This window comes from Nicotiana tomentosiformis, chromosome 1 (assembly GCF_000390325.3).
Source record: "Nicotiana tomentosiformis chromosome 1, ASM39032v3, whole genome shotgun sequence".
Taxonomy (NCBI): domain Eukaryota; kingdom Viridiplantae; phylum Streptophyta; class Magnoliopsida; order Solanales; family Solanaceae; genus Nicotiana; species Nicotiana tomentosiformis.
This window is the reverse complement of record NC_090812.1, coordinates 48,035,917-48,108,005: the sequence shown is the minus strand read 5'-3', so window position 1 is coordinate 48,108,005 and position 72,089 is coordinate 48,035,917. Positions and strand designations below refer to the sequence as shown.

Here is a 72,089-nt window from a genome sequence, read left to right as displayed (position 1 = left end):
ACTAGCAAATTACATACCTTATTAGTTAGAAATCTCTTTCTTGCTTCTTTCTAGGAGGAAATCATAACACATAACACATTCCGTATATCGGTAGAAAATATCCGGTTCAAACCATGGTAGAACCCATCCTGAACACTTTGAAATCCATTCGCATATAACCAAGCTATCTGAACTGAATTCCTCTAACTCCACAAAGCCACACAGGTTGTCGAATTCGAGAGCATTGCCACGAAATACCTGTAGATACTAGCCACGTCATAAGTACACAAATAACCGATCATACCCATTACTGTGCTAACCCAACCTACTACCAAGCTGTCCTATTTCTCCAAGTTCTTTCTATATTGCCTTCAAATTTCTACTTTTTCCTTGTTAGAACACTACTATCCTTAACTAAAACTTACCCCACGAACTCTAGCATAGAATCACGCCGCCCTAAGGCTTATAAGCCGCCGAATACCCTTTTTGATGTATTCCAAAGGTTCCATAACCAAACATGCTTACTCCGAAGAGACTTTATAGGAACCTAAAACCGTTTCCTGCACCTTCTTGATACTGAATCACAATGATATGAGATGCAACGAGGCCGTTCAATGCAACTCCCAATTTTTCTAGCCATATTTATAAATCTTGAATCCATTGTAACCATTCTCGAATTAACCGACCAAACGGACCGAAACGACATGTGCCCCATTAGCACATCAACACCCAAGGGAATAAAGAGTAACCCTCACTCCTACACAACCGAGCAAATTCCCGCTCCATGTACACTACATTCTCTGAGAATAAACACTCAATTATTTTTATGGTCCTCCCATAACCATAGTGTGTAATACAACTTGTGTCCAGAAATTCCTTTACCCGAGTCATCCTCGACCTCGACCTCTGCAAGTCATAACTGATTCACCGGTATACCCCAAACCGAAACTAATACGACCCATAACCATGCAATCAACTCGTCGATAGCAGACTCCCCCACTTAGCCTTAAGCTGCAATTATATAAAATTAGAACCCGTAAGGATTTCTCCTACTCAGTTACCAAGGTCTCGCACTGTTAACCTGCCAGACTTCTCGAAGTCTTTTATAAAGCCTTTCATGATCATTCTGAATCTCCAGCCAAAATTACACACGCGACCTCCTACCGGGTAGCTAGTAATATTCCTCACAAAAGCTTCATCAACATCACGCCACCGCTAGCTGCACACAGGAGATAACCCACATGTGAAATTCCTGAGTTCATGCTCACCCACCATTTATATAAGTCAGCACTTCCCCTATTGACATCAACTGTACGTCAATAATACCTTCCGAACTCAAGTCATATTGCACCTGACACAATAATCAGATCTTCACGCCTCTATTCATTTCAAACACACTTTGTACAATAACCATCACTCCAAATAGAGTATGCAGGCTGGTTCACATAGTAACACGATTCCAAACCATTCTACACTTTCTCAAGGCACACGACTACCCTACTAGTGAATTCATATAATCTGCCACTCTTACTTCGGTTAAATCATCTCATTTAAGAAACTTCTCAACCTCTACTTCTTCTACTTGACCTGCGAAACACTTCCCGTCATGTCTTCCCTCATACTTTGCTACCCAACTGCTGCATCAAATCGAAATGTATTTCTGTCGCACCTGAACCAATAAAATGTTACCGACTCTTAGTCTCTTCAAAGATTATCTTTCCCGAGCCATCAACATCAAAATACCCATTCGCAACCACCATTACTATATAACCACTTACTCTTCTTGAGTTCAACTCATTGACAGACATGCGAATTTAATTTGCCCCAAAATTTAACAACATGGAAGATCCTTCAAAACATTCACACTCGAGATGGTACGTCGCATCAAAACGAAAATCCAAGCACCTAATGGCCTTCCTTTACATTCAAAGAAAACACTTCTCGTCACATTCGCATAGTCTTAACATTTCCAGCAGTTACGTCATACTCACCACAAAACCATTCCACTGCTCATCGAGCCACAATTCCACTCGTATGGATATTATCGGACATTTGAGTCCAAATATATAGGTTACAACTGAAGCTACCGAGCCAAAACTACGGTTTAAACCTGGCCTCAAATCCTCCAGACTAGCCCATCACCAAAACACATAATACACATCTCGAACCTCGTTCATAGAATCACAAACCGGCGAGGCACAACCGATACCGAGCGCTCATGTGCGCATACGAGATGCGTGGAAGGAATTCAAAGAGTTATGTCTCAAGCTGAATCATTTTCGCACGATAGAATACAAGAAAGTGAAATTTTCCTAAGGGTTCTGCAGCCTCTCGAAGATAAGTACAGACGTCTCCGTACAGATCCGCAAGACTCTACTAAACCCACTCGTGACTCGTGAGACCTATGTAACCTAGGCTCTGATACCAATCTGTCACGACCCAAAACTAACCCCTGTCGTGATGGCGCCTATCATGGAACTAGGCAAGCCAAATCATTTCCAAAACAAACTGATATTTTCAATTTAAAGATAATTTCAAGATTATTTAATATACACCTTCATTTAAAGAGTTCAAATCAAAGAAAAATAGAAGTGCGGAAAAGAAAAGCCCGACATCGGGGTGTCACTAGACATGAGCATCTTCTACAATCTGTCTAACAATATCAAGGCTAACTCAGCCTGGAAAATAGCTAAATACAACTAGAGGAAGATAAGAGGGAGAAGAGCAGGGGCTGCGATCGCCAAACAGCTACCTTGCTATCTCCAAGAAATTTTGCAACCAGAACATTCAATAACCGCTATCGTGTCCAGCTACACATGGATCTGCACACAAGGTGCAGGGAGTAACGTGAGTACGGCAACTCAGTAAGTAACCACAATAAATAAATACTGAGCAGTAGTGATGAGCAATAAGGCATATAACATTCATATCAAGAAATCTCAGTAAAATACCACATGCTTTTTTAAAAAATCAGGATTTGGATCAAATTATCTAGTTTAAACCCAGTTCCAGTAAAAATCATTTAAAGACATTTTTCCAACAGTTTTTCAAACAAAGGCTCAATGCAAAGGTCAGCAAAAATGATGAAATCATAAACAGCCCCTCGGGCAAAACATCACTCATATACAGCCCCTTCGGGCAAACCTCACAGTCACTAGTGCCACTCGGGCATACCTCACAATCACTCTTGCCACTCGGGCATACCTCACAATCGCTCTTGCCACTCGGGCATACCTCATAATCACTTTTTCCTCCCAGTCACTCAGCACTCGGCACTCAGCACTCGGCACTTGGCACTCGCACTCAATAGGTACATGTGCTCACTGGGGGTATACAGACTCCGAAGGGGCTCCTTCAGCCCAAGGGCTATAATCTGCACGGACAACTCACGTGCGATAATAATAAAGTATGCTGCAGGTGGACAACCCCGATCCACACTCATCCTCACCAATCAGGCCCTCGGCCTCACTCAGTCACAAGTATGCTGCAGGCGGACAGCCCCGATCCACACTTATCCTCACAAATCAAGCCACACGGGCATTTCAGTAAAACAGGGCATTCGGCCCAAAATATTTATATGCATCAAAATAGAGTCATAAAACTGAGTTATGCAGTAAACAAGTATAAACATGACTGAGTATAGATTTTCAATCGAAAACAGGGAGAGGATGATACGAAACAGCCCCTAAGGGTCCAAACAGCATTGGCGCAAGGCCCAAACATGGCATTTAGCCCAATTTACAGAAAATCTTTCTAAATCATATAAGTATCAATGGTTTCAACAAAGTATGCAACTTTATAGTTGCTACGGGATGGACCAAGTCACAAATCCCCAACAGTGCACGCCCAAACGCCCGTCACCTAGCATGTGCATCACTAAAAATAGTAGAACGATACAAAAATCCGGGGTTACATACCCTTAGGACTAGATTTACAATCGTTACTTACCTCAAACCGGTCAAATCTCTATCCCGCAATGATCTTGCCTCTGGACTCGGCCTCCAAATGCTTCGAATCTATTCAAAATCAGTACAATACCATCAATACGCGCTAATGGAATGAATTCCACAAGAAAAACTACAAAATTAGACCAAAACCCGAAATTGGCTCAAAAACATCGCATATGGGGCCCACGTCTCGGAACCCGACAAAGGTTACAAAATCCGAAAGCCCATTCAACCACGAGTCTACCCATACCAATTTTACCAAAATCCGACCTCAACTCGACCCTCAAATCTACAAATCTTATTTCCAAATTTTCCAAGTTCCAATCTCTGATTTACACCTCAAAATCATGTAATCTAGTCGGATTATTCGATGATATTTCAATATTATGGAGTAGAAATGATCACAAGGGACTTACCTCAAGTTTTCCTTGAAAAATATATCAAAATCGCCTCTCCCCAAGCTCCAATTTGTCAAAAATGATAAATGGGATGAAGTCCCCGTTTTTATAATTCTGCCCAGACATCCTCGGTCCTGCCTCAATCTTGGCCTTCGATCAAGATCCTCGATCTTGGTCCTCGGTCCTGGCCCTCGATCCTGGTTCTCAATCCTGGCCCTCGATTATGCCTTCGATCGTGGCCCTCGACTCTGAGCTCGATTTGGGCTTCGGTCGTGTCCCTCGACCCTGAGCTCGATCTGGGCTTAGGTCGTGTCCCTCGACCCTGAGCTCGATCTGGGCAGAAGCAATTTCCAACAGAAGAAAATTGCAGCAGCTCTTCTAGTTCAATTTTTTTAATCCGTTAACCATCCAAAACTCACCCGAGGTCCTCGGGACCTTAACTAAATATACCAACAAGTCCTAAAATATCATACGAACTTAGCCGAATCCTCAAATCACCTCAAACAACGATAAAACCATAAATTACACCCCAATTCAAGCCTAATGAACTTTAAAATTTCTAATTTCTACAAACAATTCTAGAACCTATCAAATCACGTCCGATTGACCTCAAATTTTGCACACAAGTTCCAAATGACATAACAGAGGTATTCCAATTTTCAAAATCGTATTCCGACCCCGATATCAAAAAGTCAACCCCCGGTCAAACTTCTCAAAAATAAAACTTTCGGCATTTCAAGCCTAATTCCTCTACGGACTTCCAAATAATATTTCGGATACGCTTCTAAGCCCAAAATCACCATACGGAGCTATTGGAATCATCAAAATTCAAATCCGAGGTTGCTTACATATAGGTCCATATCCAGTCCACTTTTCTAACTCAATTTTTTAATTATGAGACTAAGTGTCTCATTGCACTCCGAGTTCCTTCCGGACTCGAACCCACTAACCCGATATAATATAATATAGCTGAATAACACAAAAAAGAAGTAGAAATGGGGAAAATGGAGTTATAACTCTTGAAACGACCGGTCGGGTCGTTATAATTATCTTCCCCTCTCCTTCTCTATTTCCCTCACATAAATCCCATTCCCCACCCCGCGTCGCCACCGCCCAGCCCTCGTCGTCGCCGCGCCGTCGCTATCGCTGCTGCCACTGCCACAGCCTCCCCTCTCCTTCTCCATCTCCTAAAAATTCTAGGTTTGAATTACAACCCATTTATTTATTATTTCTAGGTTTTGTTAATTAGTTATGAATTAGTTTCAATTGATTAGTGTTTCAATTATTTGAACATTGCATTTTATTGAGGATTAGGGTTTAGGTCTTGTTTTAATTAGTTTTGTTAATTAGTTTCATTAACTAATTAGTTTTGTTAATTAGTCAATTAGTTATGAATTAGTTTTAATAGATGAGTGTTTCAATTTTGAGTTTGTATTGTCTTGAATAGTTTAGTTAGAATTGAATTATTAACTTTGTATTATTTTGAATAGTTTTGTTAGAATCTAGGGTTTACGATTTGTTCTTGTGAATCGAACTATTAGGGTATGGGTTGAATTTCTTTAGTTTAGTTAGTTTATATTTAAACTCGTAGGATATGAATTGAACTTTTAAGATATGAATTGGACCTTTTGGATGTGAATTAAACTTTTAGGATATAAATTGGTGTAATTAGGAAAAAATAATTATCTTGAATTAACTAAAAAAGATATAATTAATTTATAATTGTAGAATAAATTAATTTGTTCTTGTGAATCGAACTTTTAGGTTATGGGTTGAATTTCTTTAGTTTAGTTAGTTTATGTTTAAACTCGTAGGATATGAATTGAAATTTTAGTTTTTAGGATTTGTTCTTGTGAATTGAACTTTTAGGATATGAATTGAACTTTTAAGATATGAATTGGACCTTCTGGATATGAATTAAACTTTTAAGATATAAATTGGTGTAATTAGGAAAAAATAATTATCTTGAATTAACTAAAAAATATATAATTAATTTATAATTATAGAATAAATTAATTTATTCTTGTGAATCAAACTTTTAGGGTATGGGTTGAATTTCTTTAGTTTAGTTAGTTTATGTTTAAACTCGTATGATATGAATTGAAATTTTAGTTTTTAGGATTTGTTCTTGTGAATTGAACTTTTAGGATATGAATTGAACTTTTAAGACATGAATTGGACCTTTTGGATATGAATTAAACTTTTAGGATATAAATTGGTGTAATTAGGAAAAAATTATTATCTTGAATTAACTAAAAAAGATATAATTAATTTATAATTGTAGAATAAATTAATTTGTTCTTGTTTTATTTGTATAGATGGAACATCGTACTTGGATGTACAATAGGAATTATTCTACGGCGGAGATTGCGGGAGGATTTTGTAGAAGGGGTTGATGACTTTATTAGACATGCAATGTCACTTCCACCATACCAAAGTGAAGGAGTAATTAGGTGCTCTTATGTCAGGTGCGATTGTATGAAGTATAAAACACCGGAGGAAGTTAAGCTTCATCTTTATAGGAAGGGGTTTATAGAGAATTACTTTGTGTGGACTAATCATGGAGAGATCGATGGTAGCCGTGGGATATTTCATAACATGGTTATTGGTGAAAGTAGTAGGTCAGTGGAGAATACAAATCTTGATTCAAGAATTCAGGATATGGTTGCGGATGCTTTTGGGATGCACTTCGGGGCTGAGCCCAATGAAAATGTTAAACAAACTCCTAATGATGACGCAAAACATTTTTATGAATAGTTAGAGGAAGCTAGTCGTCCACTATGTGAAGGAAGTCCGCACTCTAAGCTGTCTGTTGCAGTTAGATTACTAAGTATCAAATCTGATTGGAATATTTCTCAAGCAGCCATGGACTCTTTCATTGACCTTATGAGTGAACTAGTTGACCCTAATATCAACTTACCTGGTGATTTCTATAAGGCAAAGAGATTGGTTTCTAAGTTAGGACTTTCGTCAATGAGAATTGATTGTTGTGAAGATGGTTGCATGTTATATTATAAAGATGATGCAACTTTAGACAGTTGTAAATTTTGCAAAAAGCCCTGTTTCAAGAGGCTTTCCAGCAGGAATATGGTTGTTGTCAAGGCGATGCATTATTTACCTCTTATACCTAGGTTAAAGAGGTTATATGCGTCGATGAGTTCTGCTTCTCATATGAGATGACACTTTGAAAATAGAAGACCACCTGGTGTTATGTGTCATCCTTCAGATGGAAAAGCTTGGAAGCACTTTGATAGGACATATCCAGATTTTGCTAGTGAACCAAGGAACATTCGGTTAGGTTTGTGTGCGGATGGCTTCACGCCTTTTTCTATATCTGCGACACCATATTCATGTTGGCCTGTCTTTTTTACACCTTATAATCTACCACCTGAGTTGTGTATGACTAGTCCATATATATTCCTAAATTGTATTATCCCTGGTCCCCGTAATCCGAAAAGTTTGATTGATATATATTTGCAACCCTTGATTGATGAGCTAAAACAATTGTGGTATGATGGTATTGAAATATATGACATATCAACCAAGCAGAATTTCAATTTGCGTGCTAATTTAATGTGGACTATTAACGATTTTCCTGCGTATGGAATGTTGTCTGGTTGGATAACTGCTGGGAAGCTAGCTTATCCTTACTGTATGGAAAATAGTAAAGTGTTCACTTTGAAACATGGCCGAAAGAAATCATGGTTTGATTGTCACCTTCAATTCTTGCCTGATGATCATGAGTTTAGAAGGATGAAAAATGCATTCAAAAAGAATAAAGTGGAATATGATTCTCCACCTCTGATACTTTCAGGTGAGAAAATTTGGGAGAGGGTCTAGAACTTCAGTAAACTTACTGAGGCTCCACCTTATAGAATCCCCGGATATGGTGTTAATCATAATTGGATGAAACAGAGTATATTTTGGGAGTTGCCTTATTGGAAGGATAATCTTCTCCGACACAACCTTGATGTCATGCATATTGAGAAGAATTATTTTGACAATTTGTTCAACATAGTGATAGATGTTAAAGGTAAAATAAAAGATAACCCAAAGGCTAGAAAGGACTTACAAGAATATTGCAGGCGGCCTGAATTATACTTGCAGACAGCAAACAATGGTAAGGTGTTCAAGCCCAAAGCAAGGTACACATTCACTTTGGAGGAAAGACGACAAATTTGTGATTGGGTTACAAAATTGAAGATGCCTGAGGGTTATACGTCGAATCTTGGAAAAAAAGTAGATATGGAGGTAGGGAAGTTGAGCCATTTGAAAAGTCATGATTGCCATGTTTTCACGGAGACCTTAGTGCCTATTGCATTTTGTGGTTTGCCAGAAAGAATCTGGAAACCCATCACAGAGATTAGTTTGTTCTTCAAAGACTTGTGTTCTACCACATTAAGGGAAGAAAACCTACTTTGGATGGACCAGAATATCCGTGTAATTTCTAGTAAGATGGAAACAATATTCCCATGTGGTTTCTTTGATGTGATGGAATACCTTTCAATACACCTTGTACACGAGGCACGACTTGGAGGACATGTTCAATGCAGATGGACGTATCCCTTTGAGAGGTAATATTATAAGTTTGATGTAATATTCTATTTTATTTGAATGTTCTTGGCTAACATGAAATTATGTAGGACAATTAGCAAATGCAAACAATTTGTTAAGCAGAGGAATAGGATTGAAGGATCTATATGCGAAGCCTATCTTGCAAAGAAAACTACACATTTTTGTTCTTATTATTTTGAGAGTAGCGTGCCATGTTCCAGGAATAGTCCCAATAGGCACACGGTCGAATGTATGAATGATCCATTATATCCACCAATGTCCATATTCAATCAACCAGGCCGATGTTCTAAGGATGTTAGAAAGAGAAGTTTGAGTGATATGGAGTACAAGTCAGCTACACTTCATGCATTGCTAAATTGTCCCGAAGTTGTACCATTCTCAAGTAAGTATTGTTTTATTAGTTATCAAAATGTAAAATTTACTGTGACTACATATTGATGCAACTACTAAAAATATTTGATATATCACAGTCACTTCGTGGGTCAATTTGGCCATGATGTTGTATATACGAGATTTGATACGTGGTTCAAACAGTTTGTGTGTGTGTGTATATGTATATATATATATATATATATATATACACACCAGTTGTCACGGGGCCATTTTGGGCCAATTTTTCGCGCCCAACTTGACACCGCGCGGCAGCAACCTGACACTCAAGTTACTCAGCCTTTTCCAACACTTAGCCAACTTTTCATCAAGTTTGGCTTCCCACAAAATTCGGCAGCAACATAAAGAGAACACCAACATTTACGGGAAAAACCCAACCTTTGTATTAATAACAAAATATACAAAGGACCTCTCTTTGCCATGAACACAAACCGTTCACAGCCCACTTTGTCCGGCCAAGATCACAAATAGATCTTGTCACACTAAGATAAGTGGGCTATGGACGACTTGTGTTCATAGCAAAGAAACGGAAACAGGTTAGGAAGGTGATTCTTTCTAAGTGTTTCAAAACGGGGGCTAGGGCTTGGCATGGGCAGGTCTTAGTAGTTATGGGAACCAAGAGGGAAACGTGAGGGTTTCTAAGTGTTTCCGAAAGTGGGCTAAGGCTGGAGCGTTGGCAGGTCTTAGTGTGACAAGATCTATTTGTGATCTTGGCCGGACGAAGTGGGCTGTGAACGGTTTGTGTTCATGGAAAAGAGAGGTCCTTTGTATATTTTGTTATTAATACAAAGGTTGGGTTTTTCCCGTAAATGTTGGTGTTCTCTTTATGTTGCTGCCGAATTTTGTGGGAAGCCAAACTTGATGAAAGGTTGGCTAAGTGTTGGAAAAGGCTGAGTAACTTGAGTGTCAGGTTGCTGCCGCGCGGTGTCAAGTTGGGCGCGAAACATTGGCCCAAAATGGCCCCGTGACAACTGGTATATATATACACGTAGTGAATGTATAAAAATTGATTCATAAGTTGTGCTAACTTATGAATTTTTTTAAAACTATGTAGGTAAATAATCCAAATAATGGTGTAAATTAATTTTTGAAAGATATATATTGGGGACCTGGGCTTCAGGTCACAACAATGTCTAAGTACGTAGTGAATGGTTATAAGTTTCATACAGAGGATTTCTCTAAAAATAAAAATAGCAACAACAGCGGGGTGTGGGTTCAAGGTGGTGATGGCAACCAAGTTGGAGATATTGATTATTATGGTGTGGTCAAAGAAATATTACAACTAGAATATACAGGTTGGCCATATAAGAAATTGATACTCTTTAGATACAAGTGGTTTGACCTAAATCCAACAAGAAGTACAAGAGTACACAACCAATACAACATAATTGAGGTTAATCATATGAGGGAGTATGATCGCTATGATCCTTTCATAATTGCACATAACGTTAGGCAAGTGTATTATGCTACTTATCCATTGCGGCGGAATAAGTCCGTTTGGTGGGTTGTAATAAAAACTAAGCCTATAGGTAGGGTGGAAGTCGAGAATGTGTTAGATGAATGATATCTCCAATGTTCACCAAATAGTGGACGATCAGTTAGAAAATAATTTGGAACATCCTGAACCCATATTGGAAGAAATTGATATAAATGAAGTAACAATTATAGAAAATGAGGACGAAGAATCAACTGATGAAGCTCAAACAAGTGAGGACGAAGAATTCTCGGACGAGGAACAATACATCGATGAGGATTAAAAAGTTGGTTTTTTAAAGCACTCTCATTTTATAGCTAGTTTCTTATATATTTCAATATAAATGTGTATTATATTATGCAGATGGCAGGCAAGGGTCAAGGTAACAATGACCCTACTAGTTCTCGGGGTCGAGAAAAGGGTAGGAAGGGAAAGAGGAGGGTAGAAAATAATAGTCCCGCTTGTCCACCCTTTTCAGAGATGCCTATGTCTTATCCTCCACCACACGGCTATACTGAGCTACCACAGCATCACGAGCCGTACACCTTCATTCAGACACCAGGTCTTCCATCACAGGGCCATAGGACTATACGTCCGACATACAGTCCAGCTGCCGCACAGCTATCTGCATCGTAACCATCTACATCACATCCACATGGATCACATCCATCCATGTCCAGCCACTCGGGTCACAGCCATCGATATCACATCCACTTGGGTCGCAACCAGCTATGTCGCAGTCACAGGGATCGCAACCATCTTCATCATCGACTCCATCTATTGCAGGCCTTCGTCTGCGAGGTAGTAGCTCTGACCCACCCACACCGTCTTCACATGCCTCTGATACACATGCTTCGGATGGTGATGACGAGGTAGTGCATTATGATCGATATGGCAGGATCATCATAGTCCCTGAAGGTGATAGGTAAGTGTTATTCATTATTTTTGCGTCTATTGATTTGTAACATTTTTACTAAGATATTAATGTGTTTTTATTGTTAAATAGTAGGTTCAGGCCGGGTAATAAGACTACGAAGATAATCACCAATGCCATCAGAAAGCTTGATGATGGCCCTTATGAGACTTGGACTGATTGCCCATTCTCAGTGAAGGAGCAAATTTTCAATAAATTTAAGGTATAAATGTTCTTTTAAACAGTTTAATAATTTATATTATTGGTATTTCCATCTAATATTTAACTTTTGAAATACATAGCAGGTGTGTAAGGGAAGACCGCTATAGCGCGGAAGTGGCTGCAAATTTTCATCATAAAGCTCGCAAGAGATTGGCGGATGCTTTCTCGGATACTAGAAAGAAGAACAAGAGGCCTGGCTGGTTACTTGAGAATTTGTGGAATGATTTGCAAAGGCAATGGCTTACCGCAGAGTTCTTAGAAAGGAGCGAAAAAGGAAAGAAAGCTCGCGCATCCGAGAAGGGAGGCTCCTTGCACACTGGAGGTGCGATCAGCCTAGGGACAATAAAAAGAAGATTGGTACGTAATTGCTTAAATTATTTTACTTTTCTAAGTATATCTATTCTGTTTATTAACTAAATTAATTTATTTTCGGGAAAAGAAGTATCGGCGTCTAATGAGTCATGATGAGCTATTCAAGGAGATGCATATTGTGAAGAAGAAGAAAGAGGGGGATCAAGATAGGTGGGTCGAGGACCGGGACTCGACTACATATGTAAGATTTCAATTTTCTTTAAGTATTATAATTTACTTTTATAAAAAATTTGAAATACTGATTTAATTTAAAATAATATAGGGTCTCTACCAATGTAACGTGGAGGAATTCATCCGTAGTCATCCAGCTGGTGAATCGGGTGAGCTAACCCAATCTTCGGACGAGGATGCTTAAAGAATATGGTTGGAGTCTGTTGGCGGTCCAAAATGGGGGAAGGTATACGGGCTTCCTACTAAAAACTTCCATCGCTATAAGTGTGGAATGCGAGGAATAAGGACTTCTTCGCAAGGCGAGCAACTTAATAGGGAGAGCCTCTACGCTATGCGGGAGACAGTGACAAAGCTCACATCCGAGCTAGAAGCGGCCAAGGAAAGAGAAAGGCTTTGAGATGCTCAATTCCCTGGCATGCAAGCTCAGATCAGAACTCTCCTATCTAGTGGAGCTTTTCTGTTGCCCCGATCTCGTGAGTCATCTCTATAGGGTCGACCTCCATGTGATCGTTCCTCCCGTCCTGCTCGCGATCGTTCCTCCCGTCCTCCCCGTGATCGCTCTTCCCGTCCTCCACAAGACTGTTCTCTATACCGTCTTGTAAATGAAAGTTCATCAGACGGTGATGATGAAATTGTAGAAAATATCCCCTGACTTTTATATACTTTGAACTAGACAAATAGAACCAGTTTTGAACTAGTTGTAATTAGTTTTAACTTGGTTTTGGATTTTTACGTTCAATTGAACTTTAATTTGTTAGTTTTAAAGTATTTATTGAATGTTTTGGTTGTTGTTGTGTTGTTGTGTTGTTATTGTTGTTGTTGTTGTTGTTATGTTCTTGTTGTTATTGTTATTAGGTGTATTGGTATGCTGGCAGGTGGTGTAGCTGCCAAAACAGGCATTTTATGCCAAAATAAAACCCAAAACCGACCAAAGTTGGTCGATTTTTAATAAAATAAAAATATTATTCCAAAATACCGACCAAAGTTGGTCGGTTAATAAACATTGAATTCCCAGAATTCAACATTACCGACCAACTTTGGTCAGTATTTTTCCTGCACTGTTGAGGTTACCGACCATAGTTAGTCGGTAATGTTTAATTTTAATTATTTTAAAAATATATATATATATATTCAATTACCGACCAAAGTTGGTCGGTTTTTTAAATTTTAATAATTAATAAAAAAATATAATTTAGTTAAACCGATCAACTTTGGTCGGTAAAATTAAATTAATAAAATATGTTTCCGACCAAAGTTGGTCGGTAAGTTGGTCGGTAATTTCCGACCAACTTTGGTCGGTAAGCTATTCTGACCATCAAAATACCGTCCATACCCTAATGGTCGCGTTTTGGTCGGTAATTAGCCATAACGTCGGTTTTTAACAAATTTCTAGTAGTGAAAATATCATGAAGGGGAAGTTGGATATAGAGAATCATGTTGGGAAAAATGTGTAATACCTCACGTTAAAAATAAGGGTAGTTAAGTAATTTATAATCACAAGTGGGCTAGCCCATTAGAGACGTAAAAGAGCTTCAGTAGATGCTTTAACTAGAAAGGGTGTTTGAGATTGAGAATTTAAAAGAATTGGAAGAAGTCTCGTACGGAAAAAAGGGAAAATAAGCTAAAGAAGAGATTTGATGGAAATCTTTTAATCAACAAGTCATAACAACCAGAAAATTATTGGTGTATTTTTGTGATAAACTTCAGGTATTATATGTATTCTTTCTCCTTTAGAAGCGAAAGTAGCTTTATATACATAATTCCACGCATGCATGAGTAAATATGAGTCTCGTACGGGAAAAGGAAAATCGTTTAATCAGCCAAAGAAGTCTCGTACGGGAAAAGGAAAATCTTTTAATCAACCAAAGAAGTCTCGTACGGGAAAAGGAAAAATAAGCCAAAGAAGAAAAGGGAAATCTTTTAATCAGCCGAAGAAGTCTCGTACGGAAAAAGGAAAAATAAACCAAAGAAGAGATTTGGTGGAAATCTTTTAATCAACAAGTCATAACAACCAGAATATTGCTGGTGTATTTTTATGATAAACTCCAGGTATTACATGTATTCTTTTTCCTTTAGAAACAAAAGTAGTTTTATATACATAATTTCACGCATGACTGAGTAAATATGAGGTTAGATTAGATTACAAGTTTAAACGAAAAGATTAAGAGATGGAAAGAAATCCATAAGACTTTCCATGAATTACAAGAATATTAAATGAATGGGACAAAATTTATAGATTATGGATTAGTTGAATTTCTCATAGAATGGGTAAATATAATTCGGCGAATTAATGGTCAAATATGAAACTTTAAGTGTTGTGTATTCTAAATTAGTTATGGATTAGCCTAAATAAGGAAGTTAACACTAGATTACTATGATGTGATTATAGATTGATTGAAGTAAGTCCTACGGATTGCTTGAGGTGACTCGTTTGGTATTTCGGCACGAGTACTGTGAGTAGTAACCTTACCGTAATTTATATTTCCATAACTTGCATGGTTTATACATGATTTCGGAAATAATATGTGTTACCGAATGTTTGAAATTGCACGTGGGACAAGTCCTTTACTTGATATGGTGCTGAACAGTTTATTTAAGATGTTTATAGTTATTTAAAATGTTCTCAATGTTACTAGATATGTTTTACTGTTACTTGAGATATGATTACCGTTACTGAAATTGGATTACATGATTGGATAAGAATTGAAATGTCATGTACTATTTTGAAAATGCTTCCATGTGAATATTTACTATTTACAAAGAAAAGTATAAATTGAAGGAGACTTTGAAGGATCCCGTAGCTAACGACGGGTTCGTTAGGCCTAGTGCACCTTGTATTTACAGATTACCGATTACAGTTATAGCCCTAGCTAGAGGGAAGGTAGAACTAACACAGCTATAGTTTTTCCCTCGAGTCGGGACCTACAGTTATATTTGACTCCTTTCACGAAGGGGTCCACACATTGATACATATTACATGATCCTTTCTTGGAAACCTCCCAAACATAAAGACTTGCTATGACACAGTGTTTACCGAGTTTATTATGGATTTGTTAAATTGATTTCTGTTATAGGAAATACATGAATAGACTGACTATGCTTACCGTTTTGAAAGGAATTTTATTTTTATGATAGTTTCGTATTATTATTATTATTATTATTATTATTATTATTATTATTATTATTATTATTATTATTATTATACAGGCATGTTTGCTTACTTGTCCCCAATTAAAAATGGTTGTGGTTAAGTATTATTACTCACTGAGCTAGCGACTTACTCCCCGCTAATTTTTTTACAGAGACAGTAGTTGACGCAAGTGAGGATTTCGTTAATTAGAGTATATGAGTTCATAGTTCCTGGTGAGCCCCCGCACTTTATTCGCGTAGGTGAAGAGTTTATCTATTGTTATCATCTGTTCTTTTGAACTCTTAAAGTCGCTCCATAGTCATTTCTATTAGTGTCATGAGTATTCATTCGTTATATTGGATTAGTTACTAGTATTTCACTTTCTTTCCGTATTTTTTTGATGGGTTTAGTATTATTATGTTGGTAAGGTTGGTAATATTGGTGAAACTCATTTTTGTAAGTTGATGAGGATTATGATTTATTTAGTTAAATATTGGTTGGTTGTTATTTGTTTACAAGACATGAAAGTTTTTGGATATCCTAAAATAAAGAAACTCTGTCCGATTTTCTGTAAAATACTGATGAGGCTTACTTGGGGGCACTTGCTCCCATACCCCGGTTATGATCCTAAATTGGGTCGTGACAAAGTTGGTATCAGAGCCTAGGTTATTCTTTGTGATAAATGGAGCACACGTCGGTAGTAGAATCTTAATTATGGTTATGTAGCCAACCATTCACATCATTGTGATTCTGCGAGGGCGTGATATGATGTGTCTAGCCTTTCTTTCTTGTTCCTCCATATATATGTGACGACTAGGGTCAAATAGATGAGTCTAACACTGTTTATCTTCTTACCAAATGGCTCGAGCTTGATTATCTGATATCAGTAAATGTTAAAGGTTCGAGGACATGGAATGCTGCCTTTAATAGTCGCCTCTCCTAGCTAAAGGGAAGAGACAAAGCAACAGATAGAGCCAAGGAAGATTTGTGCCACCACAATAGAGTGTCATACCGCTACAAGACGTATAATAGAATCCACTCCTGAAGTAAGTACTTGTCCACTACCATAACTAGGAGATTGTTATCATTAAGGTAATTACCTTTATGCAGTAGAAAAATTATGAGTGTGGCAGATGATAGATAGAAATGAGAAGAATGAGCAACATAATAAGGCTCTAGAGGCCTCATGAGGATTATTGAGAACATATGAGTATCATTAATAGAGCTCCAAAGAAAAAATCAAATTCCTAAGGTTACCATTTTGTTAGTTTGGAGGACTCATATGCTCTTCATGAAATACTTACGGCATTATGAACTCTAGGATATTTCAGCTGCAGGTCTGTGAAGTTAGAACCTTAGCAACCGGAGAACATGGCCATTAAATACATGGCATGATACCATACTATTAAGAATACTGATAGGTGAACGTAACTAACTTGGGAACGGTTTTAATAAACTGTTTATGAGTCACTTCCTTCTTGACAGTTGAAAGTGTGAATCTGCAAGGTAGTTTAAGAATTAATTTAGATAATGAATCAATCAATATACGACACACGTTTTATCACGGGCTAGATATGCTCCATATTTGATGTCTGATGTAATACCTCGAGTTTTAGATTTTGTCGAATGATTGATTCCTCCAAACAAGGCAATAACCTCACATACAAAAACTTTGACTTGGATTAAGGAGGTCGATCTTACTATAAAGATTAAGTAAGAGACATAATAGGTGTACAAACATGGAATCAATAAGGACGGAGTAGACATTTAACTAAAAATCAAAGACTTAGAAATGAAGGACATCTTAAGATATTGATCGATCCTTTTTCGGGTTGCTACATCTACAGAAAAATCTCTGTTAGTTGAACATGTGTATAAAAGTTTGTTGGATTTGAGTTTAGAGAAGGAATACCCTAGCTAACCAAATTGTACTTGATATGGTTGGCTTTGACGTGCCGATGGGTATAGATTAGCTATCTTATTGCCATACTACCTCTGATTGCCATGTAAAGGAAGATTGATTGATATACCTAGTGAGACCAGTTTCGTACAAAAAAAAATGATCAGTTACTAGTAAAGGACAATGTTATATCAATTATCAAGATTGAATAATAATTGAAGAAAGGTGGTAGGAGTCTCATAACTATGGTCAATGGACATATGAGATAAGACACATAGTTTGAAATAAATGAACATAGGAGATGAGACACATAGTTTGGAAGAGGTACCAGTAGTATGAGAATTCTCTATATTTCATAAGAATTACCAAGACACATCCAATAAGATAAATAGACTTCAATATTAATTTGACACCCGGAACACAAACCATATCATATGACACCGATGGAGTTGAGAGATCTAAATGAACAATTGCAAAACCTATTGGATAAAGGTCTTATCATACCGAGTATTTTACCATGGAGCGCACCAATATTGTAGAAAAGAAAAATAGGTCCCTAAGAATGTATATCGACTACATACAATTGAATAAGGTAACGATACACAATAAATACCCATTGTCTCATATAGATAAATTGTTTGATCCGTTAAAAAGAGCCGCCCACTTTTAAAAGATTAATCTTTAGTCTGGTTATCATCAGCTTAGAATAAGAAAGGAATATAATTTGATGTTAGCCTCTAGAACTCAGTACATGCATTATAAGTTGCTTGTGATGCCTTTTGCACTGGTCAATGCTTCGGCAACATTCATAGATATAATAAATATAGTGTTCGAGTTGTTTCTAAAAAAGGGTATCATAATCTTTATTGTGATATTTTGGTATATTCTCGTCACCAGGAAGAACACGAGGATTACTTGAAAAATATGTTGCAGACGCTGCCGAAAAATTAGCTTTTTGCCAAGCCCTTGAAGCATGATTTCTGACTAGAATGGTTGCATTCCTCGGGCATATTGTAAGTAAGGATGTAATTATGGTAAATTCTAAGAAGATAGAAATAGTTCAAAAATGGTAAAGATCAACTATTCCTACAAAGATCTGCAGTTACTTGGCTTGATAGGCTTCTACATTAATTTTTTATAGGATTTCTCCAAAATAGTAGTGCCACTAACCTAATTAATACAACAACAACAACAAAATAAAGTTCTAGTGAATAGAGGAATCATGAATGTGAGCAGAGCTTTCAAAAATTCAAAATGTGTTTGACAACCACACTAATATTAGCCTTACCATCAGGTCCTAGAGGACTCATAATATTATTTGATTCTTCAAGGGTGGATTAGGATGTATTCTCACTTCTTACGCACATGGTTGTGTTGTAGCTTATGCTTCGAGATAGTTCAAAAAACACTAGCTAAATTATCATACTCATGATTTGGAGTTGGTTGCATTAGTTTTGGCTTTGATGGTTTTGAGGCATTACTTATACTGCGAAACATGCGAGATTTATATAGACTACAAGAGTGAGAGGTACATCTTCCAGCAAAGATATCTAAACCTTCAGCAACATAGGTGGATAAAACTATTTAAGGTCTATGATTGCACTACTCTATATCACATTGGAAAGTCTATTGTTGTGGCTAATGCAATTAAGAAAAAAAATTATGGGATAGTTTGGCACATATAACTCATGTAAAGAGGCTTCTACTTAAGAGTATGCACGGATTAAGTAGTACAGGTATTAGAAAAATCAGAGTCGTTGTTGGCTTGAGTCAAGTAAATTTTTCATTGGTAAAATGCATAAAGGCCACTCAATATAAAGATGAACGATTATACAAATATCGAGATAAGGTCTTAGCTAGTAAAAGCAAAGATATGACTATTGATAGAATTTGTATGATTTGATTAAGTAATTAGTTATGTGTACCAGATGTAGATGTATTAAGACAATTTATTCTTGAGGAGCTCACAACTGTAGATATATTGTAAAACTGTTGTCTAGTAAAGTGTACCATGACAACAAAAAAATTATATTTATGGGAAAAGAAAGAAGAAAGATTTCCTTAACCTTGTTTCTAACTGTTTGACTTGTTAACATGTCAACATTTGCGACTCGCAGGTCCACTTCAACAACTCGATATTTTGAGGTGGAAATGGAATAGAACCAAAGTGAATTTATGACAAAACTATCTCAAATATTATAGGTTATGATTATATGTAGGAAATTGCAAATTGGATTCCATGGTAGGTATGCTTTTGCTAGTCAAAACTTCTCATATTGAGGATAAATACGCTCAAATATACATGAATGGGAAATTGTTAAACTCTATGGGGTCTATTGTCCACCATTTCCGATATAAGATCATAATTTACTATACGGTTTTGAAAATCTTTTCAAGAAGCATTGGGTACACAAGTAGATCTTAGTAACGCATTTCATCAACAGACAGGCGGGCAGTCGAGTACTATACATATCTTGAAAGATATGTTGAGAGCTTGCATTTTGAGTTTAGAAGTGGTTTGTATGTTTATATATATTTAGTTGAATTTGCCTGCAACAATAGCCTCAATCCAGTATTCAGGTGGTACCGCATGGAGGTTTGTATAGTTTATGAAATAGTTTTCCTATCAGATGGTTTGAAATCGATAAGGCTAACTTATTAGAACCCGACTTTGTATAAGAAACTACTGACAAGGTCCAGCAATTAGATTGCTCACAGCTCAAAAGAGACAAAAGCCTTATGCGTATAAGAGGAGAAGGAACTTAGTTTTTACAATTGGAGATAGAATGTATGTTGAGTTGTCCCACATCGGAGGGATTTGAGTTCCTTGGTCTCCTTATATGGTCTTAAGAAATTCTCACCTCATAAGCTAGCTTTTGGGGTTGAGTTAGACCCAAGGTCTATTTATCATGGTATCAGAGCCAGTGTAAGGCCCCGTGAAATTCTTCCTAAAAAATGGGATTCTGTAATGCCTCCCGTGGGAGGGGGGAGGGGAGGGTTGAAGGAAAATATTTGACAGAAGTAGGCATTTCTGCAGCCGCAGAATGATCGCAGAGTGAGTCAGTTTTCTCGGTCATTTTAATGTCATTTACGCGGCCCATTATGCGACCGAATAACTATTTCGTAGGCCGCACTCTTGTCGCACAATCAGCCTTGGAGTTTTGCGGAGGGAGGTTCTGTGGCGCATTATGCGACCGCAGAACAGGTCTACGGGCCGCATAGTGACCGCAGACCCAGTGAGTTTCTTTCTAGTTTTGGCACCCAATTTGTGCGGCCGATATGCGGACCGCATATCCATTCTGCGGTCGCATATGCGACCGCATATCCTGTTTCGGGGCTTCATTTTTGGGTTTTTATAACCCGACCCTACTTCGATATATCTACGCAAATGACCATATTTTGAGCAAAATCTTATACTTTTAAAGTGAGAAAGAGTGCCTTGTATGGGGGAGCAGCCTTCAACCTATTATCCATTAGTTCTTGCTCAATCATTGAGGATTAACAAAGAAAGTCTTCATCCTTAAGGTAAGAATCTATGCCCTAACTCTTAATTTTAAAAATCTACTAAAAGGGGAGTAATTTGCAAGTCAATTATTGGGTGTGGGGGTTGTTATCTTGCATGCATGTGTTATCAAAGAATGTGGGAAGGTTGTGAGCTAAAAATAGTAGAGAATGGATTGGGGAAATGATGGAATCTTTCACAAAAGGGCCTTAAAACCCTTAATGCACACCTAGTGCTTGTTAATATGCTTAAATGAGCTAGAATCATGACCATTTTCCTAATTTTGGTCCAACTTATTATATTTCTAAAATAGATCAAAGTGCTAAGAATTTCGGAATATTTTAGAGTTTAAACGAAGCTCAATTGAGGTATGTTGGCTAAACCTCCTTCTTCTTAGAATCGAATCCCACTGTGTTCATGTAATTGGAGTAAGTCCTTGATCATTATTGAATTGGCTATTCCTAACGTGGTTGTGTTGAAGGATGTATGTTCAATACTTATTCTAAATGCTTCATCATATCATATTGTCATTTGAGGATGTGTTCAAAATGTGAAATATGTGTTAGAAATATTAAGACTTCATGTCAAGATCGAAATAAAGATTGTTATGCCAAATTGTATGAAAAGCCTCTATGTTCCTGAGATTTCCCAAATTGCTCATATGTAAATTTAATGTCTTGAATGGGAAGCGCTATTGTTGTTGATAATGATAATGATATTTGAATATGGAAAAGGGAACTGGAACTATGAAATACGACCAAGTGCCAAGAATAACTTTGTAATCGTGATAACTAGTGCAAATGATTCGAAAGAATATAAAAGAAGTATGATGTGAGATGATTGACCGAAAAAGGTAACGTCTTGGGTGAGACGGCCTAGCCGATCGGGCCGTGATCGGATGCCATGCCGCACACATGGTGGCGACCGTGCTAAAAATGATAATTAAAATTGTGGTTATGGTTGATGTCTCAAGTGAGACGACCTAGCCGATCGGGTTGTATTCGGACTCCGTGTAAGAATACGGTGGTATTGTGAATTGTGGGATATCGGCACTAAAAATCACCCAACCTAATAATGTGGAAATCGACTTGAAAACTTATGTGATCCTTAACTTGATGTTTTAGTATTATTTGAAGCTCTTATTGAATTCTTGGCTGCTCCCCCTTGTATCATTATTCATTCTATTGAGATGGTGTTTAGTGTTACATACTAGTACTATTCGACAGTACTAACGTCCCTTTTACCGGGGGCGCTGCATCTTTAAATGGATGCAGGTGGTTCCATAGCAGACAGTGTTGATCACAGATAGTGCTGCATCCTCTTTCCAACAGACTTGGTGAGCCCCACTTCATCCCGGGGTCATGTATTGTATCTTTTTTTATATTATTATTACGTTTTGAGGTATAGCCGGGGCCTTATTGGCGGCACTATCATAACTCTCTTTTGTATCTCTTAGAGGCTTCGCAGACACTATGTGAGTTGTACATGGGTGCTAGAAAAGTCAAACAGATTATGTTGTGTTTTGATCTCTTGTTTTACTCGAATCATAAGAATATGTGTATTTTTGAACTTTAAAATGATGTAACCAATGAGACGATTTAGTATTGTATATATGATCTTCCGACTGTATAACTAATGAAATCATATTTTCTCTTGATCATGGGTGAGTTGGGTAGAAAGTATCTAACAGGCTTTCTCGACCGGGTTCACTCAGTTGAGCGACGGTCGCGCTTTTCGAGGTTAGGATGCGATAGCCAGGCACATCTCAATTATTGTAATCGATGTTGGACCCTCATTTATGTTGTCCACGCTCCAGTTTGCATATGTGGGCGTGAGGGAGGTGTTGAGTTGTCCCACATCGGAGGAATTTGAGGTCTTTGGTCTCCTTATATGGTATTGGATAATTCTCACCTCATAAGCTAGCTTTTGGGGTTGAGTAAGGCCCAAGATCCATTTATCAGTATCCCTGTGAGTCTTCCCGATGAAAGGCGTAACATGATTGAGAAAAAAAAAAGGTAAATTGAGCACAGAGTGCATAGGGCCGTATGAGATACCTGATCAAGTAGGAGCTATGGCATATCGTTTGACATTTCTTCCTGAGCTGTCTTTTAATCTAGTGTTTCATGTCTCAATGCTAAGAAAATGTATTCAGACTTCTATCAGGTACTTGAAGCACCGACTACAACGCTTGATGAGAAGTTGTCTTACGAGGAGGAGTCGGTGGATATTGTTGATAGACAAGTGAGGAAGTTACGGTAAAAAAAAAAAAATATATGTTCGTAAAAGTCTTATGGAGAAATCATACAGTTGAAGAAGCTATATGAGAAGTGGAAGATGTTATGCGAGTCAAATGTCCTCACTTATTTCAGTCTACAAGTACGTACTTGAGTTAAATTCGGGGACCGAATGTCATACGGGGGGGAGAATGTAATACCACACATTAAAAATAAGGGTAGTTAAGTAATTTACTAAAAAAAGGAACAAACTAATAAAATAACAACAAAAAAAGAAGAGAAAACACAAGTGGGCTTAGCCCATCAAAGACGTAAAAGAGTTTCGAGAGAAGCTTTAGCTAGAAAGGGTTTTTGAGATTGAGAATTTAAAAGAATTGGAAGAAGTCTCGTACGGGAAAAGGGAAAATAAGACAAAGCAGAGATTTGGTGGAAATCTTTTAATCAACAAGGCATAAAAACCTGAAAATTGCTGGTGTATTTTTGTGATATACTCCAGGTATTACATGTATTCTTTCTCCTTTAGAAACGGAAGTAGGTTTATATACATAATTCCACGCATGACGGAGTAAATATGAGGTTAGATTAGATTCCGAGTTTAAACGAGAAGGTTAAGAGATTGAGGGAAATCCATAAGACTTTCCATAAATTACAAGTATATTTTATGAATGGAATAAAATTTATAGATTATGGATTAGTTGAATTTCTCATAGAATGGGTAAATATATTTTGGCGAATTAATGGTCAAATATGGAATTTTGAGAGTTGCGTATTCTAAATTAGTTATGGATTAGCTTAAACAAGGAAGTTAACACTAGATTAATATGATCGATGTGATTATAGATTGATTGAAGGAAGTCCTACGGATTGCTTGAGGTGACCCGTTTGGTATTTCGGTACTACTGTGAGTAGTAACCTTACCGCAATTTATATTTTCATAACTTGCATGGTTTATACATGATTTCGGAAATAATATGTGTTATCGAATGTTTGAAATTACACGTGAGACAAGTCCTTTACTTGATATGGTACTGAACAGTTTACTTGAGATGTTTACAGTTATTTAAAATGTTCTCATTGTTACTAGACATGTTTTACTGTTACTTGAGATATGATTACCATTACCGAAATTGAATTACATGATTAGATAAGAATTGAAATGGCATGTACTATTTTGAAAAAGCTTCCATGTGAATATTTATTGTTTACAAAGAAAAGTATAAATGGAAAGAGACTTTGAAAGATCCCGTAGCTAACGGCGGGTTCGGTAGACCTGGTGCACCTTGTATTTACAGATTACTGATTACAGTTATAGCCCTCACTAGTGGGAAGGTAAAACTAGCATACAGTTACAGTTTTTCCCTCGAATAGGGACCTACAGTTATATTTGACTCCTTTCATGAAGTGGTCCACGCAGTGATACAGATTACATGATCCTTTCTTGCTATGACGCACTGTTTGTCGAGTTTATTACCGATTTGTTAAATTGATTTATGTTACAGGGAATACATAAATAGACTGATTATATTTACCGTTTTGAAAGGGCATTTTATTTTTATGATAGTTTCTGATTATTATTATTATTATTATTATTATTATTATTATTATTATTATTATTATTATTATTATTATTATTATTATTATTATTATTATTATTATTATTATTATTATTATTATTATTATTATTATTATTATTATTATTATTATTATTATTATTATTATTATTATTATTATTATTATTATTATTATTATTATTATTATTATTATTATTATTATTATTATTATTATTATTATTATTATTATTATTATTATTATTATTATTATTATTATTATTATTATTATTATTATTATTATTATTATTATTATTATTATTATTATTATTATTATTATTATTATTATTATTATTATTATTATTATTATTATTATTATTATTATTATTATTATTATTATTATTATTATTATTATTATTATTATTATTATTATTATTATTATTATTATTATTATTATTATTATTATTATTATTATTATTATTATTATTATTATTATTATTATTATTATTATTATTATTATTATTATTATACAAGCATATTTTCTGACTTGTCCCCAATTAAAAACGGTTGTGGTTAAGTGTTATTACTCACTGAGCTAGCGACTCACTCCCTGCTATTTGTTTTACAGAGACAGCAGTTGACGCGAGTGAGGATTTCGTTAATTACAGTATACGAGTTGATAGTTCCTGGTGAGCCTCGCACTTGTTCGCATGGGCGAAGAGTTTATCTATTGTTATCGTCTGTTCTTTTGAACCCTTAGAGTCGCTCCATAGTTATTTTTATTAGTATCATGAGTATTCATTCGTTATATTGGATTAGTTACTAGTATTGCACTTTCTTTCCGTATTTTTTTTATGGGTTTAGTATTATTATGCTGGTAAGGTTGGTAATGTTGGTGAAAACTCATTTTTTGTTAGTTGATGAAGATTGTGACTGATTTAGGTGAATATTGGTTGGATGTTATTTGTTTATGAGACAGGAACGTTTTTGGATAGTCTTAAAATAAGGGAAACTTTGTCCGATTTTCTGTAAAATACCGATGAAACTTACTTAGAGGCACTTGCTCCCGGGCGCCGGTTATGGTCCATAATTGGATGGTGGCAAAATGCATCAATGGTTAGAGGAACTAAATATCCATTTTCATTCGAATAGTGTAGTTTTCGTGAATAATATTGATGTCTATAGAGTAATTCCTAGCTTAGTACTTTATATACATTCCCTTTTTAAATTAATATTTTATTGTTGAATTTACAAGTAATGTATAGGTAAATCCATTATTTTATATTGAAAATCGAGAATCATACATCCAAGTTTTTCGCTTCCAAACAGATGCATCCACGTGCTTTAAATGGAGAAATCTGCATAAGCAAAATTGTGCTCTTTTAATGAATTAACTTGAGAAAATGCCAATCCATGAAACACATGTTATTCTGTAGCTAGACAATGAATTATCCCTTCACTTTTTGTTAACATAGCTACTATATACCTCCGTCCAAAATGTTACGTGATTCATGTATTCTATTGTTAATAACGAAATCACATAAATTTCTGAATAAAAGCACAATTGCCTTTTTCTTTTCTTTTCTGCATTTATTTATACTTGATTATGCATGTGATCTCCAGCTTTATAGAAACATAAAATTTGTAACATTCTCCCTGATTCACTTTTCTCTCACCTTTAGTAGGTGAAACCTTACGTTCTTTCCTTATAGAGGTTAAAAGTAATAAAAATTAAAAGCATTCATCTATTTCGGTGTAACAACACTTATTTCCTATAAATAGTAAAATTATATGGCTATGATTTTTACTTTACTAGTAATTTTAACAATCGTATCAAATCAAATCACAAAAAAAAAAAGCCAAAGGAAGAAAAATCTATGTTTAAGACGTGTTAGTATCAACCCATGAGTCAATATTTTGATATTAAAGTCTTACTTTTACCCCCCAAAAAGAAGTACATACATATACTCATTACTATTGAAGTCAAAGAAAAGATATGGTGGCTGTTGACAAAGATTAGAAAGAGCCAAGAATTTCAATTGGACCCCACTTGTCAGGTTGTCTTCCAATAAATCCAATTTTTTGTCTAAATTTTCTATTTTTCTTTGCCCTAACCATACCTTGAAGCAAAGAGTATGACAAGCATCCTAATAATTTGATTCCAATAAAATTACTAACAGTTAATCATGTTCCGGAAATATTCTCTTAGTAAAGATTGAAACGGCGAAGGGCGGTTACTTGTTAAATCTGATTTTAATGTTTCTGATATTCAAAGATAAGTTTTGTGGCAAAGACAAAGACTTTTTGATTGGTTTTAAAATAGTGACAACTGACATCCATACATTTATATGTTTCATGAGTAATATTTTCTTAATATTTCATTCCAACAAAATCACCTTTTTTTTTTGGAAACCAATATTATAGTTTCTGGAAATGAAATTATCCAGACAAATTAGGAGATATTTTCATATAACACGAAACATCGACATTTTTTTCCCTAAATCATATTAAATCTTTTAAATGCTTTCTTAAATTCTCAGCTATGATCAGAATATTTTTAAAAATTGATTGATTTTATATGTGTGTATATATATATATATATATATATATATATATATATATATATATATATATATATATATATATAGTTTCTGAAAACGTGCGTTTCACGTGTATCCCTTGTCAATCAATACAAACTTTTTAAAATAATTTTATTATATTGAAGTATACATGAGTGTGATGAGTAACACGAAATTTTAATGCGACATTATTTGTCATCTTCTAAACCTGTTGTTGAGGCCGGTAAGTACAGTGTAACAATGTGTAATGAAATTAATTTTGATGTTATTATGTCCAAACATGTGATACAATCGTATCTCAACCCTAATACTTTATTTTGAAATGATGATCTTAATATATGTATCATTCTCACGTTTTTAATTGGTATGTCATGACCATAACTCTTGAAGTTTATTTAATATTCAATTCACAGTTTACGTAACACGTATTATCATGTGAGAACTATTAGAAAGCTTACGCATATGATCAAGACAACAAATTGTTCTTTCAAGAATCATTGGCATTTACCTCAACGTCATTAAAAAGCTAACTATTAAGGTTAGTTCTTAGAATTCTTGCGATCTTAATTTTTCAACTAAAACGACCAAAGCATGACAACCATAATTTAAGAGTTCTAGCTCTTAGTTCTTAAGTCACCCACTAGTACTACTTTTTACGGTTGTCAAATGATTGTTATTGACTAATCCACCTATATTTATATAATATAGAAAGATAAAATTAAATACAAATTAAAATTAGTCAAATATTAAACACATTAAGCATTTGCACAGGTTATCATTATCAAATCATTACACTAATTTATATTTTCCTTTAACATATATAAAAACGTATAATCTCCCACATAGATTCGAATACTATCTTCACATAAATTTATAAATAATTATATACTAATACTTTTGTTGTTTTAGAATATCTAAAGATGATTTAATAAATACGAAGCAGAAGTAGCCACGTCAAATAATTTCAATTTAAGAAAGAATCTTCAAGCTAGAAATAAAAACCACTAGAGAGATAAAAATAAATGTATACACACATAGAAAAAGAGGTAGTAGTGTAGTACTTTTTCCAACAATTAATCAGACCTAAAAAGCAACAAATATACACCCTTTCAATTTTTGTGTGCCGGATCTATACTGTCGAGAAAACATAGTTGTTAACACATCATTTTGGAGCAGACTTATGCGTTGCAAGAATTGCGAAACTTAAACTTATGGCAGAAATAATTGCTTACTTAGACGGTTAAGAGAGTTGATACATGGGCAATATTACTAAAATCCATGACATGGATGCATAATTAAGCATTACATTGAAGATCAAAAGATGAATAATGAAGAAGAAGAAGAATGGATATCAAAACTTCCCGAAGAGAACGTCAATGGTTCAATAGTTTGACAATCTGTAAATTTTAAAAAATGTACTCGTGGAAGTTGAAAAGAACTTCCAAACATTGAATAGGTATAGGTAGGGGTGTACAAACCAAACCGGAAAACCGCACCAAACCGAAAAGTCAAACCAAACCGATTAAAAAAAACGACTAGGTTTGGTTTGATTTGGTTTGGTATTGAGTAAAATAACCCGAACCAAATCGACATATAAATATATAATTTTTTATATATAATTTAATACTTTATATAGAATTTTATTTAAAAGATGTCTAGAAATATTTGAGATCCTCTCATGGGATATAATATTTAATAGAACTATAAAGTGTATTCATTTTTATTTACTTTAAATAATAGATTGTATCACTTTGTTATTATGTGTTATTGAAATGTGTCAATCATCTCTTTGTTCATTCATATTCATATGTCAAGATTTATTATATGTTTTGAAGTGGTATTTCGATAATCTAAAATTACATAGAACATATCATTATTTAGGTATTATATTAATTTTTATGTTTAATTATTAAATTTGGTTAACCCTGAAAGGGTAGATCAATCAAAAATTATTGGTAGATGACTAAGAAAATAAACTATTATGTGTTACTAAAACAAACTCTCCCATAAGATCACTTTAATAGATCATATATTTGTTTTTGTTTTTTTAAATTTTAGTAAACATATATTCAATTATCAAAATTTTATGTATAACTTTAATAATGCAAAATTAAAATAATATTCATGTAACAAAAAAATTCGAAAACCCCGAAAAATCCAAAAAAATCGAACCAATCCAAACCAATATAATTGGTTTGGTTTGGTTTCGATAAAATTCGAACAAACCCGATCTATGTACACTCCTAGGTATAGGAAGATGAAAATCAATTCTAAGGCAATGAATAGGCAGCGAAGTGGTTGTTGTAAGGAAATTATTCCACCATTTTCTATACCCATTTACCTGATTTATTGTTGTATAACTTAATTTATCATTTATTGAAAGGTAGGTTTTTGGTACAAAAATATTAAAGAAATTGTGTTTAAATGAGGGGTAAAATAGCCATTCAACTTTTTATGAACATTTTAGTAAATTAACTTCACCTAAAAATCTTCACACTTATAATATAATATGATAATATATATATATATATATAACAAATCTAATTCCTCTTATCAATGTCTGTAATTTTCTTGCGACTGACTATCCTTTGCCTCATAATTTAGACCAACAAAATATGGACACGCACACATTGTATACATGAGTAATATTGCAGTATCCTAACAATATATTTCCAACAAAGTTACCAAATTTAATTTTCTTTAGTATCAATATCATAATAAATTCATCTTAATTTAAAATAATCAAAATCTTTCTTTTACGTAAGTAGTGGAGTTATTAGTCACGGAATTATTGGAGTTTATACATTTGAGTGAATCATGATATTGACTTATGATGATAGATGCAAAACACAGTGATATATATATATATATGACATCTTGTATACGGTCAAAATCAGTTTTGCCCTTCGTGTAATTAGTCAAGATTGGAACATGATGGACCAAGGGTCGTCTTCGTAATATCGAGATGAGATCCGAAGCCAGGTTATCAAACTCAAGATTCAGGGACCGATCAATACCGAGCTCAAAGTCAATATCGAGCTCGATTCAATACCGAGCTCAAAGTCAATATCGAGCTCGAGTCAATACCAAGCCCGAGTCGATATCGAGTTCGAGTCAATACCGAGTCCGAGTCAATATCGAGCTCAAGTCGATATCAAGCTCGAGATACAGAGATTGATCAGTATCAAGACCAACCAAAATCGAGCTATGAGACAAAGAGTCGTTGTAGCCGCACTTAGGGAGAGAATCTCGGCGGGAATGAAGAAAAAGCTAATTAATTAATCTATCATGGGATCTCCACTATGTATTTTTTATTATATCCAAAGCAGAATTTTTCCTCTCCACTATATATTTTTTATTATATCCAAAGCAGGATTTTTTCACTATATTAAGAGTGAGTATCATTTCTGTAAGGGGAGATTGAACATCTAGAGAAGCAAACATTGATACACTCATATTTCAAAGATTATTACACTGATATATAACAGAGATTATCCTTTTTGAGTTTTGACATTGATTCATCTTGCTTGTTTATAAATTATTCTCTACTCGATTTGGTTTGTATTTCATTCTTTTTTTACAGTCAATATTCGATATATATTTCTACTTACTTTTTCGATTTGTACCAAGTTATACCACGTATCCTTAGAACTACATATAAATTGAACTCTATCCGTTTTTCGGGTAAACAGTTTGGCGCCTACCGTGGGATTAAGGATAATAGTGGTTATTTGGTATGAATCTCTCTGAAACACACTATTTTACATTTGCTCTTGGAAGTGTCTTTGATTTGAGGATGAAACGACGAATTCACAATTAATGGCCCTACCTATCGACAACAAAGTTGGCCTTCAAGATGAGACCAACAACTTAACGCTCGGGGGTGAAAGGCCACTTGTCGATCCCGTTGGAGCTTGGGTCCAAGATCCAATAGACGTTAATTCACATGTGGCCATCAAGGCAAACCAACGTTCCAACCCTGAAAATAGCATTCATGGTGGAACTCGATCTGCAGCTCGGAATACCAAAATGCTAAGGAAAACGGAATCAGCTTAAGCATGATTTTCGAAATGTTGCAAGCTCAATAAGTAGCAATAGCCCAATTGCAGAGCCAAACCCAGGCACCAACTAGGCTCGAGCCCAGTCCACCCCAAGAAGTCACCCACAAAACGGGGCCAGTTGTAATAAGGTCAAATGAGCAAGAATCGGGGACTAATCCCAAAATTGTTAAGATGCTCGAGGAACTGACAAAACGAATAGAGTCGGGAGAAAGGAGGATTGAAGCAAATGACAAAAAAGTGGAAACGTATAACTCCAGGGTTGATCAGATCCCGGGGGCACCATCGATATTAAAAGGCTTGGATTCCAAAAAAATCGTACAAAATCCCTTCCCCTCGAGCACAGCCCCGAAACCGATCCCCAAGAAGTTCCTCATGTCCAAAATTTCTAAATATAATGGAACGACCGACCCCAACGAATACGTCACCTCTTACACATGTGCCATTAAAGGGAACGATCTAGAGAACGACGAGATCAAATCTGTATTATTGAAAAAATTCGGTGAAACCCTGTCAAAGGGAGCAATGATATGGTATCATAATTTACCGTCTAACTCTATTGATTTTTTTACTATGCTTGCAGATTCTTTCGTAAAAGCACACGCTGGAACCATAAAGGTCGAGACCAGGAAGTCGGACATTTTCAATGTAAGACAAAAAGATAACGAGATGCTAAGGGAATTCGTATCTAGTTTCCAAATGGAACAAAATGGATCTACCGCCAGTCACAGACAATTGGGAAGTTCAAGCTTTCACTCAAGGTCTAAACGAACGAAGCTCGATGGTTTCACGACGGTTGAAGCAGAACCTGATCGAGTACCCAATTGTTACCTGGGCTGATGTACACAATCGGTATCAATCGAACATCAGAGTTGAAGATGACCAGTTGGGTTCTGGGTCCGTTATTAAAAGGGACATCGACCGACAACCAAGGTCAAATAAGGACCGATATCATTTGTATAACGGAGATCGCAAGGGCAGCGAACCTACACGCAACTCCGTATGAGGCGAAAGGAGAAGTGATCGAGGCCAAGGGTCTCGGGGGTTGATGAACAAGAATGGGTTCGACAGGCATATCGGACCTAAGGAAGCACCACAGTTATCAGAATATAACTTCAACGTCGATGCATCTGACATCGTGTCGGCTATCGGATGCATCAAAGATACTAAGTGGCCTCGACCTCTGCAGCACGATCTAGCCCAAAGAAATCCCAATAAAATGTGCAAATATCATGGCACCCATGGCCACAGAACCGAAGACTGCAGGCAGTTAAGAGAGGAAGTAGCTTGTTTATTCAATGAGGGGCACATTCGAGAATTTTTAAGTGACCAGGCCAAAAACCATTTCTAAAAAAAATAGAGATTACAATAGACAAAACGAACAAGAAGAGCCACAACACGTCATCCACATGATCATCGGAAGGATCGATGTCCCCCAGGTATCGGTGCTTAAACGCACTAAGATGTCCATTGTAAGAGAAAAGCGATCTCGGACTCATGATTACACATCCAAAGGAACCTTGTCCTTTAGTAACGAAGACGCGGAAGGAATCATGCAACCCCATAACGATGCACTGGTAATATCTGTACTTATGAATAAAACTCAAGTTAAACGTGTGTTAATTGACCCAGGTAGTTCGGCCAACATCATTCGATCAAGGGTCGTAGAGTAACTCGATCTACAGGACCAGGTCGTACCCGCTACCCTGGTACTGAACGGATTTAATATGGCATGTGAAACTACTAAGGGCGAGATAGTTTTACCAGTAAACGTGGTCGGGACCATCCAGGAAATGAAGTTCCATGTAATCGAGGGTGATATGAGATATAACGCCCTGTCCGGGAGGCCATGGATCCACAACATGAGAGCAGTACCCTCGACCCTTCACCAGGTTCTAAAATTCCCTACGTCGGAGGGAATCAAAACGGTCTATGGGGAACAACCAGCCACAAAAGAAATGTTTTCCATCGATGAGGTGATTCCAATATCTTCACTATCATCGACAAAGGGATCAGATTCGAAGGAGGAACAGGATACCAAATAGCAATCATAAACGTCAGCCTCGACCCAACTAGAGAATCAGAAGACTGACGATGACTATGGGATCCCTAGATCATTTGTGGTCCCCTATGATACCGACGCTACCCAGTCAACGGTCGAAGAACTGGAGAAAATCACTTTAGTCGAACATCTGCCCGAGCGAAAGGTATACCTGGGCACGGGGTTAGATCCCGAGCTCAGAAAAAAGCTTATTCAATTTCTGATAGCTAACATGAACTGTTTCGCTTGGTCCCATCTTGACATAACAGGGATCCCACCGGAAATAGCCACTCATAGACTGAGCTTGGATCCAAAATTACGTCCGATAAAGCAAAAAAGAAGGCCCCAGTCCGAGGTCAAACATGCCTTCATCAAGGACGAAGTAACCAAACTTCTTAAAATAGGATCCATTCGAGAAGTTAAATACCCCGAATGGCTAGCAAATGTGGTGGTTGTCCCTAAGAAAAGAAACAAACTTAGAATGTGTATAGATTATAAAGACTTGAACAAAGCATGCCCTAAGGATTTCTTTCCTTTGCCTAGCATCGATCGTATGATTGATGCCACGGCCGGCCACGAGACTCTCAGTTTTCTCGATGCCTACTCTGGGTACAACCAGATACAAATGAACCCGGAGGATCAAGAAAAGACCTTGGTTGTCACTAAGTACGGTACCTATTGTTATAACGTAATGCCATTCGGTCTAAAAAATGCTGGTACAACTTATCAATGCCTAGTAAATTGAATGTTCGAAAAACAAATAGGAAAATCAATGGAAGTTTATATTGATGACATGTTAGTTAAGTCCCTGCGAGCAGAAGACTATTAAATCACTTGCAGGAAACTTTCGACGTACTAAAGAAGTACAATATGAAGCTCAACCCCGAAAAATATGCATTCGGGGTTGGCTCGGGCAAGTTTCTTGGTTTCATGGTGTCCAACCGAGGAATCAAAATCAACCCCGATAAAATCAAAGCTATCGAGGACATCACGGTAGTAGATAATGTGAAGGTCGTGCAAAGGTTAATGGGGAGAATAGCCGCCTTGGGACGATTCATTTCGAGATCCTCAGATAGGAGCCACCGATTTTTCTCACTGCTTAAGAAGAAAAGCAACTTTCCATGGACTCTGGAATGCCAGCACGCTTTGGAAGAACTAAAGCGGTATATATCAAGCCCGCCTCTGCTTCATACCCCGAAAGTGGACGAACAGCTTTATTTGTACTTAGCTGTCTCGGAGATAGCGGTTAGTGGAGTCTTGGTTCGAGAAGAACGAGGTATGCAATTCCTTATTTATTATGTCAGTCGGACCTTAGGCAAGGTCGAAACTAGATATCTACACTTAAAAAATTAGCACTTGCTTTAATAAGCGCCTCTAGGAAACTAAAATCATATTTTCAATCTCAGCCGATACATATTTTCATAACTTATCCTCTTCGAAATATTTTGTGCAAACCCGAGCTTTCAGGTCGATTGGCCAAATGGGCCATAGAAATCGGTGGGTACGATATCGAGTATCGACCCCGAACCGCTATCAAGTCTCAAATCTTAGCAGACTTCGTGGCTGACTTTTCGCGAACCCTCATGCCCGAGATTGAAAGAGAGCCACTTACAAAATTGGGTACCTCTTCGGGAGTCTGGACCCTTTTCACGGACGGTGCCTCGAACGCGAAGGGATCCGGATTAGGCATTGTACTAAAATCACACACGGGTAATGTAATTAGACAGCCTATCAGAACTACAAAATTGACTAACAATGAGGCCGAGTATGAGGCCATGATTGTAGGTATCGAACTAGATAAAAGCTTGGGAGCAGAGATCATAGAATCTAAGTGTGATTCCCTCCTCGTGATAAACTAAGTTAACGTGACTTTTGAAGTCTGAGAAAATCGAATGCAAGGGTACTTGGATAAATTACAGGTGACTCTACATCAATTTAAAGAATGGACTTTGCAACATGTACCCAGAGAACAGAACGGCGAGACTGACACTCTTGTGAACTTAGGTTCATCGGTCGAAGATGACAAACTCAACTCGGGTACTGTCGTACAACTCATAAAATCGGTGATCGAAGAAGGTCACGCCGAGATAAATTCTACAAGTCTAACCTGGGATTGGAGAAACAAATATATAGAGTACTTCAAGAACAGGAAGCTTCCATCAGATCCAAAGGAATCGAGAGCTTTGCGCACAAAGGCAACACAATTCACCCTATCCGAAGACGGAACGCTATTCAGAAGGACTTTTGATAGACCATTGGCAATATGTTTGGGACCAGGAGATACTGATTACATACTACAGGAAATTCACGAGGGCACTTGTGGAAATCATTCCGGTGCCGATTCGCTGCTCCACAAAGTGTTCAGAGCAGGGTATTATTGGACCGATATGAGCAAAGAGGCAAAGGAGTTCGTTCAAAAATGCGACAAATGCCAAATACATGCGCCCGTGATTCATCAACCCGGGGAGCTACTCCATTCGGTCCTATCTCTATGGCCTTTCATGAAATGGGGAATGGACATCGTCGCCCCCCTCCCATCGGCCCCAGGTAAAGCTCAGTTTATTTTGTTTATGACTAATTATTTTTTTAAATGGGTTGAAGCACAGGCTTTTGAGAAAGTCAGAGAAAAAGAAGTGATAGATTTCATTTGGGACCACATCATATGTCGATTTGGGGTGCCAGCCGATATTGTATGTGATAATGGAAAATAATTTATCGGCAGCAAAGTAACTAAATTTTTCGAGGATCACAAGATCAAAAGGATCCTATCAACACCGTACCATCCCAGCGGAAACGGACAAGCCGAATCGACCAACAAAACCATCATCCAAAATCTTAAGAAGAGATTGACCAATGCCAAAGGAAAATAGAGAGAAATACTGCCCGAGGTCCTATGGGCATATCGCACAACATCGAAATCCAGTACTGGAGCAACACCATTCTCGTTGGCCTATGGCGCCAAAACTCTGATCCCGATTGAGGTCGGAGGACCTAGCATCAGGTTTCGATATGCAACAAAGGAGTCGAATAATGAGACCATGAACACGAGCCTGGAATTATTGGACAAAAGATGAGAGGCCGCTCTCGTCCGATTGGCCGCCCAAAAATAGCGGATCGATAGATACTACAATCGAAGAACCAATCTTCGTCATTTCAAAATCGGGGACTTGGTACTAAGAAAAGTCACCCTCAACACCTGAAAACCGAATGGAGGGAAACTGGGTCCGAACTGGGAAGGATCATATCAGGTCCTCGAAATCATCGGAAAGGGGTCCTACAAGCTCAGCGTGATAAACGGCAAACAACTACCGAGCAATTGAAACATTTCGCACCTAAAATGATACTACTGCTAAGGTACGACCCTCCCATGTTTATTTATATTTCAAAATTAACCCTTGCAGGTGTTCGGCCAGAAACATGTATGGATTATTCAACTCAAAGCCTTTAGGCCTGAAAGCACGCGTTGCACTCTTTTTCCCTTAGACCGATTTTGTCCCAAATGGGTTTTTCGGTAAGGTTTTTAATGAGGCAACCATTGATCGTGCTAACTTAGAACAATTCAACATTATCTGAAGCCTCTTTACAATCAACCTCGAATACTAGGGGAGATTATCCTCAAATATATCAAGTTCGATTATCAAGTTTGATGCAAGAAAGTTACTTCATGACAATAGGGTTTCGATAGGAAAATTTGTAAGGGCCAGATAGTCAAAACAAGCCATGCCCATGTAGTTTGCCCGAGCCCTGGCACAAAACATGAATGCATGTATAATGACTTATAAAGAGAAATTTCTTTTTTACCGATATTTTATATCCCAGAAAAATTCCTCTATCTCGTGATATATTATGCAAACAGGCTTAAGGGCTATTCTTATTTTGAGTTAGAGCAAATCCTCACTCGACTATAAAGCCTAAAGGCTACCCTAACTCGAGTTCGAGCAACCATTCTCACTCGGGGACTATCTATCGAGCCGAAGGGCTGCCATTAATTCAAGTTCGAGAAATCATTCTCACTCGACTACAAAGCCCAAGGGCTACCTTATTTCGAGTTCGAGCAAGTCCTCACTCGACCACTAAGCCTAAAGGTTATTTTTATTTCGCGTTCGAGCAAATCCTCACTCGACTATAAAGCCTAAGGGCTACCCTAACTCGAGTTTGAGCAACCATTCTCACTCGGGAACTATCTATCGAGCCCAAGGGCTGCCATTAATTCGAGTTCGAGAAATCATTCTCACTCGACTACAAAGCCTAAGGGCTACCTTATTTCGAGTTCGAGCAAGTCCTCACTCGACCACTAAGCCTAAGGGCTATTCTTATTTCGAGTTCGAGCTAATCCTCTTTCGACTATAAATCCTAAGGGCTATCCTAACTCGAGTTCGTGCAACCATTCTCACTCGGGGACTATCTATCGAGCCTAAGGGCTGCCATTAATTCGAGTTAGAGAAATCATTCTCACACGACTAAAAAGCCTAAGGTCTACCTTAATTCAAGTTCGAGTAAACACTCACTCGGCTGAAAAGCCTAAGGGCTACCTTAATTCGAGTTCAAGCAAACACTCGCTCGATCACAAAGCCTAAAGGCTACCTTAGTTCGAGTTCAAGAAATCACTCTCACTCGGTCGAAAAAGCCTAAAGGCTACCTTAGCTCGAATTCGAGCAAATCATTTCACTGGAACTCTATTCGTCGAGTCTAAAAGCTATCTCAGTTCGAGTTCGGGGACTACCTACAAAGAAAGGTCGAGTTTGAACATTCGCTCGGACCTTCAAGTAATTATCTCGTGCTAAGACACTTTTTGGCCTTTGTATAAATTAACAAGAAAGGCAAAAGATTCAGAGACCATAAAAGAAAGAAAGTTTTATATATACCAGAAATCATTTACAAAGGCACCATGGCCCGATCAAGTTTTTCTACAAAAGACCAAAACGGTCTTAAAAGAAAGAAGAAAAATGCTAAAAGGACTTAATCCTCTCCAGGAGAAGCATCTTCTCCCTCGAGGCCTCCTTCGCTCTCAGAACCGCTCATACTCCCGATATCATCATCATCGAGAAAGGTCAACACTTTCGTTTCTGCTTCAAGCTCTTTTGCATTCTCGATCTCGACTGTAAGATCGAAGCCATGAGTGTGGATCTCGTCTAGAGTCTCCCTTCGAGATTGGCATTTAGCATGCTCAACAACCCAATTTGCTCGAGCTTGAGCATCATCGGCAACCTCTTTTGCTCGAATCTGAGCAGCTTCAGCATCAGACCGATAAACAGCCACCATTACATCGGCATTAGCCATGGCTATTTCGGCCTCTGATTTGGCCGCTTCCAGTTCTGAGGCCAGTCTCTCTGGATCAGAAGTCATTGAGCCCAACCGATACTGGAACTCCTCGATATTCTTGGCTTGCACCAAGGTTTTCTCTTTTAAGCTTCGGAGTTGGACCTCAGCCGAAGCCAGCTGTGTTCGGGTAGTCTCTTTCTTTGAGGCGAGGCGGTCCGTATTCTTTTTCCACTCCTCAGCCTCTGATTTCACTACATCCACTTCAGCACGAAGCTGCCTAATCACTTCAAACGTTTACTCAACCTGTGGGATCGAGTTATTAGCCATCAATTCCGAGTCGATATCATTAAAACCAAAGATTCTTTGTACCTGCTCGGCCAACTCAGTTTGTTCTTTCCAAGATACTTCCAGCTCGGACTGAAGTCGTTTTACTTCTCCTTCTCTCTACCCACCGAGAAGCTTTAAGGCATCTCTCTCCTTGGTAAGCCTTCGAACTTCGGCCTTGTACCGGCTCAGCTCCCCTCGGGATTGAAGAAATACCTCATGATGAAGCGCAAAAGCCTACGAAAATAAGAAGGGATTATGCAAGGAAAGGAAAACACAAGTATGAAAATTAGCAAAGAAAATATGAACTTACCCGGTTCAGGGCTTGTTGGGACTCGTTCAAAAGGCAAGGCACTCCCACCTCGCTCGAGCTCTTTTTCGGAGCCTCCGAGTCACCCAGACCGGTGATGTCTTCTACAACGATAAAATAATCATGGAAAGGATCCTCCCCTCCGTGAGCTCTTTCCCCGTGACAAGTTCCCACAGCGTGAGCGTGACGTATCATCGATTAGGATAAATAAGGGAAAGAGAGGGAATCCCCGATCTCTATCACCCCGAGTAGGTCTTTTGGGCCACCGCCTCCGTCATCGGAAGCCCCAAACTCAGTTTGCGCACTGGCATTCGCCGTCTGTTCGACGGTCTCTTTACCCCGAGGTAAAAGATCCTCGGTCTCCAAAGGCTCGGGAACTTGGGTCGAAGTCCCCTCCCCGACCTCCTCAAGCCTAGTCGGAGCGGTATCAACTACCACCGATACCGAAGTATTCTGAGTATCGGTGCTAGCCCGGGCACAAGCCAACATCCCGGAATCATTTTCTTCTTCTTTTTCATCCCTTAGACTCAGGACCGACTCCATAGTCAAAGGGATTATGTTCACCTTGGGTTTTCGAGCCACTCTCTTTTTGGGTTTCTGACCCTTGGAGTCTGAGGCCCTTTTTCTCTTAAACGCCTTCTCCGATTTTGAGATAGGCGGTAGAATATTTTCATCACCTGATGGGGGTCTCATAATCGCACCTTTTCCGAGACCTACAAAGAAAGGAAAGTGAGAAAAACTTATGCCCGAAAAAATACTAGAATAGATGGGTGAGCCAAAATAAAAGCTTACCATAGGTACGAGATTCCCATCGACTCTTCGACAAATCGCGCCATGAGCGCTCGGCAAATGATGACGTTGAGACCAAGTTTTTGATCCAGTTCTCGAGGTGGGGAATCGCTCCCGGCATCCAAGCAACGGCTGCATCAAGAAAGATACTAATAAGAAAGGATGAAGAAGTAAAATAATAAACAGAAATTTAAAACAGGACCATACTCACGTTTCATGTTCCATTTCTCAGGAAACGGCATGCTCTTAGTCGGGATCAAGTCCGAGGTCTTCACTCGAACAAATCAGCCCATCCAGCCCCGATCCTTGTCTTCATCTATACTCGAGGTGAATACCTTGGTGGCACGATGTTTTAGCTTTATCAGCCCGCCTCGGTAATGTCGAGGGTTGTATAATCTTATGAGGTGGTCGAGGGTGAAGAGAAGCCCATAGATTTTGCTCACAAAAAAACGAATCAAGATCACGATCCTCCAGAAAGAAGGATGAATTTGGCCGAGGGTCACTGGCATTTCTTGCAAAAGTCGATGATGACTGGATCGAGGGGACCCGGCGTGAAAGGGTAAGTGTAAACACTCATATACCCTTCCACGTGAGTAGTGATCGATTCCTCCGTTGTCGGTATCATGACCTCTTTGTTTACCCAATTACAGTCTTTCTTCACCGTATCGAGGAGACTTTTTGGTATCGAGCATATGTACCTCGATACCGGCTCGCATCGACCGGCAACCGAAGAGGGTTTGTCAACTTTAAAATCAGAATCAATAACACATACCCCCCTCCCCCGGGAACGAGTTCTTCAAGGAGTGGCTCCACCATCGTTTTATCACCGGCCGGCCGAGATGAGGAAGCAGCCTCTTTCTGAGGAACGTTTTTAGATATCTTGGCCATCTAGGTTTTCAAAGAACAAAGAAGACGAGAAATTGAAATATTTCAGTGTTTGATGAAGAACAAACAAAGAACTTTTCAGAACTTGGAAATAGATAATTTTGGAGAAGACGAAGAACTGTGAAAGATAGAATGAGAAGAGTTGAAAGTAAAAGGTTTAAAATAATGAAGAATGGGGGGCTATTTATAGGTTTGGCGATGACAGTTCAAAATCAGCAGTGGCCGACCATCGTCTGACGTACATTTAATGCCTTAGTAACTGAACCTACGGGATATTTATCACTTACGTCATGGTCGGGCTAGATGCAAACGTCAGTATATATCTAGTCATATCGCTGGGAAATCATGTCGTTTCTCGCCATATTCTTCCCGAGAAACGAGGGGACTATCTGTATACGGTCAAAACTGGTTTTGCCCTTCGTGTAATTAGTCAAGATTGGAACATGATGGACCAAGGGTCGTCTTCATAATATCGAGATGAGATCCGAAGCCAGGTTATCAAACTCAAGATTCAGGGACCGATCAATACCGAGCTCAAAGTCAATATCGAGCTCGATTCAATACCGAGCTCAAAGTCAATATCGAGCTCGAGTCAATACCGAGCTCGAGTCGATATCGAGTTCGAGTCAATACCGAGCCCGAGTCAATATCGAGCTCAAGTCGATATCAAGCTCGAGATACGAAGATCGATCAGTACCAACACCAACCAAGATCGAGCTATGAGACAAAGAGTCATTGTAGCCGCACTTAGGGAGAGAATCTCGACGGGAATTAAGAAAAAACTAATTAATCAATCTATCATGGGATCTCCACTATGTATTTTTTATTATATCCAAAGTAGGATTTTTTCTCTCCACTATGTATTTTTTATTATATCCAAAGCAGAATTTTTTTACTATATTAAGAGTGAGTATCATTTCTATAAGGGGAGATTGAACATCCAGAAAAGCAAACATTGATACACTCACATTTTAAAGATTATTATACTGATATATAGCAGAGATTATCCTTTTTGAGTTTTGACATTGATTCATCTTGCTTGTTTATAAATCATTTTCTACTCGATTTGGTTTGTATTTCATTCTTTTTTTACAGTCAATATTCGATATATATTTTCACTTACTTTTCTGATTTGTACCAAGTTATACCACATATCCTTAGAACTACGTATAAATTTAACTATATTCATTTTTCGGGTAAAGACATATGTTTCCAAAGACAAAGTACAAGGCTTAGAGATATGGCCACTCTGGTCAAATATAGGAATTATAACATGAGATGTTCTTTCCTATTTTGAGTTAGCGTTGTGGTCTCTTTGGTTGTGCAAAATTGTTATTTTTGGGTTAATCTTTTTTCATCAATTAAAATTGGCAATTAAGGATTTTTATTAGGAATTTACTTACATGATCTCTTACTCTTTCCCTTTATCAACAATCAGAATCACTACCATAATCTCTTTTTTTCCTCCTTTCGGGAAGACCACGCTCGTAAAATAGTATTTTCCCTTCGTTTCAAATTATGTGAACTCATTTGACTAGATACAGAATTAGAAAAAGAGAGAAGACTTTTGAACTTATGGTGTAAAATGGGGCACATTTATTTTGTGTGGCTATCATAAAGGTAAATTGTTTCCAAATATGGGTCATTCGTAATGGCACGAACTAAAAAGGAAATAGATTCATATAAATTGAAACGGATGGAGTATTTCTTTCTAATTGATATTGTGCATATGAAATTTCCAAAAAACAAAGATCAATCATGATTGCTATATGGTGAAAAGAAGGGAAAAGAATTGTTTTTAGATCACAATGCTAAAATTAATAGGCCATCTTTTAGGCACCAAGAAAAGATTGACACTCAATAAGAAGGAAACTAGATAGATGGCGCTGTATTTTGTTCTCGACTTGTCACTATCAGAAGCAGAAACTTAATCGTCAGAAACGAATGGGAAGTATAATACCCAGAAGGACTCACAAAGTGTAAGAAGAAAAATAAATAAAAGCTTTTTAAACTTATTTAAAATAGGTTGTAGATACTTGTGTGGTTATTCCCATTAAGGATAAAATAAAAAAATTAAAGTTAAATATTTTTTAAATATAAAAATGTGTCTTTTCTTTGGACAAATCAAAAAGGAAAATATGCGTAAATTTGATAAAGGGAGTACAAAAAACTTTTAACTCGAAAAATTAAAATGGCTGGACTTTAAAATGTATATCGTGCTGCTGACGATTCATTTGATCTAGTTTATATCTTATGTCAACTTATTCAAACAACCTTGCAAAATCATAAACTGCAAAATCTGATTACTTTTAATTTTATTGAGAACTTGACATGTGGATTTGGCATACACGTTGATTGATGTACTAATATATATGCTGTTGATGAATGTAGATTTTCAGGAGTAATCCCATACCTGCACATGACCAAAATAAAAACTGGAGTATATTTATCAACTAGAAGTAATCGTGTTACATAATTCTACCTGTACCAAATCCAGAAAGTCGAAGAAATTAAGAGATCCCAAGATCATTGAGAACATTTTCTGATTTCTTAACAAATCCTCAGTCATGATCACATGACTTTCTGCATTTAATTAGACAAATTATGATGTCAAAATAGATCAGTACATGTAAATACATAACAATTATTTCTAAAAAAGAATCATGCTACTACATTCTTCTTTTCTTTTCCTTTATCTTCTTCTTATATAAAAATAAAAATAAAAATAAAAACTAATTCCTCCATTTTAAGTTCTAGCTCGAACGAGTGGTGAATGAGGAATAGGAGATGAAAGTGGTGACAAATTAACACTTTCATCGAACATTCTTTTCGAGAAACTAAGTCGTAGATTGCTCTTTTTCCATTGCTGCTGCTTCTCCATCGCCGTCGACTCATCTCCACTTTTCTTAACACCCACAAACCTCCGAATCCTCGCTAACGCAATGTCCACAGTTTCATCATCCATGTTAGCGAAACAAACTCGGAAAAATCCTGGCTCTTGACAATCAAATGAAGACCCAGGCGAGACATTAAGCTTCACATCATTTATAATCACTCTCCATAACGACATTTCAGCGTCGAAAGTTGACTCTTCCAAAAGTGGTCGCAAATCCATCCAACAAAAGAGTCCCGCATTGCTTCTCAAGCATTTAATTCCAACTTCTTCAAGTCCGTTAGTGAAATGCATGTGTCTTTTCGCCAATCTCTTCGAGCTTTCAGCTAGAAAATTTGCGACGAATTTTTCGTCCGACAACATCTCAGCGAGCAAATGCTGTGTTTGAGTAGAAACTAGACCGAAACTCGACATTTTTCTAGCACAATTAACGACGGTATCGTTGAAAGAATATACGATTCCAATTCTAAATCCTGGTAACCCCATGTCTTTTGAAAGACTGTAGACTATATGAACCAAATCTTTGTTGCAATGGCTCATTTCGTCGTTGAGAATTTCAGCAATGCTGACGAATTGAGGTGTACTGAAGACAGTTGCGGCGTAAATTTCGTCGCAAACGAGGTGGATGTTATGTTGGTTGGTGAAGGTCAAGAGACTTTTCAATGTGTCTCTGTCCAAAGTGGTGCCTAATGGATTTGATGGGTTGGTCAAAATCAAGCCTTTGACTTTGATGTTTGATTTCTGGGCATTTTCATATGCTTCTTTCACAGCTTTTGTAGTGATTTGGAAATTGTTGGAGCTGTCGCAAGGAATTGGAATGAGTTGTACTCCAGTTCTCCATCTTAAGTCCCGGTTAAATCTGCATTAGTTAATTGCCAAATGTTTTTTAGTTAAGAGTACTATATATGGAACAATAATTGACCAAATTGAAAAAGAGAAAGAAAAGTATTGTAACATCCCCACGTGAGTCTTTCACGTTATTTTGTTTTCTTCTTAAAACTGTTAAATTGCTTATTTAGTGAAACAAGAGAATATGTACAAGTGGAGCAGCAATCTTGACTAGTATCTTTAAAATCTTTGACAAGTCGTTATCAATGTCTGAAAGTTTCATATTAGCTCGATAGTTAGTGTCATGGTCAAGCAGGAAAGAGCGTACTCAACTACTCTAAAAAGTTCAGAATAATTGACCACTACGTACCTTAGTCATCTTTTTTATTTGGGGCTTACTTGTCGACAATTGTTATATTACTAATTCCATTTCTCTTATTTTTCCCGAATCAACTACCGAGAATGATATGTAATAGTGTGAATATAGAGCTATATATTTATCCAACTTCACCAACAAACTGGATTCCACTAAAGGAAATTATTACGAAAAATTGAAGAGCTTACGTGGATGAACCCGACAATTAAGATTAAATTCTCCAAGTCAATGGTTACGCCGTCCAACATAAAGAGACACAATAAACTCCCACATTATTTCTTGTTTCTTTTACTTTCCTTTAATGTAATGATCAACATAAAAAGATATGGAAAACGAAATATACTCTATAGAGAATGCAAGAAAGCAAAAAAAATGAAAATATAATAAGTAAAATGAAAATACATACGCTGGGTAATATGGTGAAGGTACTAAGAATGCATCTCCTGCATCAGCCAAACAAAATATAATTGTTTCGTTGGCTCCAGTTGCACCACCAGCCATAACTACTCTCTCAGGATCAAACGTAACCCTTCCCCCTCTTGTTTTTTCCATAAATTTCGCAATAGCCTGCAACAGATATAATATAATATAATTAAACTCATATTATTCTGACGAGGTTTTACATTATCAGTGCAATTTAACTGACTGTTGCGTGATACTATACGTACTCTTCTGAATTCAGGTAGGCCGTGATAATCTTGGAAGTTGGCAATGGCCCTGAAAGACTTGATTCCTTCAGTAGTGCAAATTGAAGCGTTTGGGTTTCTCTTAATCCATTCCTCAATCAAGTCAAAACAAAGCTGCAAACAAATTTGACAAACCGAGGTGAGAACTATATATATATATATATAAGCATCCATCATCTTCTTAATTCAGAGAAAGCAAATATAGTGAAGAACATAGAAATCATAAAGGAATTCTGAATCATAAGTTTGAGTAAAAACCTGATTTTCTGCAAGACCCATTTGGATAACACCATTAGGGTTCTTCAAAGGGTGAAAAGGATCGTTATCGTATGCTTTCCATCCATCGAAATATGGCGAGTTTTCGCCATGTTCTTCATTAGTAGCGAGCTTAGACAAGATTGAGTTGTTCTTCTCATTCTCAAATCCCATTTTTCTTAACGAGTTTAAAGTTAAAAAAAAATATTGGAGAAGATAATGAAGATGGGATCAATATATATATATATATATATATGTGACTACTTCTGTCTATAGAAAAGCTGGTTGCTTAGCTTGTAGTGGTGTTGGGAAGAGAATGAGGAATAAGTGAGGGATATATATAGGGAGAAGGACTGAAGTAGCGAAACACCAAATAACGTAGGAGAATATTAGATGGCAATAAAAATAGAAAAGTCTATTTCAATGTTCAAAAGCTTGGAAAATAAAAGTACCCAAGAAAAGAAAGAAACTATGATTCTTACTTTTTTTTTCCTCTTTCTTTTTGTTGGTTAGACGAGTGGGTATTTGACTAATTCAGTCGTAATTGCTTGCGTCTGAAATGAAATTTAATGTTTCAAGCTAGAAGCTACACGTGAGAAGGAAAAAAAGGTTGAATTTGGTAGTAGCTACTAGTATTTTATTTTCATTTCTTTTTTATTTTTCAAGTACTATGGTGCTTTGATTTTTCATTTGAATGGAGGCTTAATTATCATGGGCTGCTTGGCTTAGTCTTGGTTAGGCTCGTATTCCTCGCTCATCACAATATTTTGGTATCAAATAGTAAAAATGTGGGGGAATTAATTCTTGTGTTTCTGTTTGTTAGAGGAAGTTTCCCAACAAGCAGCACATAGAAAATGCATCCATGACTTTTCGAAGCTTGTATTGGTCATTAAAACACAAATCGAATAATATAGTAGTAAAATTTGACTATGTTATGTTAACTAGACTATTGTTGAATTTTTTTCCGCTTTCTATGGGCTGGTCATTATATTTTTAAGATGGGTCTATTAATAATTAATTAGCATTTTCAAATTATTTGCAGCATTCGACAATCGACATGGTACTAACTAAATAATAACCTGAATAGAATTGACGTGCTAAATACTTGTTAATTAACTCGAGTTATGTGGCCCAAATCTTGGGATTGCCAACGGTAGCGACCAAAGAATTTAGAGTCAATGAATTCTGCTCCTAATCTATGTCTCAATTTTTTGTCCACCTGCGCGCACACACATATAATTTGAGCTAGACTTAACAAGTTGGACAGTCTAGATCCGCCACTAATAGCCCAAGGTGCAGAGTTATCTATTTTATGTCTTGTATTGTACTTCCAAGCAGAGTTTCAACTTTCATGCACTATAGTTAGACCCTCGATCAGTGTAGTTCAAAGGTGAATATGCTCGTTTATTGCATGGACTACCAAGGTATTACTCGATCTTCTCTCAAAATATAGAATACGCTAGATTTATAGTTATACAATTTGAATGGGAAAAAAAAAAGATCAATACAGTAAAATGTGTTTGATTAAAACAGGCATTTAGTAATAGCTACTAAATCCGAATTCCGTACAAGGACGGAATTAAGGAAGTATAGTAATAGAATTATTCATATCCAAAATGAGGACATAACTTGTGACAACGAGAAACGAATTGTTTCTGCAGTACCGACTATTACTTGAAATGGGGATTGCTTGTTCCTGTTTTTTTGGGAGGTCAACAAGACACGTCTGGAAAATTGGGACTTGACTGATTAGAGTGTGTGTGTGTGTGTATTTTTTGTGTTTGATAACGTGGGTAGTTCCAATTCCTTGTGATGAATCAAACAATCCAAGATTCATGTGGGACGGTTCCTTTAGAATTCAGAAACTCAATTAAAACCTTTGGTTTCAATTATTGAATGCACCGACCAAGAAATTCTTATGGACATAATATTGCCCTAATCGAAATCATTTGCATTTCCTAACCAAATCTTTATGCGGAAACAATGGTATTGCAAGGAACCATACGTATATTTTTTCGGTTAAGAATTTAAGTCATATATACTGATTATATAATATTATTTTTTTATGTTCTCGATTTAGTTTAACCTCTGATAGTAAGTTATCATATTTACCACATTATCAAGCAACGTTTATGAAATAGATTTACTTGTAATTACTTTATAACTTAATAACTAATAGTGTAAATATTTTTTATACCTTCAGTATATAGAATTTAATTATTTTAATAATATATTAAATTAGATGCAAAGTTACAAAGATGTAGAAAACTAGGTCAAATGGTCAATCCCTTGCAGATCAAATTAAACTTGAGAGAAAGAGGCATACTCAATGTTTTTACATTAAATGTCTAGATCCAAACATGGAAAATATGACAATGCAAGATTAGTTTTGGACGTTCTCGATCGGTTGGTTAACTGTATGAATATACGATTAATGAAACTTCATCATTCTTTGACTTTCATATGATATGTTATTCAGAGAAGATCACTCGTTTTGTTCATTTCTTAAAATCCCACTTGGAATTACTTTATCTTGCCTACTGATGAATCAAAATCCATATCTTGACACATAATTTTATATATATATATATATATATATATTTAATTTGTTTGTCCTCTAATTTTCTTTCCAATTACCCGTAATCAATTATGTCAATATCATATAGAGTCAACACAATCAATATAGGGAAAACATACTTATAAATGTTTTGACTCCGTAATCAAGCTCTTAGGTACTCTTACTTTTACTTTGTACCAGGAAGAAAATTTCATGCTCTATCGTGTTCTTACTCGCTTATCCAAACAAAATTTAATTACATTGAGATACAAAAAAGAGAATAATAGTTTAGATATCCGTATAGAGTCGAAAATACAGACAGAGTAATCATTCATTTTCTTTGTATCAAATACCGAAGGATCATTATATTGAAGAAACTTCATTTCTCAAATAAATTTCTTGTCAACCTGAGTGGAATCTCCGAAATTAACCATTATGCTTATTAGATTACGAATGATGATAGCTGAAAAAAAAGATTAAAGTAATACAATTAATAATTCAACGGAGCAAACGAAACACTAATGCTACCATTCCCACAATAAGCATAAAGCATTTTCACATCCATACTTTGGGCATGGGCAGATTAAGCTCAATGCCGCAGATTAATTAACTAATTAATTATTAGTAATATCAATCACGAAAAAAGTTGGAGATTTGAAATGATTTCACAATCCAAGGTAAGATTGCGTCCATACTGAGAAAGATTTAAGTATAGTTTAGTAGTTGGTAGAGAAGGACTTCAAAAACCTAATAATCAAGAGATGCTTATCCATAAGCTTAAAATTGTTCGTTTCTTAATTCTTTCCACAAATGTTTGAGAATTTTTGTAATTGCGTGTAAAATGGATAGAATTTTGACTTTCTTCGTCACAAAAGTGAATAGAAGCCATTTACGTGGAGCTTAAGCAATAATATTTGCATGCTTGCTGGCTAGATGACCTGGTGAGTCCGGCCTTTGATTTCAACTCCAACTATTTTCATACTATTAGTCTACCTTTGATCAAGACTTCAACCCCATTTTTCTCTATGTATACGTGAAGACATCGACGGATTCAAAATTTTATATCAATGAATACACAGTACTATATATATATTAAGTCAATTACTATATTTTGTAGCAATAGGTGCAAATAAGATACATGTGTGGCCACAGTTAAAATTACTCTATATGTAAACTAAGTATAAGAAAGAATTTTGAGTTTTACGCAAATGCACGAACTTTCAAAAAACTTTGGTCATTTATTAAAGTGTTTTGGTAATTGACTTTAAATTAATATGCAAAAATATTATCATGGACAATCGAGAATCACACATCTAAATCCAGACCTTTATGTGATGCCTATAGTTACCTACTATAAGCATAGATCAATTAGGTATGTCATGGCTCTATTTTGTCAAAGACAATAGGAATGTTGGTATCATTATATATGTTTTTCTAACTTTGAAAGTTAAGCTTCAGACGCTCATGGCCACATTTAATATGATTTTTAGCCAAAACAAAAGCCAGTTTATGCCGCAGAAATTTGGCTGCCAAACCTGAAACGTCCACGTGCTACGCGTAACATATATGCCAACGTGACTGTCCAAATAACTTAGAATATTTTTTCTTTGTTGTTTTAAGAGGTATCAATTTGAAAATGTCTATGCTTGAAAGTCACGTAGCTACATTAGTTTTCCCATCACTCTTCATTTGATAAATAGCTACTAATAGTGATGAATTCAAAATTTTAATTCAGTAAATATTAGATATTATTCTTTGTGATAATAAGTTTGAATTTAGTATAAATATATATATATATATATATATATATATATATATATATATATAGAGAGAGAGAGAAAGAGAGAGAATTTTATGTATATCAAGTTGGGTGTGCCTACACGGCTACACCTATTTGCCTTTTATCAGATCATGCAAAATTGTAGCATCATCAAAGACGAATACAAAATGTGAAGTTTATTTAAAGAGAACAACAACAACAACAACAACAACAATAACCCAATATAATTTTACTAGTGGGGTCTGGGGAGTGTCATTCAAAATTATATCAATTTTTATTTGAATAACAAACTTTTAAAAATAAACTTTAAGCAAGCAGAAGCTAAATAAAAAGAATTACCATAAAATACAATATTTTAATTAAAGAACTAAATATTGTACTAGTTGAAGAAAAGGCTGTTTGACGTCCAAATATGTATAATTACTCAACTTTTTGCATCAATCAAATCATAGAAAATAAAAAGTTCAAAAGCATGAGAGAAAAAAATTGTTATAAATACTTTAGACAAAGGTAAGGTTCAAAGCAAAATCCATGTTTGAGACGTTAGCTCCACGCATGGGCATGAGTCAATCTTTTCATCTTGAATCTTACTTTTACTAAATAAATAAATACTTTTAAGTTAATGAAGTCAAAGGCTAGCTGATCTGTTGACTCGCATGGAGTATATATTTGGAAGTCAGCTAAGAATTTCGCCCTTCTTAGGGATTCAATTGGACCCACCTGTCAGGTTGTTTTCCAATAAATTAAATTAAATCCAATTCTTTTTGGCTACGTTTTAAGTTCTCTTGGAATTTTTCCCTAAGTCATACCTGCGAGCTGTAAAGTACGGATAATATCCATGCATTATATATGGTGAGTTAGGGTTTCGATAGATATTTAAAAATCGAATAAATTGATCGTACCGTACTGTATTAAATTTTTTTTAAGGTTTCTTTTAATAAAATTGTCGATTTTTATATAATCTATATCCGTACCGATAATTATGGTATGTTTTTATTTTATGAAAATAAACGAAAAAATACTGAACCATACCGAATAAATTTACATGTGAAATAAAATATATTTATATAAAGGGCAGCCCGGAGCACTAAGCTCCCGCTATGCGCTGGATCCGGGAAAGGGCCGAACCACAAGGGTCTATTATACGCAATCTTACCCTGCATTTCTAAAAGAGGTTGTTTCCACGGCTTGAACCCGTGACCTCCAGGTGACATGGCAGCAAGGAGATCACAGGTTCAAGCCGTGGAAACAACCTCTTGTAGAAATACAGGGTAAGGTTGCGTACAATAGGCCATTGTGGTCCGGCACTTCCCCGGACCCCGCGCATAGCGGGAGCTTAGTGCACCGGGTTGCCCTTTATATAGATATATTTTATTCCACATGTAAATAAAATATATTTATATATAAAGTTTAAAAATAATAATGCATTAAATTTTTTTTTCGGTCTTGAAATTATTTAAAATGGTTACAACAAGTAATTAAACTCAAAATCCTAATTTCCAAACTTATTATGCTACTCATATTGAAACTAAATTGCTTCTGGCATATTCATTAGCAAGACACAAGGTATTCTAGCGATTATGAGTAGCAAACTACAATGTATTGAATATGTTTTCTGTCGTATGATTTAGATTTATCCTTTTGAATATTTAATCTTCTATAGCCTTTATTTTTAAATCCCAACTTGGTTAATATCTTTCCATTCGTGTTGATTTATATTTTATTTATCTTTGCTTAGTTTCTTTTACGTTGTTGTAGAATAGTTGATGGATCTATACTTTGGTCATCTTTCATATTTTCTTAATTCATCACCCTTTAAATAGTAAAAATGTCTAGAGGGTTTTGTGAAGTCCTATGGAAGTACATATGTTAGTGCATGATGAGCCAATTTAGAGTAGCTCCAGAAGAAAGGGGCCAAAATTCAAAAATAGTCAGATTTATAAGTGGTAATTGAAAATAACCACATTTTCAAAAGTAATCGAAATTTAGCCACTTTTCATGTAAAGATAAATCTGAACGAAAACACTGTTCAAAATTCAGAAAATATTCCAGCATAATATACTAGAGTTCAAATTTTTTAGAGAAATTTTCAGAAACCACTATTGTTTAGTGGCTATTAACTTCTTATAGCTACCATATACAAAATTACTTCCTATAGCTACTATTCAGTTATTACGGTAGTGTATTCGATGTATTCGCAGCGCCTAAAAATCAGGGTAGTCCAGCTGTACGCGCATGTATTCACATGTATTCGCGCCATGTATTCATGAATACAGCAGCAAAAAGCGCCTAAAATCAAGGCAACCCAGTTGTACGCGCATGTATTCACATGTATTCGCGCTGATGTATTTATGAATACATCAGTAAAAAGCGCCTAAAATCAGGGTCGTCCCGTTGTATTCACATGTATTCGCGCCATGTATTCATGAATACAGCAGCAAAAAGCGCCTAAAATCAGGCAGTCTAGTTGTACGCGCATGTATTCAAATGTATTCGCGCTACTGTATTCATGAATACAGTAGTAAAAATGCCTAAAATCAGGGCAATCCAGCTGTATGCGCATGTATTCACATGTATTCGCGTCATGTATTCATGAATACAGTAACGGCAATCACCTTTAAAATAGGTATGCCCGGCTATCTAAGAGATAGGGAAAACATAATAGCATATTTCATGCATCAATGGTAATATACCATAAATACTTATTTTGCTATAAAATATAAAAGGTAGTTATAGAAAATAATATTTTAAAATGATTTTGATTTATAATAAATAGGGTGTATACCTTTGATATAGGAGGTAAAATTTCCACTTTTTTATATGTGAACTTCAAGCATAATATACTGGAGTTCCAGCATAATATGTTGGAAGTTCATACGCAGGTGCTCCAATCTCTAGTATATTATGCTGGAACTTCTATGTGCTGGAGTTTTAGCATAATATGATGGGAGTTCATACACATGTGCTCCAATCTCCAGTATATTATGCTGGAACTTTTCGTGTTACAGCAAAATAGTGGCTATTTTTCAATTACCAGTTCAAAAACTGACTAGCCCGTGCTATTTTCACGGATAATTGGGGAATAAGTGTATTAAGAAAAGGAATTTCTCAAGGCTTTACTGGAGGGCTGAAATGCTCCATATTAAGAAATTGTTCATTCCGATGACTCAAAAAAAAAAAATCAAAAGGATTATCTTCCAAAAAAAGAGTAACTTTTTTTCTTCAAACATTATTTTTTTCAAAATCCGTTTGTTAGTTTTTTGCCTCAAAAGTGACAATTAAGGAATTTTTTTTCCATCAAATTTATCTCTTTATTTCTTCTTTATTAATTATTATGTTTTTCCAAAAATTCAATTCTTTTGTCTATGCTTGTAAGCTTCTTGGGACTTCTCATACAGAAGTCAGACTTGCGAGCTGTAAAGCACACACGCGTGCATTATATATGTGAGTAATAGAGTTTTCGTAGAAATTTCATTCACACAAAACCCTGAATTTTCTGTAAGTGTCAATATCAACAATTCTGTGTCCTAAATCTTAATCTTAAAGAGTCAAGATCCTTCTTTTAAATAATTGAGTAATTAGTCACGGAATTACAAGTGTTTATACATTTGAGTAAATCATGATATTGACTGATGATAACAGATGCAGTACAGTGAATGATGTAAAAGAATTTTAAGAGAAAGTACTAGAACTAGCGATATATAGTCTCGAAATATAACGTGAGATGCTTTTTTCTGTTAGTTTGAGTATGTTTAGTCCTTTTAATATTTATGGGTTAGTCTTTTGTCGTCAATCAGGATTAATAATGACCCTTATATTACGCAATGGTACCTTTGTTTTTCTTCTGTTTACACCAAACAGCAAACAGTATACATACATTTTAATTTTCAAGTCTGTATTAATCCAGGCAACCTCGTGTTTAAGGAAATCTGTAGTAATAAACTTAAATACTCATCCCACTGGAATGTTCCTAATACGAATAATTAACTATTAATCCCTATCGAATCTTTTACAAGCACATAGATTTGGTCCTTACTGTAAAATGTTACAGTTTCTAGAGTTATCTAGAAATAGAAGATAAAATATTTCGACTAAAAAAATAAAAATAAAAATACAAAAAGAGGAGAGAAATGAGAGGCAAAATCGCAGTATCACCAATTGAAGAAAGAAAGGATATGGTCCTGATATTTTTATTTTTTTCCCACTTTGTAATGTTCATACCAAAATATTAGGATAGAGATCAATCAGTGTTGACTACAATGTATAAAAAAGGAAAATAATTGTTTCCAAATCACAATACTGAATTTGCAGGTCTTTTTTAGACATTGAGAAATTTGACACTCAAGGAATGAAGAAATTCAGATAGATGGCACTGTATTGTGTCCTCGAATTGTCACAATCAGATGCAGAAATTAAAGAGAGGGGGGATAAGAATGAGCAAGAGTATAATACAAGGAAGTTTAAGCTTCAAAAGTTAAAATGACCAGACTTAAAAATCTAAACCTTGCTGTCTTAATTTATTAAAAATAGTTTGGTATCTGTTTTGGACTATTTTGTATCTGATGTCAACTTGTTCAAGTAACCTTGAGTTTTGAGAAATCATAAACTAGAAATTTGACAAGTAGTTCTTTATCAAGATATGGAATTATGCCTAAATGTAGCTGTTTTATACATCTCTACAGTCATACGCTTGATTAATGAATATTCATGTAAAGAGTTTCTTTAGTAGTGTTTAAACTATTACAGATACAATGATACCTACGCCAAAATGAGAATTACTTTCAAGTAGGAAAACTAATTAAATCTTTAAAAATTGCCCTTGAAGTAAACTTTACTCTAGAAAGAAAAAACACTACCTCCCTTCATATACAATGTAAGTGTCATTTCCCCTCTAATACTTATTTTTCCATCAACATACCAAATTGACTAATGCAATTTGAATAGATTCAGTTAAATTTGTTTCTACAATCAAAACTAAACTAAGTATACACATGAAAATAACTCAACATCAAAGCCAACAGAACACTGCAATTTATCTGTTGTAATGGATCTATAATAACATTAAAAAAAGGACTAAATTTCAGCATTGCCTTTTTGTAGTAAGCAACAGCAGAAATAAGCGCGTTCTTGGAAAAAATGCACTGCTTCCTTTCTCTTACAAGTTCTAAACTACAAGGGATGCCAGTTTCCTTACAACACATTGATCTCTTTGTTTCTGTAACTTTCAGTCAAAAGATAGGAAAAAACTGGTCTAGCTAGCAAGATTTCTAAAAGCTGGAAAATGAATGGCTGCTCGCTCTTCATTATGAATAATTTACAAGATGTAATTCTACAAGTGCCATTGAGCATAGAGCTATTGACGAGCCCTGCCGAAGAAATGTTCTATTTGCAAGCATCCTTGAGACTGGACATTACTTGCTTTCGTGCCGAATTTGCATCTCTTTACTAAGGTTGTACTTTCCTTATTGTCCTGCTCAGGAAGTAAAGAACAAAAAATAAACTTCCACATTCAAACATTAACCCTTTCATTGACAGTTCCAAAATAGAAAACATATATATTAGGTGTTTAAGATGCTCTAAACAAGCATACATAACCGAAAGGAACAATGCATGACCAAGAAGCAGAGGATCTAGTTATGAACGCAAATGCAGAATTTGCATACCCGGAAAGAACTACTTGGACACCATCACAAGAAAGTATTTTCCAACAAAAGTTGCCAAGATGGTTAGAAGTTAGACCTTATGCTTCCGAAGATACTACTACAATCTTGGTCTTTATTGTCAGGCCTCTGTAGTTGAGCTCACAAAGGTTTAAGCAATCATAAGCTGTTGGATGATAACTAAATTGTCCTCCCATTCTCTTCTTATATTCTGGAACACCCTTAACACTTTGGCTGAGGTGTGACACCCCAGCGCCCCAGATGAGAATTTAGAAAGAAGCAGACTGCTCTTTAACTACTTAAATTACTTTTAACTTCAACCATGACATATAAGTTAATACCAATTGGCAAACTCAGATCATCTCTGTGGAAACTTGAACAGCCTAGTAACACTAAAATTTATTAGACATTAATCTGAAAGCGTCCATGTCAGAGCAGCAGAAACAGCTTTAATGTTATAAAATCAAAGAGCAACATTGCTGTAAAGGAATGTGGATACAAATCTTTACCATATAATAAGAAAGGTATTTGCTCATAAACAAGAAGTAACAATGCTGAACAGTGAACACTTCACGGTTACAATATTTACTCAACATGTATACAGCATTGCATCACTGAGAATTTAGTTATGAAGACTGAATGGTATTCTTCCTGATAAATGTGTCATAGATATCTGGAAACCGCATGGTTTTAAACCAAATATGAAGGTTTCTACCAGAAAAGAGCTTATTAATAGTCAAATAATTAGTACTAATATAAGTCTACCTTTTTTCTCAAATTCCGAGAAGTATGATTTACCAATTGATAAATGAAATCCAGATAAACCAAAAGATTAGGAAGTTGATACAAGGACAGACCGCGTTCACACAGGATCTAGGGAAGGGCTACATCCAAGGAGTGTGATGTAGGCAGCCTACCCCGATATTGTATTACTCATATTAATCAATACTTCAACAAAGAACTAATAAGAGGCGTGTCAAGCACACTATCCTTATGGATATTCGCACATACAGTGATAAACAAAATTAGACGTATCCCCCGAGATTCAACAAGCTCTTCTAGTATAAACTAGGAGCAGAAACAACAAAGATTAATCAAAAGAAAACCCAGCACAATAAAAGAATATGAGAAGAAAAGTTTTTACTTTTTCACACTTTTCTAAAATGAACACAAGACTATATATATATATATATATTCCAAAATAGAATGTATCTGATTGTTAAGAAACAAATGTTATCATTAGTAAATGAAAACGTTTTTAAATGTCATGAAAATATCAATAGCATTAAGAGTAGTAAATTGACAGCTACTTTTGTCACAATAACGTTTAAGAATTAAAAGTCATTAAGGCTTTTGAAATGAAAGAAACGTTAGCCATTAAGGCTATCAAGAAAGGTCAAAGCCAACTTTTTCAAAATCAACGTTTGGTAACTGAAATATCAATGATAGCCATTCAAAGTTAATAAACACATTGAAGCCAAAACTATTCAAATTTTCTGTTATATACAATAAAATATATTCAAATTGATTAGTATAATAAAAACTCATTAATATAATATTAAAAGAATGAATCACGATATCAATTTAAATATTTCTTTTTGAGTTATCAAAATTATTTTTTTAACAATCCCCCATCCTATGAAATTAATGGTAAAAATTTCTAGAGCACTCATAAAAACGAGGCGCACGCATGGCCTATTAGCGCAAAACCGCAACAAACAACAAACACTAAACTTACAAAAGAATTCTTGGTTCATGAAAGTTTTAAACTTGACCAATTGTTCTGTAAGTTTATTCTTATTTTATCTAGGTCAGGTTCATAATCCAAGAGACACCAGATTCGACGCATTATGCTCATTTCTAAAACCCAACGAAGCTTTTTATTTCACTCTATTACTTAATATACTTTTTGAGTTATGTGGATGATTGTTAGAAAAATAATTTTGATAACTCAAAAAGAAATATTCAAATTGATGTCTAGGTTCATTCTTTTAATATTATATTAATGGGTCTTTATACTAATCAATTTGAATATATTTTACTGTATGTAACAGAAAAAATTGAATAGTTTTGACTTCAATATCTTTATTAACTTTGAATGGCTATATATCATTGATATTTACGTTACCAAAAGTTGGTCTTGAAAAGTTGGCTTTGACCTTTCTTAATAGCCTTAATGGCTAGCATTTCTTTCATTTCAAAAGCATTAATAGCCTTTAATTCTTGAACGTTATTGTGACAAAAGTAACTGACAATTTACTAGTCTAAATACTATTGATATTTTCATGATATTTAAAAACATTTTAATTTACTAATGATAATGTTTGTTTCTTAATAATCAGATGCATTCTATTTTGGACTATATATATATATAGTCTTGTGTTCATTGTAGAAAAGTGTGAAAAAAGTAGAAAAAGTAAATACTTTTCTTCTCATATTCTTTTATTGTGCTGGGTTTTCTCTTGATTAATCTCTGTTGTTTCTGCTCCTAGTTTATACTAGAAGAGCTTGTTGAATCTTGGGGGATATGCCTAATTTTATTTACCATTGAGTGGACGAAACATCCTTAAGTACAGTGTCTTTGATATGCCTCAAGCTAATTCTTATTCTCCATACAATATTTTTACAACGTAGAGCATGATTTCATATAAAAGGAGCATTGATAAATGCACTTAATTAGGATCTGAAAAATAAGAAATAGAGATAAAAAATCAATAAAATAACGAAACTTTCGTTTTTTTTTTCCAAAATTCAACCCAAGGTAAGAGAAAGATGATATCAGATCCTCCCAGAGGAATATTAAGTGTTGAAGATGAGAGAGAATGCTACTCAGGGTTATGACGCTGACATCTCATGCTGAATTATGGGAAAGATCCGCAGTGGACTCTGCAGACAGCTTACTAAGTAAAGCTACTTAATTTGAATACGACGACAGAAAGTAGGAGAATAACTGCACATATACATTTGTAAGTCAGAGGATGAGTTATCACTCACCAACGAGGCCTGATTTATTGATCGCAGAACTTTAATCCTACCACCTCTGCCATCAGCTCCCACAGAAATCAAATCACCAGAATTTGCATTTGATCCTTGCAACCCTGCAGATCCCTTGTTCTGCACCTTCTTACACCATCTTCCCAAGTGCCAGTTGGTTCCATCTGGACCTAATAATCCACCAGAGAAGCAGTTGTCTCCTGAAAATTTTATACTTACAATGTCAAACAACCTAATAGTGAGGATTCATATAGCTTAGCTGACCCCAACTAAAAAGGGATTGACACATAGTTATTATAAAGTAGGAGAACCTATGTCATGACGTAATTTTCTTTTCCATAACAGAATAAGAGTGATTTTCATGATCTCCCACGAGAAAAGCCAGAGCAGAGGGGTCAATAAAACTACGGGCAATTCATATCAAAAATTGAATTAAAATTCAGGGATAAATAAAGTTTAAAAGACTTTGCTGAAGAGTGAATAAGATCATTTGTTAACAAATAATCATTGCTCCTAGCCATCTAAACTACTGAAGATTTTTCCAGCTCGTCAACATCAAAGATCATATATATATATATATATATATATATATATATATATATATATATATATATATATATATATGATCATATATATATACACAATAAATCCAGTGTAATCCCATAAAGTGAGGTTAACGGGAGGAGGGGAGGGTGTACGCAGACCTTACCCCTACCTTGTGAAGGTAGAGAGGATATTTCCGATAGACCCTCCACCCCCTCAAGGTAAAAGTAGAAGAAGCAGACACAACACGTAGTAACATCAACAAGATAAGGTGATAAGGAGACAAGTTGATAAAATAGTCGAAGCTAAAGTGATAAGGAGACAAGTTGATAGAGAGAGAGACCTGGTTCAGCAAGTAAAGCTGGCGATGAAGTCCCTTTTCTGATGAGAAATGATGGCTGACGCTTAGTAAAGTCATCTAGAGGGAGAAGATCATCATCATCAAGAATAGTTACAGGTGACATGTTTACTGTACTCCTCTTGCCACAACTCCTTGAGCCTGAGAGTTCATCCTTGCTATCTGATACCTGTACTTGAGTTCCACCTGCTGTCTTCGAAGTTGCCTCCAACCTTGAGAAAACTCTATCATCGACTGCCTTCTTATTGTCAATTGGTAGATTCAGTTTTCGATTTGATACGTCATGCACATAACTGGGAGTCTCCGAAATGCCTCTATCCTTATTTTTCTGGGAAGAGTCTTTCTCCTGATTATCTTGATCAAGACTATGAGCTGTTATATAATCTGATGTATATTTTTCACTTCCATCATTAGACACAAGCTTTCTTTTTCTCTGTGGGCTAGAATCATGACCAGAGACAGTGAACTGATGCAAATCTACTTCTGCCTCAGCAAGTGTCTTTTTTTTATTTTCATAAGGGCACTTGTCACCTTTCAGTTCTTTCCTAAAACTTTTTCCGGATTCAACTTCAGATTTCTTGGATACTCTCAAAGTTCTCAAAATTCCATTGTCTCTTCCTTCAACAGCCATCTCAAGCTCTTGGACCCTTGCCTATTAATAGTAGCATATTGAAGCATCCTCAAAGTTAAAAACAAAATTAACTTAATTGGATTGAGGACATCAAGCACTTACCTTGAGCTTATCTATCTTCTCTAGAGCCTTCTCAAGTTTACTAAGAGAACGAGCCTCTCCCCTCCCAAGAGTATTGCATTTGGTCATCAATTCTTTGTAACTCCTGCCAGAGCACACAATGATAGCATCAAACATACAACTTGAAGATAAAGACTGCTAATGTGCCGGATAGAAGCAGGTCACTATAATTCACAAAGTATACAGCTCAAAGCACAGGAAAATAACTTTACCATGTAAAAAGATAAGCTTTTTACGAAAAAGAAAACTCTTTTCCTAAATCTCAACCACAATACTTTTTTTTGATAGATCAAAATTTCGGCCATAGTACTTTATGGGCATTGTCCTAATACATGTCCAAAGACAAGTGAGCAATTTACAACATACCCCATCCCCATTTATCTTCTTAATAGAGCTTTCTCGAAGAAAATAATAAAATTCTGTAATACTAGTCTGCATCTCTACGTAACAGAAGGTTGACTAACTGCAATTACCTACAGAGCATACAGAAGCCATTATTTCTTCAGAAATAGCACTATTTTTAGAGATTTATAGCATGACATATTGTGTAAACTTTAATTTTGCACTTTGTGATTAGAAGCTTTAGTCCAACTTCCTTTCAGACGACCAGTCCTTGGGGTATTAAGAGTCCTAAGGAAAACAAGGGTTTTAGTAGAGATTCTAGGTTCATGAAACCTATTTCTTAACGCATTGACTTTTTCATATGCCTACACATTGCATATCTCTAGTATCCTGTCAATTATGACTTGCCTGAGCTCAAGCGAAAACTCAAAATGTGGCACGCAAAGTATATTTCAGCTTTTCCCATGGTAATCAATTACCAAAGAAGATATCTACAGATCTGCTGATAACACAAATATTTCTAGAGCAAAGTGTTGCATTACTAGATAGCAGAAATCATCTGTATAGGCTGATGTTGGGATTAAAATAATTTCATAAATAAAAGCAACTCCAAACATAAAAAATTTACTTGTTACGCATGACCAGTGACTTCTTCAAGACGTCAATTGTCTCTTTACTGTTGGCCTCATTGCCCAGTGAAGCAAGCTTCAAGACCTCTTCTTCGCCCAAGTTCACATCACAGACTCTGAAGACAAGAACCATAAATGAAAAGTCATAACAAATTGTAGTACAACAAAAATAGGATAAATTATTGCTGCCCTTAATATAATCCACTTACAGCTTGAGTGCTGCGAGCTCCTTAGCTAGGGCCATATTTCTTTCTTGCAGTCTCCTGCATTCCGAGGTTGATTGATCTAGCTCCTGCAACACAAATTTCCCCAAAGCATAAAGGCAATCAGTGCCATGCCAAATGTACTTGCAACAAATCAAGAGGCAAAACATCTACCTGAGATTTAAGATTAAGCAGCTGCTGAATTGATGTCTTCTGTTTTTTAGCTTCATTCTTTATAGATACTTCTACTTTCAACTGCTCTTTGCAGGTGAACAACTGAAAAATTCCCAGTACTAACAAAAATTAGATGAGAAAAAGAATGTGATACATGAAATCTTAAGAAGCATGATTTGGAAGCAGACATTCTTAAGAACGCTCTACTGTACTAGATAAGAACCAGCAATCACCACAGGGCATTTCTCAAACTTGTTCTATTTCCTCGCAAGAAATATTTGGTTTTGGGCAGAATATGACTGTTTTAGAACATTAGCCTAATAATAATTGATACTGGAACAACTCCACAATTGAAATATTATATTTCTAATCCTTTTTGAGTCAGAACAACATACCTAAATCCATTCTCATTTCACGAATAAAAGTATAGTGAATAGCATAACCAGTATGCAACTCCAAAGACAAGAGTGGGTTGCTCTAGTGGTGAGCACCCTCCACTTCCAACCAAGAGGTTGTGAGTTCGAGTCACCCCAAGAGCAAGGAGGGGAATTCTTGGAGAGAGGGAGCCGAGGGTCTATCGGAAACAGCCTCTCTACCCCAGGGTAGGGGTAAAGTCTGCGTACCCACTACCCTCCCCAGACCCCACTAGTGGGATTATACTGGGTTGTTGTTGTTGTTGTTGTTGTTGTTGTTGTTGTTGTTGTTGTTGTAGTATGCAACTCCAAACTTTGTATACTGCAAAGTAAAAGCAACCAAAACAGAAAAAAGATTAACCATTTACCTCAACATTAACTTCTTTGAGATCTTTCTGTTGCTGTTCCAGAGTAGAAGCCAGTTTTAAAACTTTCCCCTCCAACCTTTTGACCTCATCGCGCAATTCGCAAGGACTCCCCTCAAGGTCATGTGATTGTTGGGAGAAACTAGGATCATTTGGATCACCGACTGATTGGAAATAAAGCCTATTTGTGTTTTTCTCCGTACAAGTCTGTTTGCAAACTGGACAGTTCTTCTTCTTTCCATTTGTACAATACTCAAACCATTGCTGAAGACTGGTTTTTAGAACCATAACATGTCAGAGGCAGAAACAACTGTATCAAAGACACAAGGGAAATCCCTATAGTTCTATCCAGATAGACAAGTAGAGGATTCAAAATCATGAGTCAATAAGTATAAAGTACCCTTGCACCCACTCCACCCTATGGCATTGGTGGGAAAGTAATATCACACACACACACACACACACACATGCTGGCAAAGTTCTGCATCCACCCTATAGAAGGATATTTTCATAGGACAGTAGACCTGACCATAATAACATTGAAGCAAATGAATTTATTCATGCTGATGAACTCCTGGAAAAATATTCATAACAAGTACAATTTTAGGTAAAGCCAGAGGCGGAGCTAAGATTTCAACTTTGTGGATTCTGAATTTTAACAATGATTTCAAGTGCTTTTAATTGGGTTCTAAATTTAATATTTGTACATACTTAATAAAAAAAATTAGTATAAATACATTGTTTGAACAAAAGTTATTGGGTTCAATCTGAGCAAAAGTTATTGGGTTAGATCGAACCCATTTCCAGGCTCCTAGCTCCACCCCTGGGTAAAGCAATGATATTTAGCCAAGTACAATCCAAACGATGGATACCTAATACAAGATATTTTCAATTTCAAACTAAGTACAATTCAAACCAGGAATACACAATACAAGTTTTCATATATTTTCAAATTTAATCAAGGAAACCAATACAAGTCTAAAAAAAAATCAATCTTTAACCATGTACAATCCAAACCAATGATACCCAATAGGCCAATACAAGTGTTCAAATATTTTCAATTCCTAACCAATTAAAAACCTAACCAAGGTATGCTAAATACAAGTCCTGTGCAAAAAGTATCCGTTTAGGTAAATAAATGATCTTTAACCAGAGTATATTCCAAACCAAGAATACCCATTCAAAGCGTTTAGATATTTTCAATTTTAAACTAATTGCAGCCCAATACAAGTCTTCAAATAATTTTTACTTTTATAAAAAGCAGACTCCAAACCAATGATACCCAATACAAGACTTCAAATATTTTCAAATCTTAACTAATTAAAAATTCAAAACAAGGTTACCCAATTAAAATCATGAAATCTTTTCACAAATACATAAAGATGTATACAACGGACTAACCAAAGCTCGTGAAAGACATGGCCGCAAAGAGAAATGGATTGAAGGTCTTCGACTATAGGTTTGAGATCCTCATAGCAGATTGAGCAAATGGTCTTGGCAAATGTGTTGCCTCCCACCATCGCTAGCAGCTCTTTAGTCTTTACTCCTCTGTTCGCTGTTTCAGATGTTTGGAACAATATTGGTTTTGAAAGAAAATGAGTTGGAATATAGTGAGCGGGAAGAAGAGGGAAAATTGAATTGGGGCAAATTAATGAGTTTTTAATAGCGTTTCAGTAGCTTAGTTATTGGATGCAGGTCCTACCTTTCCCTTTATTCCTAAGGAAATTTATTGCAATTATATAGTATATAGTATGATATTTTGTTAGAAACTATAAAAAGAAAGATTTAAATTATAGGCACTGCCATTGTAAAGATTTCTTTACGATTTCTTTACCCAATTATTTTAATTTGTAATAGCTAATTAATTAATATTTTTTAAACTATCAATATTTATCGAGAGATTTATTACTTACTTAATAAATGACATAATTGTATAAACTAGAATTTAAACTCTAAGGACATAGATATTACTACTTCGTATGATTAAAAATTTTAAACGAATCGTGTTAGAAACAAATGAATCGAATTCTCAAATATAATTATAGTACCAAAACAAAATTTGAGACAGACAGAGTAGTAGTTATCTTCATTTTCTTTTTCTTTTTTTTGCTAAAAGGGAAAACTCGCAGCTGTTACAACATCTGCCACAGTCTCTGCCCTTCGGATGAGCACTTTGTGCACATTGGGTAAGCTTCCCGTGTATAATAGCATGCAAATCACACGGGGATGTAAACACATAATAGTAGTTATCTTCATATTTTCCTTGGGGGATATGAACCCCTAAATATCCGCCTGGAAATGTTTCACATATTATGTGAATCTTTATTGTTTCTTTTTCACTATTTTTGAAGAAACTTATTTCGCAGTTGAGATGCTCAGTTGATTAACAATGGCGGAAGTTTCTAGAGATAAGGGGAGATTATTTTTAGAAAGTAAAAATGATATTTTCTCACTTCACATTTATTATTGAGTATCTGTGCATTTATATACATGTGTCTTTCTTAAATCACTAACTGTCATGGGCTGCTTTCCATCATCGACCCATGACCCCTTGGACGCACCCCGTGGCGTCCCGGCAAACCTCTCAACGCCTAGCGCCATGGTCGGCCCCGTGGTTTCGGCAGCGCCAAGTGACAAGCGCGCATGCGCCTTTGTCGCCCCACCGATAATCAGTGCCAGCGCCCAGCGGCTGGCGAATGCCATCAGTGCCGCGCGCACAAACCATCATGTTGCCAACAGCACCGCCCACACAGACAGTGCCCCGCGCTCAGACCCAATGTCAAGCACCAGCGCCCAGCCGCTGGCAGATCCAAATAGTGCCGCGCGCGCCAACAATAATGCGCGCGCAGACCCTGATGCTCAAGACAAAGTTGATATCATCGGACTTGCTTCCATAGAAGACTAAGTCCTTTTCATTGTAATTATAGAGTAGTTTTACTTCATTCATCTTCAGTGTGCTACTACAACTTTCTTAGGTCAACTCATGTAACTTTGGGTTTTTTTTTAAGCATTATTAAGGGGGACCAAAGCATTCAAACATTCGAGCATTCAAACAATTCTCTGTACTGGTGTCTCTCCCCCCGACACCGCATTGCATCTTGTAATAGCTTTCATCATCATCAATACAATCATCAGCTTTCATCATCAATTGCTCATTTTCCGCTGCTCAATTGCTCACGATATTAGTTTTCTCGTACGGCACTGACAATCTAGTCTAGCGTACGGAGAGGACCTCAGTTGGCGTATAACAACCGCACTGACATCGGTTGCTTAGCCTTACATCGCCCTTCCAAGGAATTTCAGGAAGGCACCACGTAATAGTTGGTATCAGAGCCTAGGCTCGACATCGGATGAGGGAACTCATTGCCATCATCATCACCATTTCTGACCATCGTGAATTATGGGGATCGTATCGCGACCCTTCAAGAGACGGTTGACGAATTACGGCCCATCGTGGATACGTTGCCTGATCTAAAAACCAGCCTAGTGCAAAGGTTGGATGACCTGGACTATAGAATGCGGCAGGCCGAAATTGACATAGCAAATATCAGTCGTGACTCTGAGGAAGACCGGCAAACGGCTGCCGTCGAGGCAACCGAAATTCATGGCAAATTCGAGGACCTCCAACAGGAGCATGCCGAGGATATAGCCCATCGGGAACTAGAGGCAGACAGATTGACCGTCATGCAGCAAATCATAGACAACTTGATAGGCCAACTCAATGCTGTCAATGCTGCCCTTCAAAGCCTGCTCAAAGGAGGCGAAAACCAAATCAGGGGTGCCATGAACATTGCCCCCGTGCCAAAAAAGCTGAAAATTCCGGAACCCAAGCCATACAACGGAACCCGGGATGCCAAAGAAGTGGAAAACTTCATCTTCGACATCGAACAATACTTCGATGCCATTGGACAGTTAAAGGAATCCAAAACGGTAGCAACTGCTGCCATGTATCTTCAAGGCGATGGAAAACTCTGGTGGCGAGTCAAATACGAAGCCATCAGGGCCGGTAAAGATACTCTCAACACATGGGCAGAATTGAAGGCAGCCATACGCCTGCAGTTATTCCCCGAAAACGTGGAATACAATGCACGGAGAAAGTTGCGTGAACTCCGCCACACCAGGTCGGTGCGGGACTACGTGCGTGAATTCTCCGCACTCATGCTAAACATACGGGATATGGGGGACAAAGACAAATTGTTCGCATTCATAGAAGGTTTGAAACCTCATGCTCGTGTGGAGTTGCAAAGACAATGGGTAGATACCCTGCCCAAGGCCATTCAAGTTGTAGAGTGCCTTGGGGATTATCAGTTGGAAACTCATAAGGATAGGCCCCAGCAGCCTGTCCGAGGGGGATACAATGGGAGCCAACCTAGCAACGGTGGCCCCAACAGAAACGGAAGAGATCGAGGTGCATCCAAATCTAAGACTCCTTCCTCAAGCAGCAACAGTACTGCATCAGTCAACAATAATCAGGGGAGAAAGCCCCCCATCAGAATGCTGCCATTACGGCGGGGAACATTGGAACAATCAATGCCCTAATACACAAATCAATGCTCAACAAATTGTTGACGATGATGAGTCAGATCAGGACGGCTCAGTCGGCGCAGAACAAGTAGGGGCCTTCAACGCATTTGTTGGCTCCATTCATGATACCTTGGCGGGAATCAGTGTTGGCAACCCCAAGAAGAACGCATTCCCAATCGACAAGAAAGGGAAAGGAAAGGCGGACAAGAGGCCTCCCACATCACAAAAGAGGACCTTTATGTTCGTTGACATAAAAGTAAACGGCAGACCTATTCCGGCATTGACAGACACGGGTGCTAGCCACAACTACCTACCCTCAACTCAGGTGTAACGCCTCAGTCTAGCAGTGCAAAAATTCAAAGGTCGTATCAAGGCTATCAACTCTCCATCTCAGCCAGTGAGTGGAATAGCCAAAGAAGTGCCAATGAAGTTTGGCCCATACAAGGGAATATTCGACCTACGCATAGCTATCATCGATGACTGCGAACTGATAGTGGGATTGGAATTCCTCAGGTAAACAAACACCATCCCGGCACCATATGCCAACATGCTCCTAATGTTGGGGGACGACGGGGCCAAACCCCACACCATACTGTGCATACCCATAAAGATGGCCGCTGGAAACACTTCGGCTATGTAGTCAAAGAAGGGAACCAACAGACCTGAACCTACGGTTCTGGCTGCCCTCAACATCATCAATCAAACATCAGATCATCAGCGTCCAACAACTCATGGCGCCCCTCTTTGTATGAAGACTTGTCAAGCATTCCAAAAGGACAAGTCGGATCACTCAGCGCAAGCGGGACTCTTAGAGCCGCTACCTGTCCCACAGAGACATTGGGAAAGCATTTCCCTGAATTTCATCACAGGATTACCCAAGGTCGGAAATCATGCAACCATCATGGTGGTAGTAGACAAATTTTCCAAGTATGCTACCTTCATCGCAGCCCCACAGAACATATCGATAGAAGATACAGCTCGACTCTTCTTCTCTCATGTTGTCAAACATTGGGGTATGCTCAGCAACATCATTAGTGACTACGACCCACGCTTCACTAGCAACTGACCCAACTCTTCAGTTGCCTCGGATCCAAATTGAGTTACAACTCAAGCCATCATCAGCAGCAAACATATGATCAAACAGACCGGTTCAATGACATGCTGGAGGAATATCTCTGCCAATTTGCAACCAGGTCACAAACACATTGGGTGAAGCTTCTGGATGCTGCTCAGATGTGTTTCAATTCACAAAAGTACGCCCATACAAACAAAAGCGCTTTTGAAATTGTTACCGGACAGCAACCGCTACTCCCACAGAATGTGAATGCACCAAACATGCCAACACCTCATCGAGCTGCCAGTTTCTCGACAGAATGGGAGCAAACTTTGAAGATAGTGCGGAGCTATCTTGTCAAAGCCCAAGACAGGGCAACGAGGTATGCCGAACAAAACCTTCGCTTTGCCCAACATCAAGCAGGGGAAAAAATGATGGTAAGAACCTCGAGGCGGAACTTATTTGCAAAGAGGACCCAAGATCCTCGCCTATTACAAAGCTACATCGGGCCTTTTACCATTGAAAGGCGCATCGAAAAATCCACATACCAGCTGAACACACCAGCCTGGTGGGAAATCCATCCAGTCTTCCATGTCAGTCGCCTCAGGCCATTTCAGAAATACATGGAAGATCATTCAGAAAGCCACCTCACAACACCGAGGGGAACAGACCTCCAACCATCAAGAGCCTGACCAATCATCATCATCCTGCAGGTAAGGCTTCGAGGACGTCGCCAACTCAGGTGGGGGAGAATGTCATGGGCTGCTTTCCATCATCGACCCATGACCCCTTGGACGCACCCCGTGGCGTCCCGGCAAGCCTCCCAACGCCTAGTGCCACGGTCGGCCCCGTGGTCTCGGCAGCGCCAAGTGACAAGCGCGCATGCGCCTCTGTCGCCCCACCGATAATTAGTGCCAGCGCCCAACGGCTGGCGAATACCATCAGTTCCGCGCGCATAAACCATCATGTTGCCAACAGCGCTGCCCGCACAGACAGTGGCCCCGCACATACCCAATGCCAAGCACCAGCGCCCAGCCGCTGGCAGATCCAAATAGTGCCGCGCGCGCCAACAGCAATGCGCACGCAGACCCTAATGCTCAAGACAAAGTTGCTGTCATCGGACTTGCTTCCATAGAAGACTAAGTCCTTTTCATTATAATTATAGAGTAGTTTTACTTCATTCATCTTCAGTGTGCTACTACAGCTTTCTTAGGTCAACTCATGTAACTTTTTTTTTAAGCATTATTAAGGGGGACCAAAGCATTCAAACAATTCTCTGTACTGGTGTATCTCCCCTCGACACCGCATTGCATTTTGTAATAGCTTTCATCATCATCAATACAATCATCAGCTTTCATCATCAATTGCTTATTTTCCGCTGCTTAATTGCTCATGACATTGGTTTTCCCGTACGGCACTGACAATCTAGTCTAGCGTACGGAGAGGACCTCAGTTGGCGTATAACAACCGCACTGACATCGGTTGCTTAGCCTTACGTCGCCTTTCCAAGGAATTTCAGGAAGGCGTCGCGTAACATAACGCGTGTACTAACAATACTAATAACTAACTAACTATAAATTACACCTAACTCAACTAACTCTTGTACAGTTGGATATAAGTTGGACATCTACATACACAGTCAGCTTCACATATGCCAATACTCCCCCTTAAGCTGGAGGGTGTAACACGTTCAACACTTCGAGCTTGCACATCAAATACACATGTTAAGCACTACTCAAGGCCATAGTTAAGAGATCAGCATGTTGATCCTTGGTACCCAAGAATTGGGTTTTGATGATTCCAGCTTTAATCTTATCTCTAATAAAATGACAATCGATCTCTGTATGTTTCGTGCATTCATGAAAAATAGGATTTGCGGCGAATTATAGGGCAACTTTGCTATCACTGAGGACTGTCACAGGTTGTAAAATTAGCACTCCTAACGCTTGAAACATACCCAGCAACCAAGTGGTTTCTGCCACACCAGACGCCATGCTCCTATATTCAGCTTCTGCGGAACTCCTCGAGGCAGTCTGTTGTTTCTTAGATTTTCAAGATATCAAAGAGTCTCCAAACTTAATCACATATCCAGTTACATACCTTCTAGTATTCAGACATGCTGCCCAGTCGGAGTCACACCAACAAGTCAGTTCTCGAGCTGGTCTTGATCTCAAAAGAATGCCCTGCCCTGGTGCTCCCTTCAAGTATCGCATTACTCTAGCAGCAGCCTCCCAGTGTGAAAGTTTTGGGCACTGCATGAATTGGCTTAAGGTCTGAACAGTGTAGCTAATGTTAGGCCTTGTTATTGTCACATACAACAACTTTCCCATCAGACTCTCATAAGCACGTACATCTGCAGTGGTTTATCATTCTCTGTCTTCATTTTTTCATCATATTCTACAGTTGTGAGCCTCTTGTTTGTCTCCAGAGGTGCAACTGCAGTTTTTGATCCACTTAGTCCTATCTCTGAGATCAATTCTAAGACATATTTCCTTTGATTCAGCAATACACCAGCCTCGGACCTCATAATCTCTATCCCCAGGAAATATTTCAATTCACCTATCCTTCACTTTAAATTTTTGTTGCAGAATTTTCTTGGATGTGTCTATTAATTGACAATTGCTCCTTGTTATGAGCAAATCATCCATATAAAATAGGATAATCACAATGTCTCGGCCGCTCTTCATGGTGAATAGAGAGTAGTCATGGCTGCTCTGGACAAAACCTGCATCTGTCAAGGCCTCAGTCAATTTAATGTTCTACTGCCTAGAGGCTTGCTTAATCCCATATAATGACTTGATAAACTTGCACACTTTCTTCTCCCCCTGGCTTCCAAATCTCTCTAACATTTGCATATAGACTTCTTCATACAAGTCTCATTGCAAAAAGGCATTATACACATCCATCTGAAACAACTCCCAACCTTTTGAGGCTGCCAATGCTATAACAGACCTTACTATGATCATTTTTGCCACATGTGAGAAGGTTTCATGATAATCTAATCCTTCTCTTTGACTGTACCCTTTTGTTACTAGCCTTGCCTTAAATCTCTCCACTTCTCCATTTGCCTTGAACTTGATTTTGTATACCCATTTTGATCCTATAGTAGTCTTCCCAGTGGGTTGATCTACTACTTCACATGTTTTGTTTTCCTCTAATGCCTTGATTTCATACTTCATAGCTTCAATCCATCTAGCATCTTTAACAGCTTATTTGAAGGTTTGTGGTTCAACAAGTGATGAGAATTTAGCAAGATAGCACTGATACTTCACTGAGGTGTTTGCATATGATAGGTAGTCTGATATGGGGTAAAGGCAATATGCCTTTGGAGGATGTGTAACATAATATTTCATCCAAATAGGCTGTTTGGACTCTCTAGTTGTCTTTCTTCTTCCATCAACAACAGGAATGCTAGTCTTTGTTGTAGGAACTTGATCCAAATCTTGCTCCAACTCTGCATCTTCAACACCTTGCTCATGCCCCAATTCCTCACATATATCATCTTGTTCATGCTCGACTTCAAAGAATGGATGTTCTTCTGTCTCTGCAAGTGCAGGTACTTGAACCTACTGCATACCTGATGTATGTGTTGTCTCTACTGGTGTCAAGGGATTATCGGCACACAAATGCCTTGGCACAACACTTGGAAGTACCATCTCTGGATAAGATTTTTGTCTAAAAGAGAAAAGTATCTCTTTGAAC

At 37.0% G+C, this 72,089-nt stretch overlaps 2 protein-coding genes across 2 annotated transcripts; both read right to left on the bottom strand.

Moving 5' to 3' along the window:
* Positions 1-43,715: 43,715 nt before the first annotated feature.
* Positions 43,716-46,329, bottom strand: LOC104088223 (1-aminocyclopropane-1-carboxylate synthase). Its single transcript, XM_009592866.4, has 4 exons — positions 46,044-46,329; positions 45,768-45,899; positions 45,506-45,666; positions 43,716-44,754 (listed from the first exon to the last, which is right to left on the bottom strand). Exons 1-4 carry the CDS (start codon positions 46,212-46,214, stop codon positions 43,749-43,751), a joined length of 1,470 nt encoding a protein of 489 aa, XP_009591161.1. The 5' UTR covers positions 46,215-46,329; the 3' UTR covers positions 43,716-43,748.
* Positions 46,330-55,299: 8,970 nt separating this feature from the next.
* Positions 55,300-64,508, bottom strand: LOC104088222 (uncharacterized). Its single transcript, XM_009592865.4, has 9 exons — positions 64,211-64,508; positions 62,813-63,080; positions 62,032-62,133; positions 61,864-61,946; positions 61,654-61,770; positions 60,666-60,768; positions 59,918-60,584; positions 59,032-59,231; positions 55,300-55,847 (listed from the first exon to the last, which is right to left on the bottom strand). Exons 1-9 carry the CDS (start codon positions 64,327-64,329, stop codon positions 55,731-55,733), a joined length of 1,776 nt encoding a protein of 591 aa, XP_009591160.1. The 5' UTR covers positions 64,330-64,508; the 3' UTR covers positions 55,300-55,730.
* Between the last annotated feature and the right edge of the window lie 7,581 nt (positions 64,509-72,089).

Coding starts and splice junctions, on each gene's coding strand:
- LOC104088223 (XM_009592866.4), bottom strand. CDS start 46,214: ATGGGATTTGAGAATGAGAAGAACAACTCAATCTTGTCTAAGCTCGCT. Junction 45,900..46,043: donor TGGGTCTTGCAGAAAATCAG/GTTTTTACTCAA, acceptor ATTTGTTTGCAG/CTTTGTTTTGACTTGATTGA. Junction 45,667..45,767: donor GCCTACCTGAATTCAGAAGA/GTACGTATAGTA, acceptor TATCTGTTGCAG/GCTATTGCGAAATTTATGGA.
- LOC104088222 (XM_009592865.4), bottom strand. CDS start 64,329: ATGGTGGGAGGCAACACATTTGCCAAGACCATTTGCTCAATCTGCTAT. Junction 62,134..62,812: donor TCAAAGAAGTTAATGTTGAG/GTAAATGGTTAA, acceptor GGAATTTTTCAG/TTGTTCACCTGCAAAGAGCA. Junction 55,848..59,031: donor CAATAAATCAGGCCTCGTTG/GTGAGTGATAAC, acceptor CTTCCTGAGCAG/GACAATAAGGAAAGTACAAC.